The sequence below is a fragment of the Pelodiscus sinensis genome, chromosome 1 (genome assembly GCF_052426305.1).
Source record: "Pelodiscus sinensis isolate ZL-2025 chromosome 1, ASM5242630v1, whole genome shotgun sequence".
Lineage (NCBI taxonomy): Eukaryota > Metazoa > Chordata > Testudines > Trionychidae > Pelodiscus > Pelodiscus sinensis.
The window spans coordinates 167413421-167484551 of NC_143052.1; the positions used below are offsets into that span (position 1 = coordinate 167413421).

General features: G+C 48.3%; 1 protein-coding gene and 1 long non-coding RNA gene across 2 annotated transcripts in view; both read left to right on the forward strand.

The window, feature by feature from the left end:
- The first annotated feature begins 1068 nt into the window (after positions 1 to 1068).
- Positions 1069 to 34500, forward strand: CD101 (CD101 molecule). Its single transcript, XM_025185224.3, has 10 exons — positions 1069 to 2382; positions 4457 to 4834; positions 5981 to 6388; positions 9176 to 9562; positions 11387 to 11761; positions 13631 to 14044; positions 26830 to 27243; positions 27984 to 28376; positions 28763 to 29170; positions 31002 to 34500. Exons 1-10 carry the CDS (start codon positions 2337 to 2339, stop codon positions 31268 to 31270), a joined length of 3492 nt encoding a protein of 1163 aa, XP_025041009.3. The 5' UTR covers positions 1069 to 2336; the 3' UTR covers positions 31271 to 34500.
- A 35705-nt stretch (positions 34501 to 70205) lies between these two features.
- The window catches only part of LOC142826906 (uncharacterized), a 13440-nt gene continuing 12514 nt past the window's right edge, over positions 70206 to 71131 (forward strand). The window contains exons 1-2 of the long non-coding RNA XR_012901163.2: positions 70206 to 70324; positions 70673 to 70869. This is a non-coding gene — a long non-coding RNA (uncharacterized LOC142826906). The remainder of the gene's footprint in view (positions 70325 to 70672; positions 70870 to 71131) is intronic.

Below are 71131 nucleotides of genomic sequence, written 5' to 3' on the forward strand. Positions count from 1 at the left end.
GCACAAGCTGCTGCTTGTCATGATCCTCCACTTTTCTGCGCCCTGCCATTTGTGGGAACAGAGGGCAGAATTAGGTCCTGAATTAGGCTCTGTGAAAACACATGTTGCTTTTATTTGGTTGCACATAGGAAGCAGGCAACTTCCTGGCAGGGAGCTCTATATGATGTGTGTGTGTGTGTGTGTGTGTCGCTAAGGACTGAGTCTGGGCTCTGTAGCTGGTCTGTAATGAAATAATTCAAGTGGGCCAACAAGCAGGCTACGTAGGAGCTAATAAAGAACTATGTCTTGCAGCGAGCCGTCTCTGCCTTTATCTGCCAGACCTGCAGGTGTGTGTCACGAATCAGTTCGTTCAAAGGAGAAAATAGAGATCTTATGTTTGGCTTTGTTCTTTCTATGAACCTTGCTCCCTCTCCCGGTCTGGTGGGACCAAGCCTAACAGCATGTGGTTTACAATCTGCAATCCAGCAGCAGGTCCCTGAGCCAACGTTCGATTTCAGCAATGCTGCGGGGAGCTACACAACTCAGGCCTGACTGTTGTGTGAATGTTCTTTCCGAAAGTCCCTCTAATTCAAACCCTGTTCTGTGGCTTAGCCAGATGTCCAGCGTTCTCCTTGGCTGAGCCGTACGCCCGGCCGTGTTGCTCTCCTGCACTTTCCATGTGCACATAGAGATGGCCTGGAGAGACCGCAAGAAGCCCTTGGCCACTTAAGCTGAAAGCCGGAGAGGTCATGGTGTCCTAGACCATCCTGTTGAAATGCAAGGGAAAGCAGCACGGCCAGGACACAATCTCTGCCTCTCGCACAAAGAAAAAGAAAGAAAGAAGAGCAGCGAACAGTGTTCCCCTCGGTAACTGTAACAGACCTTGTTGCCACAGCAACAAAACTGGGAGTCTCAGTTTCCATTGCTGTCCCCCACCGCCTGTCTCCTAAAATGTCTGTAAGTGCCATAGGTGCTGCTGAGCCTCTTATGCGTGGCTGCCTTTCTACCAGCCTAGCTTGCTCGGGAGCATTTTGTGTGTGTGTGGGGGGGGGGGTGCAAACTGCTGAGGGGGGAGTGTCTCGTTTCACTCGGTGGCTGCCATTTCCCCATTGGCTGCAGAAAGGGCTCCCAGAATCTTTTGAAGCAGGAGACCTGTGCAGGGAATTCCAAAGTCTGGCCATAAAAGTTAATTGAAGCAAACTCCCACTTTTGGCCCTAATGAGGAAATAGGTAATGTGGGGCAGGGGCTCTGCTCTCTGGTTAACCCTCCTCCTGGTATTAAAGCAAGCTGTGGGGGGCAGGTGTTTCCTAGCTGCAGGGCAGACAGTGGACTGGAGACTTTCAAGAAATCCCTCATCAGCGAGGCCCCAGAACCCATGAAATGACATCTGGGTTGAAATCTAACACAGAATGGGAGCTAACAGTGGAGATCAATGCATCAGCCAACCTCCAGCTGTCCTGATAAGGGGACTGAGAATCTGTGAGCACTAACAAGCCGCACAGCTTGGATCTACTCAGCGTGGAAAATGAGGTGTTCAGGAGCGGTGTGGATGAAACAGTCAAATGTGGCCTTCACTGGGCCAGTCTGGTGTCCGTGCCCCACCACTGCAGTGGGGAGTGCCACACTGCCTGTTGTGTACACTGGGATGCCAAGCTCTTGGCCATATGTGATCGTGTGAAGCCCAGCTGATCTACGTCAGGGGTTTGTATTGCTGCTCAGCACCCTCCATACATGAGAGAGTGGCAGTATCCAAATCGGAGGTGTTTTTATGGCATTGCTGGCTCTGCTTCCTCTGTTGTATGGGGAGAAGGTTTGTGTTGGTTGGTTGGCTTGGGGTTTTTTTTAGGTTTTTGCTTTTATTTTACATAAACCCAACAACATCGATGTGAACCCACTGTCCGGCACAGGAGGCAATATAGTGAGCATTTCAATGGCAGCCACAATGACAAAAGGGGGGAGGGGGAGGAGGATCTGACATTTGCTGTATAGTACTCACTGCATGCTGAGTGCTGTACAGACAGTAGAGAAACCACAGTTGCTGCACTGAGAAGCTTATAGTCTAAGCCTGCTACACCCAGCATCAGATGAGAAGTAACCAAAGCAGGATGAGGCAATGGGGATGGCTGTGCACGTAACGCCTTAGTTTTGTGGCAGTGCACCGGGACCCTGCCTTTGCAGCTTTGTAAAAAAAAGTCGCTTTGCTAGCCTCTTTCTGCCCCTCCTTTTGAAAAAGGGAAACCCCAGCGTGAGCCTCCACCTTCCTCCCAGTGTTTCTTCATAGGGCTTGGTGGCTGCAGCTAGCTGAAGAGAACCTCTTGCTACCTGCAGGGGAAGGACCTGTCTGCCCCAGTTTGCAATGGGGTCCAACCAGCGCTTAGCAGCTTCGCTTCTCTTTGTTCTAGGTGAGTGTTGTGGGACTTGTTGGCTTTCCTCTCCAGTTAGCATTTGCAGGAAGGGGGGAGTTGTTGTGGGGGAGAGCTTAGACCTGCAAGCCACCCACTCCTTTTGTTCCTCTCTGGGAGAAGACTTGTGCCCTGTGGGTTCTGGGTGAGTCTTAGGTTTTCTGTCACATTGACTGCTGCAGCTGACATTGAGGGGCACTGGGGCTCAGAGAGAACTGTGGCGGTTTGGCCCATTTTGTATCCCCATTTATTACTGCGTATCACTAGCTTACGCTAGACCAGTGCGCTCTGTAAGCTGTGCACTTGGGATCAATTCAAATGCTGCCCGGATGATGAGCAAGGCACCCAGAGCTGGCAGCATATGTTTCTGTTGGTGGTGCACATCCGCACACATGTCAGTGCACATCACAAAACATATTTTGCACACGGATGGAAAAACTTAGAGGGAACGTTGCAGTGGGCCTGTACTTTGCCCCACGATTTCCATCCCATCTTCATTTGGCCCACAGTCTCCCTGCCACTCGGTACCTGCTATAGTTGGTCTTTTTGCTCATGTTGCTGTTTGTACTTCAGTCAGAAGACTAAACGCTTATCTCCAAAGAAGGCTGTTCCAGTATAGCACCGGGTGTGACTTTAAGGATTGTAGTTCTAATGGGGTAACTCGCCATGTGCACATTGTATTCCAGAATACGAACACCTTTCTCTGGGTTAGCATCATTTCCTGCCGCAGGCCTCTCAGAAGAAGACACTCTTCTTCTGGCTGTGTCCACACAGGGAGCTATTCTAGAATGGCCATTCTGGTCAATGTCCCTGTGTAAACAAGCCCTTTTGGGGAGTCTCAAATAAAATGTAGAGTAAACCAGCATTCCCTGAGAACTCCACTTGTAACAAGGGGAGAAAAACTACAAGCTGTGTAGCTGGCCCTGTGTCTTCCCTTTCCAACTCTGTTCAGGCCAAATATAGGCAAAAGAGGGATGGAGCATACGGCTAAGGGGTGAACCGCTTTTGCAGGCTATTCACCTCTGCTGGGATGTCTTTGCCTACTTGGTCTGATGAGGCCTCCTTTGGCACGGCTCATCACTTGATGTATTCTTACAGCTGTTTGTCTATTGGCAAATCAGCATTGTCTCCCATGGAACTTGCAGCCCATCCATACTTGGTCTGTCCATGCTGACTAGGGAGATCAGTTTTCTTTGTCTCCTCTCTAACATCACTTGTCATAGTGATAAGCGATTCAGAAATCCACTCACCCCAGTTGTGTTATCTACAGGCTAATCATGCCCAGTTTTCTGAGCCTCTTCATAGAACCCTACTGGAATCTGTTATCCTCTTTAGTGCTTTCCTCTGAAATGGCATCACCTTGTCTGGTTAAAACTGTGGTGCATTCATCTGCTGTCCCCTCCAGACAAAGGTCTTAGCATCACCCAGGAGGGCAGAATAATCATTAAAAGGATGCTTGTTCTTGAAATGTGAGGTTCTCAGTTTGAACATGCAGGTTCTACAGCTGTGGGTGCCAAATGGGTATCAGCAAATGAGAGTTGTGCTGAAACCTGATTTGCCCTCACCATTGTGATAAATACACAAGCGAATTAAGGCTGTGACTGCAAGCACCGCATGTCTGCAGCTCAGATTCCATGTATATGTAAATCCCAAATCTCTCTTAGGAGGTGCCTCTAGAAAAGGCATGGGCAATAAGATGGAGGTAGTTCCCCAGAGTGTAGCCCCTGTCACGCTGCTGCCACCATATTTACCTGCATGACCGCAGGAACAGCTGCATGCAGCTCCTGTTGGCCAGATATTGTCATTCCTGGCCAATGGGAGCTGTGGGAAGCACCATGGACCAGGACTCCACTTCCCATTGGCCACAAATGACAATCCATGGGTAATAAGAGCTGCACTTGCCTCTAACTGCAGCCATGCAGGTAAATATAGTGGCGGCGGTCCGACAGGCTAATGCTGGCCAACCGCATCTGGACCATGGGCGGGTTGTTGTCCACCTGTGCTCTTAGAAGGATTTGCATTGCTGTACACAGGAACCACGTAACATTGCTGCTGTTTCGTTATTTATAAGCAGGCCTCTGTGTTGGCCAAAGAGTAGTTCTGGTGCAGAAAGGACGTCTCTATCGGGCTAGAGGTTATCACATCACCATCTGGTGCAATGTCAGTGGCTACCAGGGGCCCTTGCAGCAGGATTTCGAGTGGTCCATTTTCCTGCCTTCAGCCCCAGAGCAAAAAATGCAGATCATCAGCACCAAGGATTCCACCTTCCCTTATGCCGTCTACTCCCAGCCTGTGCAGAATGGGGAAATCTATGTAGAGAGAGTACAAGGGGACTCTGTCCTGCTGCACATCAAGGAGCTCCAGGACCGGGATGCTGGCGAGTATGAGTGCCACACACCCAACACTGATGAGAGGTTCTTTGGGAGCTACAGCGCCAAGACAAACCTTTCAGGTAAGAGCTAGAGAAGGCTGCTTGCCTCCTACTTGCCATTTAGCCACATTCCACCTGTTGCTCTGAAGCATCATATGATGGTTCAGGTTTACTGATGCTCTCCAGTATGGATCCAGGAGGTGTCATGTTGGCAGTGAATCCCTGTATGTCTTTGGTGAAGGGAGAGGCCAGTGACGTGCGGGGTCTAAAAAGCCCAAGGGTGTCAGAGGGCTGTTCCTCCCACTTCCTCAGAGTAGAGACTGAGCCAGCGGGGAAAGGTGGTTGTCCCCTGTCTTGGAGAGACAGGGCAGTATTGGTACAGGGGGTGAATGGGGCCTCTTAGCTAAGCCTTTCCTTCTTCCTGCTCTGGGGCTTTGGTGCTGCTCCTCCCAGTGGTGGGAAGGTCACGGCACCTCTGCAGCACAGAAAAGGGGGAAGCAAATGGAGCTGTCTGTCTGCTCTCAGTTGAGGAAGGGGAGCTGTGCTCTCCACACCCCATTTCTTGAATTCCTAGTTATGATAGCTCCAGCAGATTGCATCAAAATATCTTCATGGGTACAAAGGCCCTCAAAACTGACTCTCAGCATACTTTAGGCCAGGCCTATGGGAGACAGGGGCATGCTGATGCACTTCGGTTGCCATATTTGTTCCAGAAAGGGTAGCCATCCTAAGGGACACCTTTGGGAAGTGGGAGAGATCTAGAAGGGGGAACGCCTGACAGGTTGGGGTGGGGAGGGGGCAAAGGAAAATGCCTTCTTCTGAACTCTCCTATGTAAATGGTGGTGCAGCATTCCCTGAAGAGAGTTGCTCTGTGGTAACTTTGGTGGGGCCTCTGGAGTACTACCCATGTTTTCCCCTTTATCCATGTTGTGTACCAGCCCTTACTTGGCCCTATACCTGAGTTTCTTTGGAGACAGTTAACACTGCCCCAGGTTGACTGAAGAGGGTACAAGACAGCATTGCAGCAAAGGAGACATGCTCTGCCCCACCACGATGCTGAGCTCCTTTATATATAGGCTGCAATCAGCAGTGAAAGCTGTTAATGCCACGGAGCGGAAATCCCTGCACCAGGAAGAGGGCTTGGCTGATAAGCAGAGTGAGTATCTGTGCCTAGGCAGAGACTTGTTCCGCTTGTGACCAACATGGTTGTGTTCTGGTTGTGTTTAGTGATCTCCGACACTCTCTCGGCCGCCATGCCACGCCAGGTCCTCACCCGAGCGGAAGGAGATCTGCTAGAGCTCACCTGTGAGGTGTCAAAATCCACAACTCAGCACACCCACCTTTCTGTTGCCTGGTACCTTCTCCAGGGAGACAGTCAGGCCATGACGATCCTTTCCCTGTCCGAGGATTTCATCTTGACTCCAGGCTCCTCCTACACAGAGAGGTTTTTGTCAGATGTCCGCCTGGACAAGGTGGGGGATACCACATACAAACTGTCTATTGGCAGAGTGAGGCCTTCTGACCAGGGCCAAATATACTGTGAGGCGGTTGAGTGGATTCAGGATCCTGATGGGACTTGGAAAGATATAGCTCGGAAACAAACGGAAAAGACATTGTTGACTGTCAGAAGCCAAGGTAAGATACTCCCAGCCCATCGGTGATGCACTTTGTCCTTATAAAATGACTCAGCTCCCATCTGGGGCTGTGTCCAGACTCAGGGTTTTTTTTCGAAAAAAGTAGCCTTTTTTCGAAAAAACCTCACCTGCGTCTAGACTGCAGCCGCGTTCTTTCGAAATTAAATTGAAAGAACGCGGCTTTTCTTTCGATGGCGGTAAACCTCATTTCACGAGGAAGAACGCCTTCTTTCGAAAGTTCCTCTTTCGAAATAAGGCGTTCTTCAATGTAAATAGGGCTTCTTCGAAAGAGAGCATCCAGACTCACTGGATGCTTTCTTTCGAAAAAGCAAGCCGCTTTTTCGAAAGTTCAACGTGCAGTCTAGACGCTCTCTTTCGAAAGAGCCTCTTTCGAAAGAGGCTTGCAGTCTAGACATAGCCTGAGAGACTTAAGAGGTTCTTAACTCATGAGCTCCCCCTTTCTACAATAGGGCCATTGTGTAAATAACTATCAGTCTTGCTAAATGTCTAACGCCTTTTTTGCCCACCCCATCATTAAGCCACTGCAGAACAAATCAATTTACACAACAGCACTACCACGAATGAGAATCTTGAAGCTCTAGGTCCTGTCACATTTGCCAGGAAACAGAATGGCTCCAAACCTATTGTTTGGTGATCGTACGTTTTTGGGGGAGGGAAGGGATAACTCCGTGTTGCCTACCCCAAGTATTCAAAAATCATGAGTGAATCCCTGACAAATGTTAAGTTCAGTTTAACATTTAATCATAAGATTTTAAAAACAAATGTTAGGTTCTCATTTACCTTTTGGCATCAGAGCCTTTTAGGGTTGACATTTTCAAGCTTTTCTCTGTAAATCACGAGGGTTAGAAACATTTTTAATGGAAAGCTCCGATTCTCATCAAACCATCTGACTCCAGGAGCTGGACCTTTAAGAAAAATAGCATGAAGCTTTTTATACAATTGTGAGATGTGGCCACACCAGCATCTTCCCAGGCACAAGTGAAGGCAACGCTCTCACTGACTGCAGTGGGCACTTCACTGAGGCCTTGATGCTCCAGAAGATTATGGCAAGCACAGAGGTAGCATGGAAGAAGGCGAGAAGAGAACAAAGGCAGAAGGTTAGGCATGGGGTAGGGTGAGAAAGTGAAAGCAGTCAGACAGAAAGAAACTTAATGGAAGCTGCAGGGCCTTGAAGGTGAGAACAAGGAGCTGGAGTTTGGTGGGAACGCTGGGAAGAGGTCTGACTAAGGAAGTGATATGGTGGGAATGGCACACAAGTTTATCACAGAGATCTTTTGGGAAAGGGGGCTGATTTGAGATGCAAAGTGGCCAGAGAAAAGGAGCATGTTGATGGTTGAGGTGAGAAAAGACCATGGCTTGGGTTAAAGTTGGTGGCCTGGCTGAAGAAGAAAGAACAGGTTTTAGAGTGTGTGGTAAAGGAATCTGTTGTGTAATAAAGATACTGATTCAGAACCGGAAACCAAAGAAACAAATAGTTAAATCAATATTTTTCAACCTTTTTTTTTCATTTCCAGACCACTAAAAAGTTCACATGGAAGTGTGCAGACCCATTTATAAGTTTGAGCCACATAGACTGTAGACAACCACAGGTTCACAGATTGCAAAACACTGTTCATTAAGCTGTGGGCAAGATGCGACCGGTCAAATGCTGCAAAAACCTCTTTTCATAAACATTGATTCATAAAAATGTGGAATGGCTGGCTGGTTTGACAAAGTTTGTTCCCCTCATTTACCTCTCATTCATGGGAGAGGTTTTTGAGTGCACCATTTGTGGAGAATAGCTTCAGTTCATATGAATGTTGACATGCAGACTATAATATTTGTTTTCCATTGTTCTTCTATTTTAAATTTCATCATTCATTCAGGAAGCAGAAACAATACCATGATATCAATTACCAATCATATGCTACAATTTATGAATAGGGATTAGTTAACATATAGTGTTTGGAAACTTGTGATAGGCTGAGAATTCTGTTCTATTAGCATGTTACAGGTTTCACCAAAGCATGTGACCACTTGGTACCATTATTTGAACTTGGAGGCTTCTTGATCTCATTGTTCCTATAAACTATTCAGGCAGTATTTGGGAATACCAAGCATATGTACAGCATTCAGGATTTTTCTTCTTTAACTGTTTATGAACCAAACATTTAAAGCCAGGGAACCAACTTATTTGCAATAAATAATTAAAGCAGCTGTAAATTTCAGGAGTGACCATTTTTACGTTTGAAATATAGTATGTCCTTTGGATTGAGACATTGCTTGTGCAGTATTGATCTAAGTAGTCCAGGCAATGGTCATGTGAATATGTGACATGTACAGACAGAGATATGCTCGTGATTTATTTTTGTGTAGAATTCTCATTGAGTTTGAGTTCCATGTATGGGCGTTTGATAGGGGCCATATTCTTTGCTCATTCAGCAGTGTAACTATTAATTGAATGATATTGGATGGGAGTGTGGTCTCAAGTGGAGTTCTGCGTGGATCTGTTGTTCTTTAAACTCTTATTAATGACTTTTTATTAAGCCTTTTGGGGTTTTTTTCAATTCTAGGAATTGCTGAGAGATGCCTCAGGAAAGGTAGCAGTTAGACTGTGTTGGATTAGACCTAAAAATGCTTGGCCCTCTACAAAGGGAGAATCTTTTCCAAAGGAAATGGTCTATAGGACTCATTAGATAGAGGACCCTCCCGAGTCTAATGAAGCTAGGAAGGAAAAATTGAACAGGGCCTCTTAACATGCACTAAACTTGCTTTTGTTTTCCCACAGACAGAGATTTCCAAGCTACTACTGCTGCTGTTGAAAACTCCCTGGCTGAAGGGAAGCCCTTGCGAGTGGATTGCTCTGTGAATGCCCAGAACAGCCAGAACCGATGGTTCCAAGTGGTCTGGCTCTTCAAAGGAGTGGAAGTCGCCAGGATTGACCCACAGGGGGTATGGACCTTGAAGAAGGAGTATGAAGAGAGAGCTGTCTTGGGACAGCTCCAAGTGGCAAAGGAAAGCAATGAGATGTATATCCTCAAAGTATACCAGGTGGGGCTGAAAGACAAAGGCATGTACAACTGTCAGGTTTCTGAGATGGAGAAGGTTTCCACAGGCTTTTCCATCATCCAGACCAAGATGTCATCAGGCATTGACGTCAACGTGAAGCCAATGGGTCAGTAAAACCAAAAGCCTTCTCTTTGAAGTGAAATCTGAGAAAGGTCCCTGGTTTGAGCACTAGCAGTGTCCAGTCCACAGGGAAGTTGCCCCCCACTCCTCAAAAGAGGCAGGTGTGCTTAGGGCTCAGCACACTGACAGAAACCAAAGTATTCAGAGTATGATTTTTGAAGGCCAGGATGGCTAAATGAGCTTTCCTGGAAGCTCCCAAATGACTTCTCCTCCCAGGGCATGCTGTTCAACCAAACACTGCCAAAGTGTCAGGGAGTAGCCGAGTTAGTCTGTAAAGAAAAAACAAATGGTCTGGTAGCACTTTATAGACTAACAAACATGAAGATGATGCAAAAGCAGACAACCATCACTAGGGTGTGCCTGTGAATTAACTATCACTGGGGATTAGAGCATTAAACTGGGGCTCAATTCCTATTCCTCGGTTCCTCATTTGTAAAATGGGGACAATAACACTAAACTCCTCCTACCCTATGCCTGCCTGTTTACACTGTCTGTGTCTGGCATAGGGATGTAAGCAACTAGTTGACTATCCAATAAGCAAAATCTTATCAGATAGTTGACTAGAGGCTTCCCCTCCCTTGCTGCCTCTTTAAGAGGCAGCAAGGGGGAACAGGAGCTGGTGCATAGGGGTGCTGACTTAAAAGCTGGTTCCCCCTAGCACCATCTCTGCAGGGGGCTGGGAAGGCAGTGGAGTAGCGGGGACTAGGCATGAGCCAAGAATCAGCTGATTCCTGGCTCATACACAGTGCCAGATACTGCGTGTCTGATTTTTAAATGTATTAAGAGCCTGCTAGATCTTAATACATTTAAAAGGCAGAGCCACAGCAGGGTTAGCTCCCAGGCCGAGAGCTAATCTCGCTGCAGCTCCCCCACTTATCTACTAATGGAGTAGTCGATGGAAAATCCATCTACTGGTCAATTAGTTGATAAAACTAAATTTAACATCCCTAGTCTGGCACAAGAAAGCCTCTGCCTTGGCTTGGGCTTCTAGTACCACTGAAACACACATAATAATAATCATGAGACAACCATGAGCTTACAGGTCAGGCGTAGATTCTACAAGAATACCCAGGCGGGAAGAGTTCTTACTGTTTCTGTATTACTTGGCCTTGTTCATGCAATGACGCCGAGTGAATTTTGCCGCTATGGTAGGCAAAAACAGGTAAGTCTCTGCAAGTATTGCCTAGTTTTTCCTTAGCATGGCTTTCACCCATCCCATCCTGTCTGTCCCAGTTCACACCTGCTCTTATAAGAGAAGCAATTGCTCTTTCCTCAGAGGGTATAACACTATAACATTAAATGAAAACTGGCGGGTGGAGTAGGTGCTTTACTGCAGGCCTCTTGTAGCCATGACCACTCATAAATTCTATTTAATGCCCTCGGATTCTCAGACACCATGGTGATGGGCACAGTACAAGCACCTGAAGAGAATAATTTGTTTTCTTTAATGTAGTTGTCATAACTCTTCTTATCACTTAAAAAACGCTTTTAAAATGAAAAATAAATGCATTTGGGTTAGCTGTGAAGAGCTGACAAGAACTGTGCCCACACTGGAGCCCAGAATTCATCTGTCTCGATGCAGCAGGCAGAGGTGAAAGTCAGTTTGCCAGTTGAGCGTGTTCACTGAAACATTCCCTAGTGTGAGGGTTCCAAGAATGCCACTGGCAGAAAGAAATATACTTCCGGGGACTGAATAGTTGGCTCAAATTTCTGGACAGAATTGATGTTGAGATTGACCTTGTCACATTGTGTAACACAAGAAAAGTCCTGACCCACTTGGATAGGTAATTACTGCTGTTTTTGATTGCAGAGAGCAAGATGCAAGTATCTGTACTAAGCAGCAAAACACCGATAGTGGAAGGAGACCCCTTGATCCTTCACTGTGAGGTGAGCGGCGCAACAAGCCCGCTCTCTGTGAATTGGTGGCATTTACGGAAGAGCGGAGATCAACCAGAGCACATAATTGGGATGGAACAGGATGGCATGCTGAGGCCTGGCCTCTCCTACCAGGAACGGAGCACTAATAGGGACCTCTGGCTGGAGAAGGTGAACTCCACCATGTTCACTCTGGTGATCTACAACACTTCTGCCACCAGTGATGGAGGGTCGTACAAATGTGAAGTGACAGAGTTGGATAGAAACTGGAAACAGGCAAAAGAAACATCAGTATCTGTTAGCCCTCTCAGTAAGTTGATAGAACCCGTTCCTTGCATTACAGTTAGATCGTATTCCATTATAGGTAGTATGGTCTACTGGTTAAAACATAGGCCTGGGAAGAAAGAGATCTGGGTTCTATTCTAAGCTCTGCCATTGACTTGGTCTTACTTAACACCTATGTGTTAGAGGAATTACTTAACAGCTATGTGCCTCAGTTTCGCCACTTGTTAAATGTTGCAGGGACAATACACCCTGACTGGCAAGAAGGCTGTTTTGAGATATTATCAATGAAAACCAATAAAATGCTCTGAGATTCCTGAATGCCACACACTGTGTAAATACCAGTCACTGCTTAGCAGGAACCCTTTTGGGTCCTCAGCTTCTTGAAACATGGAGTGATTAATCTATTGCCATAATTGTTTATGGAACTAAAACTCAATAAAAGGTCTTGCTGAATTGTACTCTAAGAGCTCTCAATGAGAGATCCTTGAGTTTGGATCACTCTTTGCCCACCAGAGAGTAGCTTGGTTAACTTTTCCAGGCAATCCCCTTTTGTATTTTCTTCTTTTTGGCTGGTGAGGAGGGTGTGGGTTGCAGTGGATATGCATAATCACCATTCTTTCTGTCCATATTGTGACTTTTATGAGGCAAGTGCGCATAGCACTGAATAGGTGAAATAAATATTGGCAGATGAGCAGTGGAGACAGTTGGCTTGGCAAAAGGAAGCACAAGTTATTAATCCGAAACAGACCCTTCTATTACTGCAGCTGTGGTGGAATCTCACACTATACGCTACATGGCAGGACTGAGTTATGCTACTGGCAGAGCTGTATGGGGAACTCAAGGTTATGTTTCCATTACAGAGCCTGTGCTGGTAGAGCCACCTAGTATGCTGGCAGGCTGAAGTTTTTCTGCCGGTGCAGGATCATCATTTCCCTGAATGATGGGAGCTGTGCTGACGGAAGCCTTCCACTATAGCTGTAGTTGTCTCTACGCTGGGGGTTCGTCAGTGTAGCTTTGTTGCAAAGGGGTGTGGTTTTTCGTCTCCTCATCCACATAGCTGTGCAAGTATAAAAGTGGTGGTCAGGCCCAGGTCTGGAATAGAAGGAGATGCTGCTGCTCGTAATGTCAGTACAGTTGCAGAGCTGTGCATGGGCTCAGGAGTGAAATGCATTAGCAGAACTGAGGGGTACAGGAATGGGAGAGCAGGGGATAACTTTAATCAGGATAGCAACCATATTGCCAGTGTTTGTATGATCCCAAATAGCCAGGGGGATGTTCTGATGAGTGGGCCTGCTGACCAGGGAATGGGGGGTGGGGAAAGGGGCCAGCTGCCCCAGGGCCCAGCAATTCAAAGGGCAGTGGCTGGAGCCCTGGGCTCTATAAATTGCTGCCAGAGGACATGCACTCCAGGTATCACTAATGACCAGTTGCCCTCAGGCCCGCCCCTTCTGCCCTCAGCCCCACCCCTTCCAGGAGCATGGAGACAGCGGCCACGCCCCCCACCTCCTACACACACCCCTTGTCCAGGGACTAGCAAAGGCTGTAGACTCTGCTGATGCTGGGGCACACTGACTGAGTGGGGCAGCCAGAAATAGCATTGAGGGGTAAGGAAAGAGCAAGGTGTGTTATCAGAGCTGTGGAATGGCAGAGAAGCTGGGTCAATGCTTCCCTGCTCAATGATGGAGACAGTGCTATTAGTTCTCCAGTATCATGAGTCCAAAGTGTACTTGTAAAATAAACAACTAACCCCCAAATCACCCAATCAATGTGGGAACAGCCCCTGGCAGGGGAGGACAGTGCTGCAAGTGAAGGGATAAAATCAGGGGCAGTGATTGTAGGATCTCTGTTATAACTTTGCAGCCCCAGTACCAATGGTGTGCCTCCTCGTTAACAGATTTGGATTTGAGAGCCACGCTGAAAAGCCGAACGGCAGCTGTCAAATTGACTCAGGATTTTGAACTGTTCTGCCAGGCTTCTGCCGCCTATCGCATCACCCAAGTGCCAGTATCAATAACTTGGCAATTCCAGCACAACTTAGGGGCTAATGGCTATCAACAGCTGGTCAAAATCATGCCCAGTGGCATCGAGTGGGGGGCTGACCTACCTCACTTTCAGAGGAAGACCAGCGTCACAAAAACTACGTCTTCTTCCACGCTCCTAATCCACAGTGCCACAGAGCAGGACGCAGGCAGATACAGCTGTGAGGTGAAGGTCTGGAGGAGCAGCTCCCAGCAAACAGGACACCCAGCCATGGCAGCAGCTGCAACTGTAACGTCGAATGTTGTGGGGATACAGGTCAACCCACCAGGTGAGCTGCCGCACGTGCTTTTCTCAGTAGCAGCTTCTTTGCTGTGTGACTTGCATAAATGATCCAAAAAGAATGTAATTAGCACTTCCTTTGTCCGCAGGGTCTTAAAACTGCTAGACCCCCTCTGGGCTGGACCATGCTCCCAGGCCACAGCAGCCGGTGCTGCTTGGAACAATTCTGCCTCAGCCAGTGTGGCTGTTACACACATTTTTTAAAGTGAACTAAGTGCTGGTGAGGGAAGGCCTCTGTTTATGCATTGAATAAACATCGAATGAGGAACACACACACACACACCCACGCACACCCACACCTCTCTCTCTCTCTCTCCAGAGGGCTTCAACCCTACCATCTGGAGCAAAGGGGAGAGTTCAGTCCATGGCCTAGTGAGTCTTTGGCCACTGCTCAGACTGAAAATGGGGCCAGTGGTGGAGGTTCTGAGACATGGACTCCTCCTTAGTTCACTACATAATACTTAGTGTTGCCTCAGTGCAGGGGACTGAACTAATGCCCTATTGCATGTATCTATCTATACTAGGCCCCTGAATGGCTGCCCTGGACTGGACAGGAACCAGTGACCTGGATGTTAAAAGCTCCATTTCCTACTCTCTTTCAATTGCCTTGATCCTTCCAGTCTTCACTTGTCCAATGTATCCACAAGTTCTACTCTCACCAGTCTACACACACTAGAGGCCAATATAACTTATATGGGAGGTGTCATGGCCTGTGTGAAAAAGCTGCTGAGTGGGTTTGTTTTTGTTTGTTATCCTCTTCACTCTTCTGATGCCAGTGGCGGGGAGGGATCCCCTTCCAGTGTGGTATATCCTGAAAAGAAAGCTGCAGTTTGAGGTAGTGGACTGAACAGCATCTGTATTTCTGATTCTCTGTGAGTATCTAGGATTTTGATAAGGGTCTATACTCAGTGTCCATGTCTCTCGAGAGTCTCACAGCATCTTGTAGGCTGTCAGACTGAAATTCCCCATAGGGGACCATAGAACTGTAGAAACCTTTTCATATTTAGCTAGAAGCCATTCTGTATAACACAAGCCATTTCAGTTTCTTGTGTCTGCAAGTATACTAGAGGGAGTGAACTGGCCTTCACCGAGGTGGGGAGAGGCCAGAAGGATGCGCCGTTGGAATGTGTTAATGAACTATTTTGAGCTGAAGCTTGAACTCCCTAGAAAAAACCCTGTTTCTTTCTTTGCTGATGATAATTCCTCTTTGACGTTCACTTTGATTTCTTGCCCTGACATCAGACTTGTTTGGTTAAGGGTATAAAATATTAGGATAGATTGTATTAGGGAGCCTTACTGGGCCCGGCTCTGCTGGGACCACTTTTGGCTCACTTTGCTTTACTGATCAATACAGCTGTCTGTTTAGCCGCGTAAACTGAGTGAGGCTTTTGCTTCGACAGAACGTTGTTAGTGAATTTAATTCCTCAGCTGGCCTGGTGACTGTCCAGGCCTGATCCACTAGGTAATTGAAGCCCAAATTTACGACAGTGGCACTGTTGCCATGGGGATCTTGTAGTAATAGTTTCTGTTCATGAAAAATTGTAAAGCCTTTTTTTTTCCCACAAAATATTTCCAGTTGTTTGACTTAACTGAAGGCTGTGTCAACAGTTAACTGCTACAGCAGCACAACTTCAACTGTGCAGTTGAGCCACTATAGTGCTTTAGTGCCGGCCCCCACTACTGTGGTGTAGTGTACACTCTCTCCCTGGGAGATAGTAGCCAGGTCAATGGAACACTTCTTTGGTCAACCTAGTCCTGTCTCCGCTGGGGCTTGGGTCAGCTTAACTATGTCTCTCGAGGGTGTGGATTTTAGGGAGAGCAGAACCATGAACTGAAATCTTGAGCTTTTCAGGATCTTAAGTGATAGTCTACAGCAAGCCCATGTCCAATATATTCTTTCCTGTTCAGCCCCACTGCCCTGACTGTCTGTAGGTCAGTGGTTCCCAACCTTTTCCTATTCACTAACTTTTAGCAGACTGGCAGTGTTTTATTTGCATATTTACATATTAATTATGTAAATGAATACGCAAATACAATGATGCCTGTCCACCTAACCCCAATTTAGCTCTTTGTTCCCCAGTGCCCAATATCATTTGACACCCACCCCTGTGCTCTTTGACCCTTTAACCTCTGATCCTTACAGCCCATGCCAACACCCTCTTCCCCTGTGACCCCACTACACCCTCATCCAACACCCCTTTGACCTCATCCCTGCACTCGCCAGAGTGAGGCTGCCCCCTCTAGGGAGTGTGGCCGTTACTGCCATTCAGACAGGGGTGTTTCCTCTCCCCCCAACGCATCCAACCCCCTCTCCAGTCATCAGAAAGATTCCCATGGAATTGGATTCCCTGTCTAGCCATAAACTTCCTGAGTGTCCTTTGGCAAGTCACATAGGGTAACATTTTCACAAGTGACTGAGGTACTTAGGAACCACTGACCTACTGACTCTCAATAACTTACACTCTTCTGTCACCTCCATGCTTGTGACCGTGTGTCCCTGTGCTGTAGAGGGTGTGGGGAGCATGGAGCTCTGCGCAGGCCACCATCTTACCTGGATGGGAGGGGAAAGGAGGCAGCGAGGTGCCTCTTCCTGCCACCACCTCAGCCCCAGTGCTGCTGGTGGGCAAAATCTGCAGCTGCTGCAGCCTGGCAGCCACCAGTTTGTGGACCGGCACTGGTCTGTGGACCAGTGGTTGAGAACCACTGCTGTAAATCCATTGCCCATTGCTGCACCTTTCCCTTCCCCAGGGAGTTGGCCATTTGCATCTGAAATACAGATTTTTCAGTGAGCAAGAGGACCCTGGGAAGCCATAGCATGGAAGGGGGAAAAGGGATGAAAGTGTCCAGCAGGCTTAAATTTGTAAGCTAAAATGGTAGCCAAAAATACCACTGGAAGGCTATTCGATTACTTATGCAGCATATGCACTTGGAAGCAGAGCAAAGAGGTTAGGTTTGCTTGGTATGCCCCTGGGATAGTGTATTAATTCCTGGAAAGATAACTACAGTTGAGCGAAAAGCAACAAAAAAGAACGGGAGGATGGAGGTATTGACTGGAAAGTTACATTTGTATGGTTTTGTTAAGAAAGGATCACAAGCCTATGACTATCTGGTGGAAATAAGTACCAGAGATGGTGAAACAGGGTTGTGGAAGGGTGAGAAACCTTGGGGTGAAATTTAATTTCAGCTGCAATTCAGGAAAATTTGACAATGAAATCTACTAGGCCAAATAATATTGTCAGGTGAGAGATAGGAGCCCCATTGTTTGGGACACTTAGTTTAAACAGAGACTGGGAAACCCCCTGTAAAGGGCTCCGCCCTCCTTGTGAGCACCCCTTGGTGGCTGAAGAGAGTCTTGTAGTCTCTGCCCATCTGTCTGTGGGCGAGGAAGTGTCCGATATGTGGCCTGAGACCAGGCTTCTTCTTACCCCCTGTTGTGGCTGCTGGAGGTTGGGGGAGAGACCCAGGCCCACACACTCTTCTGAGTCCTGGCCCAGGGACCCTGTAAGTAGCAGTTGCCTGCGCAGTCTCAAAGAGGTTGGTTGCTGTCACATTCCCTGGGCTACTTCCCCCGGAAGCTGTTCTGTCCAGCCCTTTCTCTTGGGCCTTATGGTCAAGTCTTCCCTGTCCAGGCTTCTACAAAGTGTTGCCGTTGGCTTGCTGGCTAGTCTTCACCCTCTGGACCTGGTTTCGACCAGGTCTGAAGTCCAGTGCCCACTCGGAGCTGTCCAGAGTGCTGCTGTTATCTCAGTCAGCCCTTAGGTCTGCCTGGGTCAAGCTCCGGCAAGAAACTGGCAGGCGTTGGCCCAGCAGTTTATTTTATATCAGTCTGCAGTGCCCTGATTGGCTGCAGCAGAGGCTGCCGCTCTCTTCTGCTCCTCAGGGCCTAGTCTACCCCATCATAGACCCCTAGAAAATGTAGAGTAAGAAACAATATTTCCTTTGAAGGAGGAGGCTAGATTATTATAACATATTACTCCCATATCCAACGTAGGCCTGACATACCCATTGCTTCAGAGGAAGTTTAAATCTACCTATAATGCACCTTAATGCCATCCTAGAGAGAAGGATAAAGCTCCTTTCTAGCACTTCTTCCAGAACCCAGTGAGATGCGCGTGTGCGTGTGCGTGCGTGCGCACGCGTGCGCCTGTCTGGTGCTGCAGTGTGTGTGTGTGCACGTGTTTGAGAGAGAGAAGGGGACAGAAAGAAGCTGCATAATACTCCAGCTGTTTCCTTAGCCTGTCAGAGCAGAAAACACACTGTCAGCAGGCAGGATTCAAAGTGAGGCTGTCAATGGAAGACTGCTCAGTTAATTAAGTTGAAATTGGTCCTATTTTCGCTTTCATGTCTTTCTATGGAGGGAAGCGGCCTGTCTCCTTTTTATGGTAATTGAACTTTAGCAATGTGGTCATGAAAGACAGAGGCCTTAAAGCAAAAGGGGTGGGCTTTAGCAACCACTCTGCTTCCTCGTGGGGATCATCTTTAGAGGAGTTTCAAGAACCAGGGATCTTCAATGCTAAACCATGAGTTGCTCTAATTTGAGCTGAAGAGCCTGTCTCTAGAGCTGAGAATTGTAATCAGACTGCCTCTTCTGTGGATCAGGCCCAGACGGGGATGCAATGCACTGACCAACAGGATACAAAAGCCACAGCCTTTCAGGAAAAGAAATGAAAACAAATAGTGTAACCCTAGGAAAGTGGAAGTGAAAATGGAGGGAATGAGAATGTGATTGTACAACTAGATGAGGCATCTAGAATTCATAGCCCTATTGTAACAAGGAGGGCCGGTATCTTTGATGTGATAACACAGTCTTTGCCTCTGTCTCCTCTGAGAGAGCACCTCTAGCAGCACATTGCTGCGCCTCTGAGAGTAGGGCGACTAGCTGAGCACTGACTGAAAGAGAACAGCACCTTCTATTAAGCCACCAGACCACTTCCTCTGACAGCCCGGTATTCTCAAGCCATTTGACATCAGCATAATTTTGAAAGTCCTATGGTTTGGGTCCTAGCTACCTCAGGGTGTAATACCTTTCCTCTGTTCTGCAAGACTAGCTGAGATCTGCTGTTGCTCAAGCCAGTTGTATTTAAAAACCTGCCAGCAAGATATTCTCAGTGGATGCCTCTTAACCCTTGAATTTCCTGCCACTTTCAGTCAGACTGGGGCAGAGTCTGTGTGGCCCAGGGCACAGAATAAGACTCCTGGATCTAGGCTGAGGGCAGGTGGCATTTCAATTACATTAAGCAGTTAGTTTCTGGGGTTGAATCCATGATGAATTAGTCTGCATTAGGTTTGTACCAATACCCAGAGCTGGCTCTTTTAGGTGCATTTTAAAGGATGCAAACATAAAGAAATGAAGTAAAATCCAAGTCCTGAGCATGCTCAGCTTTGCTTAGCCCAGGGCCAGTCAGAAGGGTGCATGGAACAGTCAGAGGGGTGCATGGCAGCAGGACAGACTAAAGACGTTAAGTAATGATTCATTTAGTAGTCGAACAGTCAATGGTATTTCCATCGACTACTCGATAGGCACTTCCACATTCCTCCTTTGAAATGTACAAGAGCCCCAACTGGGGCTCTTGTGCATTTCAGAATTGGAACTCTGCGTATAGCCCAGGTCCAGCAGGAAGTCCCGCTCACTCAGGGCTTCTGGGGGCTCTCGCGCATTTCAAAGCGGAAGCACTCTTGCGGAGGCCTGAGTCAGCGGGACTTCCCGCTGGCCCCGGGCTGCACGCGACAGGCCAGCTTTGAAATGTACAAGAGTCCCCAGTGGGGGCTTTTGTGCATTTCAAAGCGGAAGTGCCTATATGGAGCCTGGGGTGTGAGGGGGTCTCTGGAAATGCCACACGGAGCCTGGGGTCAGTTAGGGAGTCCCCAGCTGACCCTGGGCTCCATGTGGTGCTGCCGATTTAAAACACTGCAGCGGCATTTCAAAGGGGCAGTACTGCACAGCTGATCCCAGGCACTGTGCAGTGCTGCCCCTTTGAAACGCTGCTGCAGCATTTCAAAGAGGCAGCACCACATGGAGCCCAGGATACCAGCTCCATGCGGCACTGCCTTTTTGAAGTGCCCTCTCCCCCTCCCTTTGCTGCCTCTATATTATAGAGGCAACAATTGGGGTGGGGGGAGTAGGAATCAACTAGTCCTTAACATCATTAGGACAGACTACTAAACCAGGCCACCCTGGGGACAGGAATGCACTTGCTCCTTTTTGCTGCCTAACTATGCCATGCATTCACACAGGAGCAGCCCTTGCCATTTTGCTGGTCAGAGTGGAAAATATTTTTTGGCAACCTTTATCTTCCCTCCCCTCCTCTCCCCCCAGCCTCCAGCAGCTGAGCCAAAATAGTCTGTTAAAGTGGTTCACCAGTGGGATTTGAGCAAAACTTGGTGGAGTGGGGTTGGGAGATAGAAAGCTCAGTGGTACGGCACCCTCCCCTGGAAATGTGTGTTGATAGCAGCTTCCCCTAGAAAGGTTCACAGGCCAAAGCTGAGATGTCATCTGCTGTGAAATACAGAGCAGCAAAGTACCCCGACATCCCGTTTACAGCATCCCCTTCAATTGCCCCTTCCCGACTCTTGTTGCAGTAAGACCCAAATCCTCGCTGCTGCTCTCGTGCTGACATGGCAGCCCGCAGAAAGCAGGGCTCCAGAACGTGCCGTTTCCATCAGCCTGAAACATTTATGAAGCTGATGCCGGCACTGAGGCAGTCGGAGCGCATTTTCAATTTGAAAGCGACATGTGCTAATGTCTCCCGTGGGATTGGGATGTGTGCGTCAGGGTCGGGAGTGAGAAATGGAGAAAAAGATATAGAGCTGGGGGAAGGGGGAATGCAGAGGCATTGGATAGTGAATGGAAGACGGAGATAAAGGAGACAGAGACTTAGCTAGCAGATCTGAGAGAGGGACAGAGACGCCACACAAGCCCCAAGAGGGTTTAGGGAGGATATCTGAGTCGAGGAGTGGCCATGATGGGCTCTGAAGGGAGGACCTCCTCTTTGGCTGGAGAACTGAGGGGCTATAACCTTTAGGTTTAGAAAAGAGATGTACACAGTGGGGTCAGGGAATAGGAGGCTCCTTGGGGTGCACTGGCAGACCTATAGAGGCACTCCCGCAGGGAAGAGAAGAAAAAACCTGAGGTGCTGGCATACGTGAGGAGACCTCTGGGGACAGGGAATGTACATGAGTTTCTGAGGAGTCCTGAAGGGATCCCCAAAAGCAAGAGGAAATAGGAGGGTGAATGGTATAGGTAAGGGGACCCCGAGACAAGGTTGTGGGGTCTTCAGATGTAGAGAGGGGTATTAGAGGAGATTTCAGAAAGCTGAGGAAGGAAGGGAGAATGTGGGGGACAGGAAGCAGACCTTGAGGCCAAGGGCCTTGTTCCTGAGTAATAGGAAGAGGTGCCAAGCTTCCACATTGCCCAGTAAAATCAGTGGGTGCTGAGGACACTCAATATCTCTCAGGATCAGGGCCATGTTTCTAACCTAGTGAATTAATAGTTCCTTGGCACACCCATTCCTGACTCTCACTGAGGTGTGTGCATGTGTGTATGTAAAATTGTCCTGTTCCCGGGATGGCAGGCTGTTGAATGCTACACACCTCATCTACATCTGCGCAGGCAAAAAGGCTTCTGCCTAACTGAGCTTCCTCTGACCATCATAGAATGGTAGAATACTAGGACTGGAAGAGACCCTGAGAGGTCATCAAGTCCAGTCCCCTGCCCTCACTGCAAGACCAATCACCCAGGTCCACTGATGGGGGAGGAGGGAGTGAGGGAAGGGGACAATTGCCCCAGGGCCCAAAGATTCAAAGGGCGTCAGGGCTCCAACCATTTCTGCTGGTACTATGGGAGTACTGGTGACTGGAGCCCTGAGCCCTTTAAATCACTACAGGAGTGACATGCCACACGCTCCATGAAGCTCTGAGAGCTCAGGAGGAGGCAGCACCACACTCTGGATGGTGCTGAGGGCTAGTTGCCCCCAACCCCACCCTTTCTGCCTGAGGCCTCGCCCCTTCCAGACATGTGGAGCTAGGCCTCCCTCCTGCCTTGCTCAGGGGCCCATGAAGGCTGTTGGCTCTGCTGCAAGCACCATCGATCATCTCTGACCAGTGTCTATCTATCCTGCTCTAAATATCTCCAGTGACAGAGATTCCACAACCTCCTTAGGCAATTTATTCCAGTGTTTGACCACCCTGATACAGTAAACTTCCGATAATTCAGCACCTTGGGGACCCAGGGGGTGCCGGATTATCAGATATGCTGGACTATCAGAAGGGGGGGCTATGAGGGGTCTGGGGTGGGGTGGGGGAGATGCCACCCCAGACCCCTCATAGCCCCCCCTTCCGATAGTCCGGCTCTGCCCCAGGCGTCCCTGATTCAGCCGGTGCTGCTCAGTTTCAGCAGCAGCTGAATCAGGGACGCCTGCGGCAGAGCAGCTGGGGTGCTGCCGGGTTGGTCTGGTAGCGCAGCCCCTCGGCGCTGCGGGACCAACCCGGCAACACTCCAGCTGCTCTGCTCCAGGCATCCCCAAGAGCAGCTGGGGTGCTGCCGGGTTGGTCCCTCAGCCCCAAGGGGCAGCGCTACAGGACCAACCCAGCAGCACCCCAGCTGCTCTGCCCCCGGCTTCCCCGATTCAGCTGCTGGTCAGTTTCAGCAGTGGCTGAATCGGGGAAGCCGGGTGCAGAGCAGCTCCAATTGTCTGGCTGCCCTGAGCACTTCCAGCTTCCTGATGGTGCCGGACCATCAGAAGTGCTGGAGCATTGGATGCCGGACTAATGGAGTTTTACTGTAGTAAGTTTTTCCTAACATGTCCAACCTAAACAGCTCTTGCTGCAATTTAAGCCCATCTTATCCTATCATCAGAGGCCAAGGAGAACAATTTTTCTCCCTTCTCCTTGTAACACCCTTTGTAGGTACCTAAAAGCTACTATCATGGCCCCTCTGTCGTCTTATTTCCAAACTAAACAAACCCAGTTCTTTCAATTTTCCCTTAATAGGCCATGCCTTCTAGATCTTTAACCATTTTTGTTGCTTTTCTCTGGACCATCTCCAATTTCCCCACATCTTTCTTGAAATGTGGTGCCCAGAACTAGACACAATACTCCAGTTGAGGCTTAATCAGCATAGAGTAGAGGGGAAGAGTAACTTCTCGTGTCTTGCTTACAACACTCCTGCAAATACATCCCAGAATGATGCTTGTTTCCCCCCCCCCCCCCCAACAATGTCACACTGTTGACTCATATTTAGCTTGTGGTCCGCTATGACCCCTAGATCCTTTTCTGCAGTACTCCTTCCTAGACAGCCACTTCCCATTGTGTATGTGTGAAAATAATTATTTCTTACTAAGTGGAGTACCTTGCATTTCTCCTTATTAAACTTCATCCTATTTATCTCAGACTATTTCTCCAGTTGAACCAGATAATTTTTAATTATAATCCTATCCTCCAAAGCACTTGTAACCCCTCTCAGCTTGGTATCATCCCCAAATTTTATAAGCATACTCTCTAGTCAATGCCATTATCTAAATTGTTGATGAAAATATTGAACAGGTCCCAATGCTGGTCCCCGTGGAGCCCCACTTGTTATGTCCATCTAGCATGACTGTGAACCATTGATAACGACTCTCTGAGTTAGGTGGGATTAAAGACCCCAGAGCTGATTTCCGTCATCCCTAGACAATGTCATTCAGCCATCTGTGCCTGGAGACCAGCAAAGGGTATATCTGTCCCAATGTATGAGTAATGGGAGGGGGTGTCTAAGTCAGGATGCAGGAACCATCTATATCAGCAGGTTCGCCCTTGCCAGACCGTCACATCTGGGATGAGAGAGTTTCGCTATATCTTAAGCTCCCGTTGTCTAGGGTGGTGAACAGAAGAGGGAAAGAAAAGAAAGGAGAAAAGTCCCAAAAAGACATGATCTCCATGTCTCAAATAAATGGGTTTTTAGAAAGTAGGGTGTGCGGGGAGGGATGCATGGGGGATCGGAGAACTGCATGTTCACTGCTTTTTTTATTGTTTTTCTAGTTGAATTAGCAACAGTTGATACAATCAAAACTAAGCCCCATAAACAGATACTGCATTAGCAGGATGCACCTCCATATCATTCCAATGGGAGAGAGACGCAGAACTGAAGAAGGATTAGGATGTTTCTTTTGTTTGCACTAGTGCCGTTCTGAGCATAATTGAACAATTCCCAGGTATAATGACTAGGACTATTCAGAAACACATTACCAGACTTTCTAGTTATTAACCAAGGCAGACAGATGAGGCAAGAAGTGTTAGTGAAACCCACGCAGGATCTTTCGTTTGTCTGAGAGGAAAGGCCCTCAATGTTCCATTTCCAAAGCTAAGCTTTTGTGCTAATTTAGCTTCACCTCCCCACCCCGTTGCTCTGCCGAAGAGGACAGGCACCAGGGGGATCTGCATTCCCTCTGTGTGTCCCTCCATTGTCAGCTTGTGGCATCAGTCCCATGCCCACACTGCCACTGGGAGGGCCCATCTGCCACTGTGTACAGGGGATAAACATCAAGAATGACGATAAATTGTTTGGGATGGTACACAGGGGTATGGCTAGAAATAATGGGATTGACCGGCTGGGGCAGAGCCGTCCCACCCATAGGTTGGTTTTGGGGCAGCTGTCCTAGCCCCTCTGTTTTGGGGGCGGGAGCCCTGCAGCAGCTGCTTCAACTATCCTATGGAGGGACTGAAGGGATTACCTGGGGGCCTGACATGGGGTGGAAACAGGTGTCACCTCCCCTTCCCTTGCACTTACCACATCAGCAAGAGCCAAAGTGGCCCCACAGCCTGCTCCACCCCATCTGCCCAATTGCCCTCTCCCAGCCTGCTGCACTTGGCTTCTCCATGGCAGCAGGAAGCAGAGCATCCTGGCCCCAAGTAATCCCCTGGCTTGTGCCGTGCAGTGGAAGGGACAAGGGGGCAGAACAGGGGCAGGGAGAGGTGGGGCCTGGAGTAAAGTGGGGGGGGGGAGGTGCAGTGGCTGTGGAGCAGAGAGCACAAGGCCTGCATCAAGGGGCTTGTCCCAGGCCCTGTGCCTGGGAAATGCTCCAAGCCCGGCACGCCCTCAGGGATGGCAGTGAGATAGCAGAACAGTCTGCCAAGGGAAGGACTGGAAGCCCCATCACATGACACAATTTAAAACTAAACGGTATTGGCAATGTCAAAATGTGGGAAATATGCCTGGAAAGGAGCAATCCTGCCTGAGCACAGAGATGGCTGGGTGGCTGTAACAGGGTGACCATCCCCTTAAGGGTAGTAGGGACTGTAGTGGTCGGTCAATACTTCTTCAGTGGTGTGACCCTTAAGTTCTGGGACTTGCCTCCAAGGCAAGGCAGCCTTCCAGGCTGTTGTTTCTTTAAGGCCTAGGACCAGGACCCTTACAGAGTGGGTGAGGCAGGACACTGCTCTTTCCGAGTCACTTGGGACATGGTCTGGGAAGAGGTCTATTTATGTTCAGTTTCTATCCTCAGAGTAGGTGAGAGACGTGGTGTCCCTGCTGCGCTCTCCTAGCTTGAGAGTGAACGGACTGGCTGGGAAAAGGGCCAGCTGGAAGAGAAGATGGGTGGCCTAAATTATAACTCCAACTCCTGTCTTAAAGAGAGAGAGGGTCTGACATACAAGCCATCTCTGGGAGGAGGGCAAGGATCACCTCAGCAGGGAAGAAAACTACCTGCCAGGACTCTTACCTGGGCCCAAAGTTGATGTAAACTTAAGTGCTGAAAGACATTACCCTCTGTAGAATAAGAACATAAGAACGGCCGTACTGGGTCAGACCAAAGGTCCATCTAGCCCAGTATTCTGTCTGCTGACAGTGGCCAGCACCAGGTGTCCCAGAGAGGGTGGACCGAAGACAATGATCAAGCGATTTGTCTCCTGCCATCCCTCTCCAGCCTCTGAGAAACAGAGGCCAGGGACACCATTTCTATCCCCTGGCTAATAGCCTTTTATGGATCTAACCTCCATGAAATTATCTAGCTTCTCTTTAAACTCTATTATAGTCCTAGCCTTCACAGCCTCCTCTGGCAAGGAGTTCCACAGCTTGACTACACGCTGTGTGAAGAAGAACTTTCTTTTATTAGTTTTAAACCTGCTCCCCATTAAATGAGTTCATAAACTAGCCCCCACTAAGATGTTATGTGTTTGAACTTGTGCGGTCTGGGTAACGAACGGATCTGATCTGAAAGAACAGAGGCAGGGTGCTGTGGCGACTCACTTGGCCACTTGCAAGTCAGGCAAGTCCTTAACAGTGGCCCTGGAGCTCTTCTGTCTCTGACTTCTGAGACTCTTCGGTGCGTTCCTTTAGCAATGGTCGGATGGGTAGGTTTGTGCAGATTGGATGGCTGTAGGATTGCTCCTGAGTGCTTAAATGCATGTGCGCAGGTTTGTTTTTGTAGGGTTGAGTGTGAAGACTTGAGTTGGACACACAGCTTTGTTATTGCAGGGTTGCTCAGGGGGGCTTTGAAAAGGAAAAGTATGTTCAAAGGTTGGGGTGTTTTGTTTTTTTTAAACAAAATTACAGGAACATTACAAGGACTCTAAAAGAAAGTAGATGGGAATTTGGGCCTAGTGTCTTTCAGAGTGTGTGATTTCTAACACCTGAACAGAGCCTTTATGTGTAATTTCAGACTTGTTCCCTCTAGTTTCTCCTCTCCTAAGGCCCCAGTGCTGGCTTTGTAAATCATCATTACAGGGAATGTTTCCCCTTCCTGCTGGTGTTCTAGTGCTGGTAGCTACCATAGTAATGTCTTTGTTTTTTACTTGATTTAGAGAGCAAGCTACAAGTACACACAAAAGATAGAACCCTGGAGCTCTCTGGTAGCACAGATACAAAAATCGAATGCCGAGTCACATCACTGACCCAGAGGGATTCTCAGTTAGCTGTTACCTGGTACTTCCTACCGCTTTCTCCAGCTAACGCAGCCCCACTGCAAATCGTGAGGAGCAATTACAGCAACATCCTGGACTATGGGCCAGAGTTCAGCTCTCCTATGCAGAAATCTAAATTCCACAGTGAGAGAGTTTCCAACGACCTCTTCTGGCTGCGTATTCTGTCTGTGAATCACGGTGACCGTGGCAGGTACTACTGCCTGATCGAGGAGTGGCTCTGGTCAGCAGACCATGGCTGGTACAAACTTGGGAAGAAGGAATCGGGAAAGACCAGGCTGGAATTCAAGATTTCAGGTAAAATGCTGGCCCAGAAGGGATCCTTGAAGCATGAGATTGACTTTGCTTTGTCACAGCAGGTGTGTCCATAAGAAGCAAAGGCTGGATCCTCAGCTGCACTGAGCTCATGCTTGACACGGCTGCGGTGGGAGGCCTTCCTTGGTCAATTAAGCAGGCTGGAATGGTCCCATAGGGATTGCTTCTTCCAACCCCCATCATGCCCTCTCCGTGGCCTGCAGGCTGGAACCCTGTGGTACAGGGGTTACCTGCCCAAGAGTGCAGGGGCTATGGAGGCAGAGGCTGGAGCCCTGACTGAGCCCTATGGGAGGAAGTTAGGAGGAGCCCTGAGCACCTCACACAGGAGCGGGTCACAGGATTTCCCACAAACCCTGAAAATAATGTCTCCGGGGTAGCTGTGTGAGTCTGTAACTGTAAAACTAATGAGTACTCCTCTGGCACCATAGAGACTAACAACTATATATATAGGATCATGAGCTTTTGTGGGCACAACCCACTTCAAACTCATCTGAGGAAGTGGGTTGTGCCCACAAAAGCTCATGTATTTTTGTTGGTCTCTAAGGTGCCACAGGAGTACTCATTGTCCTGAAAATAATGTGATTCCGGTTCTTCAACGGGGCCCTTTAACAGGCCATCAACCGTCCCTCCCTAGGTACTGTATAGAGACCAGTCTGGAACATGCCTGTGCGTGTCTCTTTGAGCTCTAATTGAAGGCTTTTTCCGCTTGCCTCCCACACCAGAAAACAAGCTGCATGTTGAAAAAAGAAACCACAGCATCTCCGCCTCTGAGGATGAGGATGTGACCATGAGCTGCCTGCTGCAGGGCCCCTTCCCACCAGCCTCTCTCTTCTCTGCCATCTGGTTCCACGGTCTGGAGCACTCTGGGATGAAAACTTTGCTGAAAGTGCACACCAGGGGCATGGTGGAGCATACTGAGGCAGGGATGGTGGAGAGGCTGTACCTGCGCCGCACATCCCTCGGCGACTTCAGCCTGACGCTGCGGAGCGTGGAGCTGGGTGATGCTGGGGTGTACTACTGCCAGGTGCAGGAGTGGCAGCAGGACGGCAGCGGTGCTTGGGTGCAGCGGACCTCAGAACTGTCGGGGTACACCTATCTCACTGCGCTGCTGCCAGGTAACCCTCTCCCCTCACCCTTCCTGTTCCTTATTCCCCTGTGTATGACCTTCCTCGTCTCCAGCCAATGTCTGCTGCATCTCAGCAACGTTCCTGTGCCGCCAGGGCTGAGGGTGATAAAAGGGGAGCATGACTAGCACAACAGGGACTACTGCAAGCTAGGGCTCCAGTGTACTGTGAGTTGCAGGTCTCGCCTGCCGCAGGGAAAGGGGGCAGAGCTGTATTGGGGATGTAGGGCCAGAGGTGCACAGGGTACGGCTGGGTGGCGTGTTGGGGCCAGACAAGAAGGGAGGAGGGCCTGCACGCAGAATATATACGTCACGTTGCTCTTGTTCCACAGCTGCCCAGTCTCCTGAAGCCTCTCTTCTCTCTCCTTGTGCCGATAGCTATGGACCTGCAGGTGCACATTGCAGCCTCCGCAGCTGTGCTGAAAGAGGACCAGGGGGACCTCCACTTAGACTGCAACCTCACCTTGGGATCACCCGGCAACAGCAGCACAGCCTTCTCTGTCACCTGGTGGAGACTGACTGAGGGAGGCAAGGAAGAGTTATTCAGTGTGAACCACAGCTCTGTGTTTCAGTACGGCCCGGCCACCACCAGCAGCGTCAGGAACCGGCTGCGGTTCGAGAGGCCCGGGGAGTTGCAGTACAGACTGACGCTGCTCAGGCCTGAGGCGTCTGACAGTGGGGACTATCGGTGCCATGGAGAGATGTGGGTGCTCAGCCCCGGGCGCGGCTGGTATGAGAGGAGCAAAAGGGACTCAGGGAAGGTCACTGTGCAGATTCTTCCAGCAGGTAACCAATCTGCAACGAAGTGCTTCCCAAACCTCTCCCTTGCCTCCAGCCCTGCAGGGTAACGAGTGAAGAAGGGGCCCAAAAGATACCCCAGAACTGAATGTTCTGGAATTTACTAGCGGGAATCCAAACTCAGGCCCACCGCTGTCCCTTGGCTCTCTAATAGGCCAAGCCCAGGGCCTGGGTACCTCAAAAATCTGGGTTTGGGCCTGCAAGGTGCAGAGCACTGATTCCAGTCCAGTAAAGCACTTACACACATGCAGAGCTTTAAGCAAGCAAACAGCACCACTGACTTCAAAAGGGCTATTCTTGTGCTTAAGTGCTTTGCTGGATTGGAGCTGAGTGCTCAGTGATTTGCTAGATAAAACCCTCCCCGTTCTGATCTAAATCTTGGAGCTTGACCCTGTGTTCTCATTAGGCTCAGTCTATGGCACAAACTCCAAAAGACCAGAGCATTCATTCAGTTTGGCTAAACTCTTGGATGTTCATCTGAACATGTAGAGATTGCAAAAAATCCAAGAAATCCCCCAGGAACAGGGTTTTGTGGTAATACTTCCAGTCCTGTCTGTTTCTAGTGGAGCCAATTATGAGAACAACCTTCATTGTGGAGGGTGGGGGTGGAGGTGTAAACTGGGATGTGTTTGAGGGTTGGATAAAATTCAGAAATGTGGAGGGAATCTGCAGCAATGAAACTGAATGAACGAAACCAAAGATTTCAGATACATGCAGTATGTTTAGGGAGGTTCTAAGGATTTCAGTAATGCATCCCCTATCTTGCAGCTAGGATCTCAGTCATCATCATAAATAGGTTGTATGGAATGTTTCTAGCCAGTCCTGTGTCAGTATTATTTATTAAGCCTTATTGTTTTTGCTGGGTAAATAGAAATTGCTGAAAACTTCCCATGGAATTTGCATATATATTTCTGCCACATAATTTTGTGTCCTCAAAAATATGATTTTCCAAAAAATTCCAAGAGATGGGATATTTTTCCCAGTGAAGCACATAAACTTGAAAGTACTCCTCATGTGTGTCCTGGTGAGGATGCCATCCCAGGGGGTACATGTAGTCTAGAGGAATCAGTCTGGATATTTTAAATTGTTGTCCTTGTGCTAACACTGCCTGGCCTGAAGAATTCTCACAAAGCATGTTCACTTTTATGTGAGAGGATAAATTCCTCCCATTTTACAGATGGGAGAACTGAGCCTCAAAGTCACAAAGTGACTTTCCCAGTGAAACACAGAAAGTCAGTGTCAGAACCAAGACTAGATATCAGGTGCTTGACTTCTAGGTTCTGCCTAGCCCGCTATATCACATGGGCTTTCAGGCTAGTTATTTCATGACATGTCCTAGATCAAAAAGCCAATCTACACAGGCCAAAACTCAGGGAACAGCCTCTAGTAATTTGTCCAGGTGCTTATAGGATAAAGGGGAAAACAAAAAGAAAGAAAGAAATTTCAATCTACTTAGAATACACCAAAGGGAGATTATGATCATCTGTGATAATGCAGACCACAGGTGAAATTTCTGTGACCTGCATTAAGCAGGACATTGGAAACTGCTGATTTGCTAAAAACTAAAATGTCATTGTGAAGGGCATGGGAGACAGAAACTCACCCTATTGATTGATGTGGGAGGCCTACATTCAAGCCCCTGCTCTGAATAAGGAAAGGCAGGGACATGAATGTTGTTCTCCCATGTCCTGTGCATCCCAGGTGAGTGCCATAACCACTGGGTTATTGGCTGTAATTGCCCATTAGTGCTGTGAATATTGAACAACAGAAGAAGTTAGCAGAATTAGCTACTGTGTTCAATTGTTTTCTGTTTTTGCAGAGTCAACAATTTCTTCCAGGATCTGTTCCTCTCCATCACTGCTCTACTTCATCCTAGTATACCCTCTGATTCTATTCCTTGGCCTGGTCATTGCTCTCTTCTGCTTGTACATCGTTATCAGGCAGACCTCCAAGGACTCTGCCTATCACAGGAAAGGGACGGAGCTGTGGCTGGATTTGAAAGGGCCTCAAGATGGTGATCCCACTGATTCTGACCATAACAATCGGGAGGAAGAAATGCATAATCTGAAGGAGGATAAGATGGACTGATTACTTGAGCAGCATCGGGCGATGGAACTGTGTGCTGCTCTTTACCATCATGTGTTCTGACCCCTTGAAAATGTGTGCTTTCATTCAGTCGCCTTAAGGTGGCAAAGTAAGAAAGTGATAGGAGAAAGATTGGATGGCTAAGATAATACACATTGGAGCTTTCTTGTCTCTCTTATATGGTGCTCCTCCCACAATACTGGTTTCTGAGGCTTTTAATTAATATATACAATTTATACTTGTAAAACCCCTATGAAGAAGGAAAACAGTGTTTCCATTTTACAGATGGAGCTTTGAGGCACTGAGACATCAAGGCAGATTTCAAAAGGCTTTGGACTAGGAATGTTAAATATCGGTTAATTGAATAGTCGATTAACCTCATGAATTCTTATTGGTTAGTCGACTATTCAATAGTTCCTGGGGACAAGGCCGGCAGCCAGTGCACTACATCCCCACTGCCAAGGAGCCCCCAGTCACTCCGCACTGCTGCCCTTCTATCAGAGGCAGCAGCACAGCATGCCAGGTGGGAACTGGTCCATGAGGACCGGCTGCCTCAGCTCCCATAGACCACGTGAGCTGGAACTGAGCCGGGCTCCCTGCCCACCTGACTCCTAATACACTTTAAATGCAGAGCCGCAGCAGGAATAGGTCCTGGATCTGGTGTGAGACAGGATGGAGTTGGGCTGCTGGCCAGCCTGCTAAAAATTTTACTGGCAAAGGCCAGGGGGAAGGAAATGAGTGTAGTCTATAGCATTAACCTATAAGCTTTTGCTTATCGGTTAATCGGTTAATTGACTGCACTTTACATCCCTACTTTGGACATCTAATTCCTGTTATCTTGAATGGAAATCAGGCATCTACGTTCCAGATGTGACTTTGCAAGTCTCAGCCTAAGGGACTTGCCTAAGGCCTCACAACTGGGCTGTCATTGAGCTGTGACCTGAATCTGACTTCTCGCACCCAGTGTCTTAGCCGCCACCACCAGATCAACTTCCCTCTTATGTTGGCTGGCTCTGTTGCAGATAATGACTAAAAATCATTGCTAGCTACTTACTCTTGAATGGTCTGTGAGAGATGAGTAGATTGGTCTTAATCCAGTCCTCAGGGGAAAGGTTCCTTGCCTCAGTAATCACAACTCCAGTTGGCACAAACTGGCCTCCTTGTTGGCAATTGTATCTGAGTGGGCTGTGGAGACTGGCCTCCCTTCCACTTCCAAGAGGGTGATGCCTCCAGGACAGCAGTGAGGCACAGAAGCAAACCAGGCAGGGGAGAAGGAGATTTAGAGTTACTTCTATTGCTGGGCTTCTGCGGTGCATAAGTAGAACGCTCCAACCTTGCCTATCTAGTGCATTAAATGCACCCCAAAAACAAATATTAGAAGTCCCTTTGTTTCCTAGCCTACACCCACCCTCAACCTTGCCAGGACACCTCTGTCCAATGCCCTCTATCACAAGCCGCTCAGTGAAAAACATGACCTGAGAATCCTGCCCCAACTGTTAATTAACCCTGCAGATGTACCAGCTATGGCCTGGAACAGAGCTGATAAGCTCTGTGTTAGGGGCGGGCTGGCTGAGACTGAAAAGAAGTCTATGGGGAAAACACAGAGAAGCTTGTGAAGGTGTCCAAGGAAAGGAGGTTTTATTCTCCCAGCAAGGGAGTTGTACAGAACTGGGGGATCACAGAAGCAAATAGCAGCTGCCAAGTTAGCTCAGTGTCATTCATGTAATCGCTTTGATGTGCTAGTCTTTCTGTTTCCATCCTCTTCCTTGGCTGACTGTGGAGAAAGCTGTATCTAACTCCCCGGGGCTGGCAGGAGGGTTGGGATGATGCAGCACCTTTCAGCAATGACTTTGGCAAAATTAATCTCCAGTTCTTTCAATGCAAGGCACTGCATGTGTCCACACTCGCCTGTAAGCTGCTTAGGGCAGGGGCTGCCTGGGTTTGCAAAGAGCTGGGCACATAACTAATACCTAAGTGGGAAGTCAGGGGATTCTGGCGCTGTGCTGGCAGCATTTCAACTGTGATTTAATCTCTGCTACCCCAGAGCTTCTCCCACCAGGCTATACCGGTCCTTTGGACAGCAGCATTCAGAGCCAGTCAGGCGTGCCTCAGAGCCCTGAAGCACAAGAAAGTAAGATCCCAGTGGTTCTAACCTAAATACAGAGAATCTCTGTCTGCCCTGTACACTGAATGGCCAGACAGACCCCCAGAACCATGAGCCTGGAACACTGCTCTTGTGTACATGATCACTGATTTCTCTAACTTGCAAGATCACCTGTGCCCTGATTCCCTGCAGTTACTGTTAGTTCTCATTAAAACTGAATGAACAGGGGGTTTATTCTATTTGCCTTACAAGGACATTTTTTCAAACCAGACCCTCAAATCAACCTTAAAACCAAATAAGGACAGGCTGGCACAGGGGACTGGTGCTAATGGAACACAGAGCCTTTTTTCCTCTAGGTTGCTGGCTCTAATCCAGATCCAATTGGTCTCGATTGAAACACTTTGCCCTCTGATTTGTGCCGTGAATTGTGTGTGGGGGGTGAGACTAAAGCCCAGTTCTTCAGCGAGTCCACTTCCCAAACCCCTCATCACAATTTGCTGCTGCTAGATGTGCTAATCCCTATAAATAGGCACAGGTCTCCAGTTTCTGAATGGGAGAGATGTGAGGGCGTTAAGGGCCCAGTGACCACCCAGTTAAGTTGCATTCTTACTGGTATTTTAACACTGAGCCTAACATCATGTCCAGAATTCCACATCCTGACCAGGTGGGCTTCTTCGCTGTCATCCCATGTTTGTTTAAAATGTTTTGGAATTTGCTAAAATAAAGGCGATTGCACCTTGTCAATGTTTATTCCAGTGGCAGGAATTATTCTCTTCTTATTGCTGCCCCATCTTTGCCTGACTAGCTCCAGGCTGACCCTGACAGCACTTCCTTCGTACGCAGCTTGGGAGGCTTAATTAAAGCTTTTAAAGTGCTCTGAGAGCCTTGGTCAGATGGGGCTAGGGAAGCACAACATGTTGTTTTGAATTTCCTGGCTTCGCTGAGTCTCAGCTAAACCTTTGACTTTGTTTTCACAAATGTGATTTTTCTTCCATGAGTGAACTGACTTTTATCACTCCTAAAACACTCCAAAACTTTCCTATTTGTAAAGAGACCAGTTCACCCAGCAATGTGAGAGAGGGATAGAGACAGAGGGCTGCCAGAGTCCTGCTTAGCACAGGAATGGAAATGGGGGAAAGGATCCAACTTTATGCCTCCCTCTCCTCTGACCCCTGATGTAACTTAGATTAGTCTCAGGGCTTCTCTAACATGTGCTTAGCTGCACCTGCTCCCCAGGGAACATTGCAGTAACGAAAAATAACCGAAGTGTAATAGTGCTTCAGCCCCTCCATGCTTGTGTCTCCCACCCTGTGCTAGGGATGTCACATGGTGGGCATATCTACTGCCTTTTATGCCATAAAACAGCACAACGGGGGAAGCTGTTGGAGGGCAATGGACAGTGCAGCCAAAAGAAATCAGTCAGATCCCAGGTATGTGGAAGCTGCTGTAGAAATAACATCATCAGAGCAAGAGGACAAGTGTGAGGGTATCGCTAGACTTGCCCTTCAGTACAAAAAGGAATAGATCATGGGAAGGTTTTCTTCAGAGAGTGGTTCTCTGTTTTCCAAGTTCTTTTTCCAGCAAGAGAGTGAGACGTCCGAGAAAGCGAGCTGGAAATGGTGGTGGGAAGGAGAGAGCCAGTTCAGATCAAACAGACGGGCTTGGCCCTTCAGATGACAGCCCTGATGTTAGCTAGCAATTTGCAGGCTGCATTCCATTGCTGCAGACAGTTGCTAGTGGCTTTGGAGAGAAGAAATGCCACCACCGAGATCAGCTTTAATATCAGGTGCCATCCCAGTGAATCTTTAGCAAGGCGCTCTGGGGCACTGCAAAGCTGAGGGCTGTGCTGAGGAGGTAGATGGGTGAGCCATGCATTCACCATGGGCTGCCCTGGGTGCTGCTTGACACTGATGAGTTTTGCGGGCACGTGGTGCATCCTCAAGCTGCTAGTTCTGTATTTGCTGCCCTGCCATACAGTGCCAGCACTAGAAATAAGCAAATTAAACAATTGCTTAGGGCCCTGAGCAGCTCAAGAGCCTCCCTCCCCTCATTTGCTTTTTATTATAAGAACTTCCCTCTTTTAGCATAGGGGGAGGGGTCTGTGGAATTCTGAATGCACTAGCAGTGCTGCCATATGCAGAAAACAGTGGAAACATCACCCGTGTGATTCCATGGTAGTGCCAGATGCTGGCCTTTTGGGAAAGCTGCTGAAATTTCAGGTACTTCTCAGAAACAGAAAGGCCAGGGTTCATCTATTTCTCACCTTGTCGTGTGACCCTCTGGGCCTGTGTCAGCTCCCAGGTCAAGTATGGTCACTTGGTTCCTTCCCATAAGCTTGCAGGGTATTTGGAAAGAGAGGTTGGTTTTCTTCCTGTGATGACATATTTGTAATTGCAGGCCAAGTATCACAAACAAGGTCATGATCTGGGGTTTGTTTTGATCTTTCTCAGACTTCAACTGAGGTTTCCTTAGCCCCTGCTGGTCTGTCATTCAGGGCGTCCTTCAGTGTATTAGACCTCGGCAGACCTAGGCAAGCAGACTCTTTCCTGAGACTCCAACCCCTCACAAGCACTGATCCCTTCCTCCCTGCTGCTGGAGGAGAATTAGAAAGAACCTACGTCACCTTTGTCACTTCCCCCTCCCAAGCTTGCTGACATCTTGTTTTGCCTCCGGGCGGGGCCCCGTTGCACCTGCATTAGCAGAGAGGGGTGACACATGCTCCTGAGTAGGGAGAGGTCATTTCTGGAAACTGGTAACACAGAGCTTTGGTCATGCTTGCAAACCTTTCTCTCTGTGGTGAACAAAAAGCAGGTGTCTGTGGCAAAGAAATCCCAATGGGAGCTGTCAAGTCCTAATCCCCAATCTGGCACAATAAATGCAGAAGTGGGAGCCTGCAAAAGTATCCCAAAACCTTATTTTTCCAGGCTTTGGTATAAAACTTAAAAACCTAGATTTTGGGGATAAAAATCTGCTACCACTACCCAAGTAATGATTAGAAAACCAGGGAAGAGAGCACTTGGGAAATCTCAACCCTAAAGTAACACCAGGACACAAAAATTAACCAATGCCGGGTTAATAAAAAGGAAAGAGAAAGAACTTTTACTATCACCACAATACTCCTGTTATAAGCATAATGACTAGATGGAAAAGTCACCAATTAATATACTCATGGTGGGATCCCCCATGGGCCAAGAGCTTAGTTACAAAGGAGATGGAAACCCATTTTTAAATGCACAGACATTAGATTCCCATTCCCAAACCATACAACAATAAAACCTAATGGATTTATCTAAACTTTACCCTACTTACAGATAGTGAAGAGTCTTTTCTTGGAGCAAGACGTTTTGTCTGTCCCCCTCAGTAGCTGGAGAGAAACTGCCCAGGGACAAAGGAGGGGAAAAAACCAATTCCTTTGTCCCAGTTAGAAATCCCTATCTACGTTTCTATTGGCTGCCTGCTACCTGATTAGGTAAGGGACATAGTTAACCTCTTAGTCCCTAGGCTGCTGGCTAACCCTCATGGTCATGACAGGAGCGTTATGATGCTTCTGCACACATGGGCATCAATTTCCGGAAAACTGAGGGAAAGGGGCATTTTTGTCTCTGGCCCCTCTGATGTTGTTTAAAGCCTTATGAATAGTGACCTACAGGTCTTCATCCTCTCTCCCCACAGCAAGCTCTCCTAGCTTCCCCTCCCAGGCTGCTGGGCTCCCCCTCTTAACAAAAGGCCTAGGCTCTCTTCAGCTGCTAGTTCTCCAGCCCTGTCCTGAAAGTAGTGCTGGTGCAGGCATGCCAGTTTCTACTGGTCCAACAAGAAATGCTGCTGCAGGTCCTAGTCGCCCTTGTGGCTCACTGGTGAAGAATACAGGGTTTGGCAGCACCCAAATGATGGGTGCATTTGGAGCAGCTTCTAGCCTCCTGTGTTCCAATAGATCAGGTAGGGCACGCTGGCAGAGTCAAAGAAGTGATGTTTTTCTGGTATTTCCCATCTAGTCTGAGAATCTGATCTGAGCTTTCATCACCTGCTTGCTTTGTAAGGAGTTGCCCAATTATCTTTGTCCTCCCTTGCACCATCCAGACAAGTGGTAGTGTGCATGGGTTAGCACAGTACTTCTCCAGCTTTGTGATACGAGTCTTCCTAAAGTGTGTCAGGGAGATCTCAGGAATCGGTGCCATGAGAAACTTGTGCAGTGATGTTCTCCTTCCCGTTTGCCTCTCTCCCTGTGGTAACAGGGCACTGCATTAGCTTTTGGCTCTTAGGCCAAATCCTGACCTGATCTCACTGAGCTCAGTAGCAAAACTGTCATTGACCTCAGTGGGAGCAGGACATGGCCTATTGACCAGGCATTGGTTTAATAGCTAGGCAGGCAATTTAACGTTGTCATGAAGAGAGAGCAGATTCTTTAATAAACAAAGTCAGAGGTAGTTGCTGCTGTTTGTGATTGAGAAGACTTACAGCGCTGGGAGAGTGATGGAACTCAAACCAGAAAAGGCTCCCACTGCCCTATGCCATATGGCCCAGCTACTAGAAACAACCCCTCCCTGCCTGTCTAGACTAATGCTTGCTATCTGAATACATTCTAAAATCCCCCACTTTGCAGGTGTCACAAGTAGGCTGGTCTCTCAGAGGTTCTCAGCACGAATCGCAAACAGGAAAGCAACCCTGAGGTACAGACAGCACAAGCTTTTGCAATTCAAACAGGGAACTCGAAACCACAAATGAGAAGTTTGTGGACAAGCGTCTATTTATACGTTGCACAACTTCAGATGGTCACTTTACACCTTGTCATTTGCATTGCTGGGGAGAGGTATGAATGTATAACTGATTGTATGTAGCAGGGAAAGGTCCTATCCAGACAGAACCAGCTCCTTCCCAAGGGAGCCCTGGCATGATGAGCATGCTGGCGAGCAGTACAATTGCCAAACATTCGCCTCCATTTTGCAACCTCACTGAAAACAATGCAAGTGTATTTTCATAACTGGCACTGGGCATGTTCCTACTGTAAAAGCAGGTTTGGGGCTGGAGAGGCTCTGAAAGGAAAAGTATTTTGGGGAGGGGTACCTGGCCCAACAGGCCTTATCATTCTCCTTGCACCCTTGGGGTGCATCTACACTGCGTTATTTTGGGATAACATTGAAACAGTGGGCAGCTTCTTCCGACTTCTCTAATCCTCATGCCACGACGAATAACTCCTCTGAAACCGCTATTTCAAAATAGCTGCAGTGTGGACGCTGCACTGCTGCTATTTCAAAATAGCTCCTTAACTAGCTGTTGTAAATCATTTCTCCCTAGTGCTTCCTGGGGCTCTAAACTGAGAGAGCGCGGCCACGTTAGGGGAGCCTGCCTTGGATTAATTTTGAGGCTTCCCTGCAGTGTGGACGCTCTATTCCAAAATAAGCGCACAGTGTAGACGTATCCTTGGAGACCTCCCCTCACTTGAAGTGAGGTTAGTGCTCTGCCCCTCATCTTTTCATTTGCAAACATCACACAGCTAGCCTGGTATTTTGGTTGGCACAGTTTGGTAGGACTTAGAGAACTCTGTAGGGTTGGGCTGATGTCCATTTGACAAAGCTGGGTGGTGATTATTCTCAGGCCTGGATTGGTGGGAGTTATTGAGAAGCATTGGCACAGCTGAGTGAAGGCTTTGCCCTGGGGTAGCATACAAACAGATGTGCTGGGTCAGCCCAATGTTCCATCTAGCCCAGTATCCTATCTTCCAACTGTGACTAATGCCAGATGCCCCAGAGGGAGTGAACCAAACAGGGAATCCTCAAGTGTTACCCATTCCCAGTTTCTGGCAGCACTTGTGGCAATTCAGAGTTGCAGTGCATTGATGGAGCTGTGTGAGAGGTCCTGGTTTGGCCAGGGTTTTCATAGTCCCTCAATTTCATGAACACCATCTTCAATTCAGAAGTTTGCAAATGAACAAGAGAAATCCCATATCGATTATAAAGGATGAACAGAAAATGCTTCTCAGGTTCTATTTTGCCCCACACAAACATACACAGGCAGGGAAGGCAGACGAGATCACCAAGTATTCAGAGGCAGTTCAGGTTGGTAGTGAGTATTTGTTACCGTCTGATAGCTGTACAGTGACCTGTAAAATGAATTTGGTGGGATTCTGTCCAATTTTTAGGGAACAGGATTTCTTATATGCAAGCACTGTATCTGGAACTAGCCTCCGGCTCTTGTCAGCACTTACCTCACAAGAGATGCCAAGAACCCAAGAGATTGAATTCACACCATCAAGTCCTGTGTGGGAAAGGGGTCGGCACTGACTTTGCTGCACCACTTCTGCAGATCAAGGGGATACTGTCATTTCCAGGACTTCTCAACAGAGCATGAAACCTGACAGGCAGGGGAAAAAAAGTGTTATTATTTCTTAAAAAGCTCACGGGAATGAATCAGTGAATACCAAAAACGGTATGAAAAGATACCGGGGCATCAACTCTTTGTGTCTTCCTTATGTGGTGGTAATACCAACGAGAGGCATGCTATCAAATTTGAAAGGGAAGGGCCATGACCAATCAGCGTGAAACATGGCAAGAATGCCTCATGCCAGGGCCAGAGGATAAAAGGCAGCGACAGGCTAAAGTGTAAGACTTTTCATTTCTCTGGTAATGAGTGAGACACTCTGGGGCAATAAAATTGGAGAGAGAGAGAGAGACTGTGAGATTCTAATTTGTGTTCCCACTTCTGCTGCTTTGATCTGAGGCAAATGCCTATTTTCAATTGCAGATGGATGTAAGCCAGATACCAGCCACTGGTTGATGGACTTAATGGAGTGGGATGTATACGTCAGTCAGATAATGTTAGGAGAGGCAGGAAATGCAGCAATGAATTACTGAAGCTCTAAAATGATAGAAACTGCTGTGTAGCTGTCATTGGCATCAGCATGGGCTGTGTAGCAAGAATCCCCTTTCTCACCATTTTGAAAAATCATTCCTATACACCAAGTCAATCCCATTGTGCCAAAGGGGGATCTCAGAGCTTCCTGTCCTGTTGCCTTAGGTTTGATTATGCAGATACTGGTATGTGCGGCAACATGGAAGCAGAGGGAGGAAATGCATCTTTTCTGGCTCTAAGAGTGAACACTGCATAATACTATTTCAACCTGGCTCCAGTGGGATGGATTAGCTGGTAGGAGCTGGCTAAAGACCGTGATTTCCCCCTTGTTGCTGGCAACAGCCGTGGGACTCAAAGGCAGAGAGGGGATGTCAGTCACTCCATGAACCAGGGCCCTGCCTGCATAGTTCTGGTACTCAGGGCTGCCCTGATGTGGTCCAGATTCTCCCCAAAGACAAGTGCCCTATGTCATTGAGCACTCAACTCTGCCTGTCCTGAAGCTGAGATGCCTGTAGGATGTGCTAGTCCCCCACCAAGAACACTTTCCCCTTCTGTTTCTAACTGGGAACTTGGGACGCAGCATAGGTTTTACATAAACCTTTGAGATGCTTTGCCCAGGATTAGTAGGGACATGCTGTAGAGTCAGCTTCTGCCAATGAATGGCTCATAGATTGTTAAGCTTATTAAGAACGGTGTATTCTAATGCTCCGGTGAAAGTGAGAGTGCATGCATCTGGTGCTGTCTTGTCCTTGCCCTCAACAGTAAAGGGCTCATCAAGTGGCAGTCTTGTGCCTTTTGCTCAGTGTACACTATTTTGATATTTGGGATCTCCTACCCATCGAAGTCTAGGCGGTAGGCTGGCTGGTGCGGTCTTCTTATAATTAGGTCACTTCACTGCAGGCTGAAGGGAGCCTAGAACTCAACTAGCAATGTGAGCAAGGTGAAAACTGCTGTGCTGGGTTTCTGGAAGTCGGTGTGCATTTCTGTGAATTCCCCCACAGTCTTCTGGCAGTACCGTCATGTTTGCTGCCACATCAGACTGGTTTTGTCATGTCTAGCCAGATAACAATCTAGCTGCACGGCTCTGAGGGTATGATAAGCTTCAGCCATGTGTCTGACGGTAGGCTGGTGAACCCTTCTTGAAATTTTTGTTTAGGCAAAGGTCCAATTTATTTGCAGACAAAACAGATGGGTATTCGACAACCTCGCTAGCTATTTGTATCACACTCTACATTGTGAGAGGCTGTGAGCTAGAACTAGGCTACAATTCCTTTTTAGAGTGGCATGCAATGTTGTGCAATGTTCAATGCTGTGAATTGTTGTGTAAGGGGAGGGGGTAGCATTTTACATCTACTTTGCACAGGATTTGTTTGGATAAATAACTGCACAAGGTGTAAGGCAGTGGTGAATCATCTCTCCCTGTCTCCCTTTCTGAAAGGCTTCATCTGAATGTGAACCCTATGTGAGTAAAGTAAGGAATCCTAGTATGGGGGTCACTAGACAAGTTTACGGACTGGGAGAATTATATTTTGCTTTTCTATAGAACCTTCCATTTAAGAGCTGAAGGTGCTTTGCAAACTGATGATTAGTTGCACAATACGCTGATGGGGTAGATTAATATTATCCCCATTTTTCAGATGGGGAAATAAAGACCCCACAACTTTCCAAAAACTCACAAGTCGATGGCAGTTACAAAAAGAACCTAGAAATCCCTCCCCCTCACTACAGAAGACCTTGAAAGAAAGACACAGGAAGAAAAGTTCTGCCATAGGAGGGAGAACCAAATGGAATCTCTCTCTGCTGCATCTAAAATGAATTTAGGAAGAAGTGGTTTATCCTGGTAATTAATTGCTTTAATATAAAATGAGGAGTCTCTAGCCTCCATTTCTGCAAAATACTTAAGCACTTATGTCTACACCTATTCAAGAAAGCACTTAAGCAGGTGACTTCTATATGTGCCAAGTGCTTTGCTCAATAGGGATGGACCTAAGCAAGAGCTTAAATGCTTCACTGAATCAGGGCCTAACATTGTTTGGGACTCCCTATCACTGGCCAGCTTGCTGCCCTGTTTCTTGTGATGTGCTTTGCTGCTAACCGTACAGCCCTGAGTAGTTCAATCAGGGAGCTGAACACAAAGTTCTAATAGACTCTCTGAGTTAATGGGGAGTAGAGTCACTGGAGTGCTCACATCAGAGGGTATTTGATGGTTACATTAATTAACTCTTACTCTATTTACATGCAGATTTAAATATGCATGGGGTGTTTGTTTTGCAAATGTACGCTATGGTGATTATCAGATAATTAACTTGAGAACTGATGGCAGAAGAGGTTGAGATTTTTGTTTCTAATCTATCCTTCGTGCATCTCTATTTATGGACCACCGACTTTTTAAGATGGGATAGGTTCTTAATATCTTGCATGCTAATTGCTTTTATTCTGACTGTGTGCCTATATATAATTGTTTTCTTTAAGCCAGTTGGATCAATTTTCCCCCCTCCGTTGTGTGGCTTATACCCAGCTGAATTAATAAGGCAAATAAGGTCTGACCCACAGTTTTATTTTCATTTGATATACTAAACGTAGAAGAAAGTTACATGTATGCATGATCAAGCTACCCTGAACCCAATGATTTCCTTCCTCTGAGTTCCTTTGTCTCATAGACAATCTTTCTTACATTGCTTTGTGGCTACTTCCAGTATTAAATCTCAGGACAATAAGCAGTGCACTCAAGATATATCATCTTTTAAAACAAGATTGTTATTAAATTGCTGTTGGATTTATAAAAGCAACTTACTCTAATAAATCGACACCTCTGCTCAGCAGCCTTGTAGATGGTCAGTCAACACTTAGCACTTTCCTTCGCCCTCCTCAATTGCTTCTGCAGCTCTCCATTTGTAGCAATCCCATTCCATGCATGTGAACCACAGAGCCATGACTGGTAGCACAGTGTGGGCCTAACTAGGATTTCAGTGTTCTGGGACCCAAGCTTATAAAAGACCCTGCTCTACAGCAGTCCCTAGGTTCCTCCCTTCCAAATACTTCTTCACCATCTCACTTCTGTTCCCTGGAGTCTCAGTTTTAGAATGAACAGATTGCATCCTATCCTGGAAAATGACACCTCGCTCTCACAGGCCTTGGGGACAGGCCAAACCTCGCCTACAGACAATTCCCTAACCTTAAACCAATTCTTTCCAGTAACCGCACAACCATAATCATCCAGGAACCCACCCCTGCAGTCAGCCCTGGTGCCAACTCTGTCCACACATCTACACAAGCGATTTCATCACTGGACCTAATCACATCAGCCACTACATCAGGGGCTCATTTAACTGCACATCCACTAATGTGATCTATGCTAGCAATGCCCCTCGGCCATATATATTGGCCAAACTGGACAGTCACGGGAAAGAATTAATGGACACAAATCAGATATCCAAAAATGCAACACACGGAAACCTGTTGGAGACTTTAACCTGCCCGGACACTCATTAATGGATCTCAAAGTCATTATGTTGTTTCAGGCTGTGACCGTGCCCCCTTCCTCGGTCTGGTCCGGGATACGGTCAACCGTTTTCCAAGTCAGTTGATTTGTCTTTGCACGTCGAGTCCTACTATATCCGCCTCTCCCTCGGGTGGGGGAAGGAAAGGGGGCCCGGGCCCGCCCTCACTCACGGGCCCCAGCCCAGGGCCCTAAGGACGGAGACTGCACTCGAGTCTCTGTCCAGCTGGCGGGGGGGTGCCCCTAAACGCACCAGTCCACGGGCTACTTCACCGCCCTGCCCTGGGCTACTTCCTTCCTCCCACACCCCGTCTTCAGAGTGTCGGTACTCACAACGTCGTGTCCTCCTGGAGAGACTGTCGTGAGTGCGTCTGGGTCTCTTCCCTCATCGGGGGGCCTTCGCGCTCTCCTCGTCCCTCCCTCCCCCTGACCGGTGGCTCTCCAGCTTTTGAAGTTCCCGCCGACCCGGGAGGGATCTACGCGTCCCACCCCCCTGACGTCCGACGCGGCGCGTCATCCTCCCTTCTCTAAACAGCGGGGCTGAGTTTAACTCAGCTGTGCCGCGGCGTCCCTCCAGCTGAGCCGCGGCGCTAATCAGCTGAGTCGCGGCGCCGCTCAGCTGAGCCGTGGCGTGAGAGCAACCGGCACACCACCGGTATATGCTCCGCTGCCCCTCTGCGAGGGCGCAGAGTCCCGGGTGTTGGGTGTGGGGTCTCGGCACCCCGTCACACAGGCCAATTCCATAAGCCAAATACACAGAGAAGGGTTGGAACTTAACTTCATTTACAAGTTTGATTCCTATCATAGAGAGATGAAAAAAGACATTGGCTGGCTAGCACACTACTTCCCACGGCCTAATGACTTAACTAACTAAAGAATGGGCACTTAAAGAAGGTGCACATTGTTCTTATCATCTTCTTGTAACTTGAACACTCGAATGCCCTTTTTTCCCCCTCCCTTCCTTTCCGCCCCCCTTCTCTTATTTATTCTTGGATCTGGAATTTAATGGTCCATTCATCTGAAGAAGTGGGTTGTACCCACAACAGCTCATGATACTATCTGCATGTTTTGTTGGTCTTTAGGGTGCTGCTAGACTATTCATTGTTTTTTAAGTTTTTCCAGTTACAGACTAACTCGGCTACCCCTCTGAAGACTGCAGTAGTGTCAGTTATTGTTGGATATGTTTTAAAACATATCAATCAATAAGTTTCATTGATTCCATATTTAGAGTCCAAAGCCTCATTTACCCTACAAAGTTACGATGACCTAACTTATGCCAGCATACAGCCATTGGCATAGGTAGCATCTTCACTAAGGCTCTGTTGAGCTATATTAGGTCAACTTACAGCCGCTGCATTCGTTACTGCAGTGACCGATGTCCACCTAGCCCTTCTTCTGTCTGGAGTATTCATCCCTCCTTCTGCCGAGGGTGTGCGTCCTCAGCAGGAGCTCTTCAACTGACTGAAGAAGGGCAGTGTAGAGGACAGAGAATCAGGGCTGTCAGCTCCACACAGCCCCCTGCCAGGAACCCAGCTGTCCCCCCAGGGCTGTGCATCTCTGCACTCCCAGCCAGAAATAGGGTTGGTGCAGGAGGGAAGCAACCATTCAGGTCTTTTTAACTTTGACTGAGAGGTCAGTTACCATATTCCTGATGGAAAGTGGGGAGCCAGGACCCTGGGGGTATAAGGGCAGCTGGGTAACACCACAGCTTGAAGCGGCAGCTGAGCAACAACCCAGCTCAGGAGCCTGGAGCTTTGTTGGAACAGTGAAATTGAAAGAATGACAGCCCACAGCCAAGGTAAGGCATGAAGTGTCTCCATAGACCTGGCGTCACCCTAACGATATCAACATAAGGCCAACGCCTCTTGTTGGGGTGGCTTTATTATGTTGGCATAGGAGGGGAGTTACATCAGAGGGAGGAGCATTTCATGGTATGCTCCAGCACTGGTTTGCCCACCAAAGGCCTCCAATACCATCAGATCTGGGTGATGCAATGCCGTCTTAGATCACTGACCTGAGAAGAGTATTCCAATAGGTGGAGCAAGAAATGAGCTGGAAGCAAGTATGCCAGGCACAGGATGCCAAATGATTTGCCCATCCAGGAAGGAAATGAGCTGTGGCGCTATACCTGGAAAAAGCAGCCTGGTTTTAAAAAAATATCCCCAATTCACCCCTGTTTGGTGCGGACCTTAAAATAGGTAAGGAAACAAAAAATGTATCATTGCTGATATAAAACAAGAGCGCCTCCTTCTGTAGGGAATGAGGACTGGCGCACAGACTCACTGGAAGACAAGGAAGGGCAACCCCTGAAAGTGCTCAGCAGCCATTCCAGAGCAATGTAGAAGAGGTTTTGAAGGTACTGCAGCAGAATCCTTCGAAGATCAATTGTGGACAAAGAATTTCTGGGGTGTCTTTGGTACCTCAGCCCTCTACAGCCATCAACAGCAGGTCTGTCCTCAATGCATAAGCCTAACCTGGAGGGCAAGAGCCCTGCACTGGCTGATAATCTAGCTCCACCTATGAGTGACAGTGCCATGAGTGAATATGGGAGTCAATAGATAGACCATGTGTGGAGGGCAGACTACTGCATGCCTAGGACTCAGAGCAATATTAAAGCATTAATTATTGTTTTAAGTTCTTATTTACCTCAAAGGGGAAGTTGTAATGATCCAGGACAGCAGCACCTCCACCAACAGATAGTGTCTACCTTTATTTTAGTAATGTTGCCTTCTATGTTGTATGATCAGAACAGGGTGTTTGTAATAAGTCTGACTCTTACCAGTGTGTGTTGGAGTTGTTACTTGCAGTGTTCCAATGAACCCTGTGAGTTCTATAAATGATTATTATGTATTCAGCACACACAGTTCCTCATCCCCTTACCCATGCTGAGTGGAGTAGCACTCTACAAGTGGATCACCTGACTTCAGGGGGGCTCTTCATGTAGCACTACTCAACATGAAAAAGGTATGACGTCTGGAATTTTCAGTGTGTTCCAACTGGCAGGCCCAGAACAGAAGTGCTCTCTGGGGCTTTCGGGTTGGATCCAAAATGGCAGATGAAGGCTATTTCCAATTCTGTTACTCGGTAGGAATAAGGAGATAAGATTCTGGCCACAAATATCTGGTAGAGATTAATGCTCATTTTTGTAATCTAGATCTACAGCCTTATGTTATATCTGCAAGATACAACCTGTACTCTGAAATTCTGGGGAGCCAGACTGCTTTCGATAAGTAGGCATGATTCAAGAGACTGTGCGTAATATTTTATGTCATCTATACAGATTGTGTGTAAAATTTCATGTAGGCTATTCATTCTCAGATATCATTTATGGTTCCCTAGCCAGGTAGATTTCCATCCTGAATTTACCGAGCCTTTTATTTGCATAAGAAATTTATGTCACCGGAAGGAAAAACTATTTTTAACTCAGTCTGAGCTCTCTTATTTTTAGCCATTTTTCTGTAATTAGTTGTTTCCCACTAATAGTTTGAAATGTGGCATCTATTCCTGCCACACAGTGTCGCTTTGATAATTGGTGTTATGGGGTAAAATTAAAAGTGTTGTTCACACTGGAGTGCATGAGGGAAAATGCTAAGTTGTTTGTGATAAAATGACTTACCGTATGTGGAAGTGGGACAAATTGTCTAGGAATCCCAAATTAAATGGGGTGAAATGCTCATGAGGTAGATAGCACTAGTAAAATCCTATTAAATGAGGAAAACAGAAGCCTGTAACACAGCAAATATGGGATGCTAGGTATTAAATACCTAGTTTCTTTCCAGAATTTGAATTTACTTCTGGGAATGAAGGGTATTCATATTTGTATCCCTATAGGATCTCCGTTGTGCCTTGCTAATAAACTGAAAAGAACTCAGGTCTTTTATTCAGTTACAGACTAACACAGCTACCTCTCTGAAACTTCCAGTCTTTTGTGGTTAGTAATTAAAGATGAATCTCCACCAAAAAACTGATTTTGAAACTCACCCAACTGCTGGGGCAGCTTCCCAGCTCTCCATCATTAGTTATAATTTGATTAGAGCTGTCCATGTAATTTGTCCCTGTAGAAACACTAAGGGGAGATTGGACCCTGGGGGACAAAAATCCTTCAGATGTATGCCTCTTGAATTTTCAGGGAGTTTGGATTGGAGAGTCCTTGAAGTACTCTCTGGTTTGGAGTTGGATCCAAAACAGCAAGTGGAGGGTATTTCCAAATGTTTTAGGACAGCCCTGTCACCAGAAAATGCTGCGCAGCACATTGCTTCCTGGAGAAGCCCCAAGACAGGCCACACAGACATAGGGCCTGTAGATTGGAACAGTTTAGATACGCCCTAATTTGCAGATACTTTTCAGAACGGCTCACAACACTCCTGTTAATACATCCCAGAATGATACTTGCCCTTTTTACCACAGTGTCACACTGTTGACTCATGTTTAGCTTGTGGTCCACTATGACCCCCTAGTTCCCTTGCCCACAATTCTCCTTCCTAGACAGTCATTTCCCATTTTGTATGTGTGCAACTGATTGTTCCTCCCTGAGTACTTTGCATTTGTCCTTTTTGAACTTCATCCTACTTACCTCAGACCATTAATGACAAACGAGGTCTATACTAATATGAACTAGGTACTTTTTAATTTGTGCCAGTAACACCTGTATGGGGCAGTTACAATGAAATACTTTGATGCCCTCTGCAATTAACACCCCTATTGTGCTGAAGAACAATGTAGCCTTAGTCCAGGGGTGGGGAGCCTATGGCCCGAGGGCTGGATCCGGCCCCCAGCTTACCTGGATCTGGCCTCCCAAGCATCACAGAGCTGGTGCTAGCACTCCAGAACTGCGGTCCCTCCCACATTCCTCCCCATGAGGCTGGAGTGCTGGTGCTGGCTCCCCTCTGAGGGGTTGAGGGGCCTGGAGTCAGGCAATTTGGGGCTGGATCTGACTCATGGGCGCTGCTTGGTGGTGGGAAGGAAGCTCCTGCACCTCCCTCTACTCCTGCACCCTACCTCCCACCCACACCCACTCCTGCACCCACTCAGACCATGCACCCGCACTCTGCTCCTGCACCCTAACAACCTCCCAGATGCGCCAACCCCCAACCCACTCCTGCACCCTCCTTCCCACACAGACCCAAAACTCTAAGCCCATTTCCCAGCAGCCTTTCCCCCCCCCCCCACACACACTGAATTCCTCATTTGAGGACCTACTCCAGAGCCTGGGAAGCCCACAGAATCTACTAGCCTGGGCCCCCATAAGCTGTAGTGTGTGAGGGGAATGTGGGGGAGTGTCCTGGTGCTTCTCAGTCAGGGGTCATGTCAGTGAGGTTTTTTTCAGTTTGCTTCTCACTTTTGTGCGGCCACCAACTGATTTTTCTCTGAGTCAGTGGCCCCTGACCCAAAAAAGGTTCCCCACCCCTGCCATTATCTGAGGTTCCCCAGCCCCAGCTGGAAGAATATCGAGTGGGCTGTGTCGAAATGTCTTTCCCTGCATTGTGCTGTGCACGCTAGCATCAGCATCAGAGACGCTCTTGTGTGAAGCTCTTGTGAGAGGGGGAAGGGCCCATACCAAAATGAAATAGCGCTGTTGAGCCAGATGGCCTGAGAGGTCTTTTCCATCTATGAACTGTCCCCCACAGAAGGGATCAGACAGAGTCTCTCTACAGACATGTATCTTGGTGGCCTTTCATGGGAGCAATGAGAGATTTAGATCTGGGGCAGTAGAACAGGGTTTTGGTAGATGATGATAACATGCTGAGGGAGTTTTGCCTGCGTGTGACAAGGATCAGTGTCTCGGAGTGAACTGGGCCTTTGAGATGAGCTCAGGTCCCTGGAGTCTGGTGAAGGCGTGATTGTACAGCAGATCCTGGAGTAAGTGGCCCTGGGAAAAAGGGAATCAAGGTGGCTTAGGTTTGGGCTGGGCAGCTGATTTACTGTTCAGAGTCCCTGGGCCTGTAGCTGAAGGAAGAAATGAGCTTCCCTATAGCATGAAAACCCTTGCAACCAGAGAACTAAGAGGGAAAATGGTCATGCAGCAAGGAACTGTCTGAACCACCCAATGTAAGGAAAAAGGGTCGTGCAGGGGCCTAGACTAGCGGGTTGTAGCCCAAGGGAAAGGTGATGGATTTCTTTGTGAAAAGCCTTTGGATGTCTGTTTGCTGAGCAAAAGGAGTTTCTGGTTTGAATGGAACATTAAATTGGCCATCTTCCCAGCTACTGGGCAGCCTGTGACTGGGGAAGGGAACTGAAGGCACAGCTGGCCGATGAGGTAAGTCACACGGTCAGTCAGGGAAATCTTGACTGACCCAGGTGGTATCAAGATGTGTGAAACTACCTTTACTGGAAAGTTGCTTCAACTTTTAGGGAAGTGTCATAAGCTTGTGGTCAGGACAACAGCCAGCAGCTGGCTCCAGCACTGAGACACTGGCCTTGTTTATTGGATGGAGCCCTGACAACTCACAGGGGCAGGGCCCAACAGTGTTGTGGATTTGCTTCAAGACAGAGTCGATTAGGGATAGATAGTTGCTTTTATTAATCTCACTACGTCACTACTATTACAGGCTTAATACTGCCAGATGGTTACACAGCTACTGCAAAGTAATACAAATCTCACTACAGGCAAAGCAATGCATATACAAGTAACAGGCACTTGGAAATGCTTGCGCCCTTTCAGGTCTGCGGGGAGTCCCGTTCCGGTTACCTCACACCTGGTCACAGTGGACGTGACTCCAGCTAGACTTCCCTTTGAGGTCTAGGTTCCTGTTGAGACTCAATGGGCCCGGGGCTTCCTACACAGTCATGCTACAGTTGTTTACTGGGTGTGCATGTACCTGGCTCAACGCCATTCTTATCACTCTTATGGGCTGAGACTGAGGTCAGACTTGTTTACCACTTAGTACTTTCCCAGCTCAAGGCACGGGTTAGAGCTGATAAAGCCCAGCTATGGTTTGGGCTTGCAGTGTCCCACGCTATGCTAAGCTGCGTACAGCAGGGATGAAAACTTCCATCCCAGGCCTGCTAAGCTGCAGGACCCAGATATGACTTTCATGTGACAAGCCCCAGGCCTCATGCTGCAGGATTGGCCTGTCTGTGGTTACCACTCCTGGAGCTTGTAGTCAGTGCAGGTCTGCTCCCACCCACCTTCAGTTCTGAGGTAACATAACAATCAGTAGAACTTGTGCTGCTTTCACCCCAAAGTAGTTTCTTGTCCACGCTGAGTTATTCTTTCATTGTGGGCTCTCTTCAGTTGTGGGAAATGAGCTTGGGAATCTTAAGTCCAGACCCCCATATATTTAATATTGGCAGAAATACCCCTCGCAGTAAACACTGAGCATGACAAAATGTTGTTTCACTTTTGTGGCACAGAAACAGTGTTGCTACTAGCTGTGGTGTTGAGATGGTACAGACCCTTGCCCACTGTCATATGCACTTTATATTGCACTTTTCAACCTGAAGGTGCTGAAAGCACATTATACTGCATATGGTAGGCCAGATCCTCAGTTTGTGTAAATCACCATAGCTGTGTTGACATCAACAGAACCATGCTCGTAGGCCACAGCTGAGAATCTGACAGACAAGTATAAACAAGAACTGCTTCACCCTTCTGTGAAATGCAACCACCTTTTAGGTGGGAACACAGCAGTTGTTTACTAGAATGCATCAAAGTTATGCATGTTTAGGACTAGGGTGGAAAATAACATTTGCCCAAATGGCAGGGGTTTCTGAGAAGTTTTCCCTAGTGAATGTATGAGAGGTTAACCCATCTTTTTCCTCAAAATCTAAGCCTTCTTTTAATCCAGTGGTCCCCAATGCAGTGACCATTGGCGCCATGGTGCCCGCCGGGGCATTTATGTGCGCTCGCCGAGTGATCAGGGCCGGCCCGGGCGTGCGACGCAAGGGTGGCCCTGCCTCCGGGCGCACGGTGCGTGGGCGGCCCCACCTCCAGGCATGCAGCGCATGCGCGACCCTGCCCCCGGGTGCCTGGCAGCCCCAAAAGGTTGGGAACCAAATCCCCTTATCCTCAGTTCTATATCCCTTACAACTGCAAAGCAAGCCTTACAGTGTCATCTTCTTGAGTCTACTCCAGGGTCTGCCTTCCCAGCTGTTTATTACCTTTCCAAATACTGAATCCTGAAATTAACAAGAGCCTGGGCACTTTCAGTAGCTGCTATCTTAATCAGTGGTTCTCAAAGTGTGGTTTGCACCAGTGGTCCATGACCGTCTTTCAGATGGGTTGTGGTCTCCAGGCTTGGCCTTCCCTCCCCCTGCAGCATGGAGCCTGTGCTGGTGGCCCTATGCCACTCCCCCCAGTAAGGCTGGAGCGCTAGCACCAGCTTCCCACTGCAGCGGGAAGAGGGAGCCAGATCTGGCAGGTGGGGGAGGAAGTGGCTCCGTATGCTCCCCTCCCCCTGGCTGGAGGCAGTGTTTTCTCCAGGAATTGAAATGGGGGGGGGGGGGGTCAGGGCCGATGAGGGGTGAGACAGTGAGGGTGCAGGTGGGTTGCATGGCACCACAGTAAAAACTGAAAAATGTTTCATGACCATTTTAGTAGATGTAACTCATGTTTTAAAATGATAGGGGGGGTCTATAAAATCTTGACTGGTCTGAAGAAAGTGAATAAGGAAATGTTTTTTAATCCTTCACACAACACAAGAACTAGCAGTCACCCAATAAAATTAATAGGCAGCAGGTTTTTAAAAGACAAGAAGAAGTACTTCTTCACACAACATAAAGTCAACCCGTGGAACTCTTTGCCAGGGAATGCTGTGAAGGCCAAACTATAACAGGATTAAAAAAAGAACTAGATAGGTTCCTGGAGAATAGGTTCATCAGTGGCTATTAGCAAGGATGGGGAGGGATGCGATACCATGCTCTGAGTGTCCCTAGCTTGTTGCCAGAAGCAGGGAATGGGCAACAGGGGATGGATCACTTGATTACCTGTTCTGTTCATTGCCTCTGAAGCACCTGGCCTTGACCACTGTCAGAAGACAGGATACCGGGCTATATAGACCACTGGTCTGACCCAGTACCATAGAATACTAGGACTGGAAGGGACCTCGAGAGGTAAAGTCCAGTCCCCTGCCCCCATGGCAGGACCAAATACTGTCTAGACCATCCCTGATAGACATTTATCTAACCTACCCTTAAATATCTCCACAGATGGAGATTTCACAACCTCTCTGGGCAATTTATTCCAGTGTTTAACCACCCTGACAGTTAGGAACTTTTTCCTAATGTCCAACCTAAACCTTCCTTGCTGCAGTTTAAGCCCATCACTTCTTGTTCTATTCTCAAAGGCCAAGATGAACAAGTTTTCTCCCTCCTCCTTATAACACCGTTTTAGATACCTGAAAACGGCTATCATGTCCCCCCCTCAGTCTTCTCTTTTCTAAACTAAACAAACCCAATCCTTTCAGCCTTCCTTCATAGGTCATGTTCTCTAGACCTTTAATCATTCTTGTTGCTTTTCTCTGGACCCTCTCCAGTTTCTCCACATCTTTCTTGAAATGCGGTGCCCAGAACTGGACACAATACTCCAACTGAGGCCTAACCAGCGCAGAGTAGAGCGGAAGAATGACTTATCATGTCTTGCTCACAACAAACCTGTTAATGCATCCCAGAATCATGTTTGCTTTTTTTGCAACAGCATCACACTGCTGACTCATATTCAGCTTGTGGTCCGCTATAACCCCTAGATCCCTTTCTGCCGTACTCCTTCCTAGACAGTCGCTTCCCATTCTGTATGTGTGAAACTGATTGTTCCTTCCTAAGTGGAGCACTTTACATTTGCCTTTATTAAACTTCATCCTGTTTACCTCAGACCATTTCTCCAATTTGTCCAGATCTATTTGAATTATGACCCTATCTTCCAGAGGAGTCGCAACCCCTCCCAGCGTGGTATCATCTGCAAACGTAATAAGCGTACTTTCTATGCCAATATCTAAATCGTTGATGAAGATATTGAAGAGAGCTGGTCCCAAAACAGACCCCTGCGGAACCCCACTTGTTATACCTTTCCGGCAGGATTGTGAACCATTAATAACTACTCTCTGAGTATGGTTATCCAGCCAGTTATGCACCTACCTTATAGTAGCCCCATCTAAGTTGTATTTGCCTAGTTTATTAATAAGAATATCATCCGAGACCGTATCAAATGCCTTACTAAAGTGTAGGTATACCACATCCACCGCTTCTCCCTTATCCACAAGACTCATTATCCTATCGAAGAAAGCTATCAGATTGGTTTGACATGATTTGTTCTTTACAAATCCCTGCTGGCTGTTCCCTATCACCTTGCTACCTTCCAAGTGTTTACACATGAATTCCTTAATTACTTGCTCCATTATCTTCCCTGGCACAGAAGTTAAACTGACTAGTCTGTAGTTTCCAGGGTTGTTCTTATCAACCCTGGAAAGTATAACCATTCTTATGTAAAAATTAATTATAATAATAAAAATGTTTAGTACAGAAACTCCCCAACATTATGACTTCTCAAGATAGCAATGATGTGAGATAACAACTTTGGCAAGTAATGCATTTTTAAAATCTTGGCCTACACATTTATATAAGTTTCCATTCCCAGTCACAAATCTAGCATTCTGGAGCAAAGTCACTAAAATATAGTCCAACAAATAAATGTTTATTTAACGTGCCCCTCATTTTTCCCTCCACCTCACCCCACTCGCCAGTGTTGTCCTTGGTGAGTGGAGATTCAGAGTTCAGAGGTGCTTTCATGTGAGTATGCATCCCAGGTGGGGGGCAGGAAGGCACCTTGCTTGTTCCTCCAGGTCATGGCCAGACGGAGGCATGGGCGAGCCGGGCAGCTGCCCAGGGCACCAACTGATGGGGGGGCGCCTGATGGCAGCTGTAAGGGGCACGCGGCGTCCCTTACACCTACCATCAGGCGCTGCAAGCCCAGCTTCCACAGCGCTGGCCCGCCTGCATCCCCGCAGCGCTGGCCAGCAGCGCTCTTCCCCCCTTGGCCACGGGGCCCTACACGGCCTGGCATGTGTGCCAGCAGTAACAGCTGGGCCAGACTGGGCCACGCTTGCACCCGAAGGCAGGTCTACACACCCCACAGGGGCACCCATGCCCAGGGTGCCAGAATACCTCAGGCCGGCCCTGCTCCAGCTGCTCACTGTTCGCTCTGGCCACTGTTGTTCATTGTGCCACCGTTCATTCCATCACTCTGTTGCCAATGGCCCTGCGCAATCACCTTCTGCTGCCACTTACCACTGTGACCTCTGCAAGTTGGTCTCTTGAGGTTCCACCCAGCTCTCAGTGATTTCAGCTGAGCTCTCAGTGGGGGAACTTGGCTGCTAGTGCAGTCTGGGCTGTCTCTTACACAAAAACACTGTCCTCACAGCAGGACTAAGCACTTAGACCTGATTATCAGTGATTTCAGCTGCTGTGATCACTTAACAAAACAAAAGACTATATATGGAGCCTAATCAGCTCTGTCTTTAAACAGTGGAGAGAGGCAGGTCAAATAGTACTTGTGACTCAGACAGACCATCAAGCAAAACACCTGTCCCCACCCTCTCTCTTGATGCCTTCAATCAGTACAGGTTAAGTACAGTTCTACTGTCCTTTACTCATACAATAAGAACAACAACATTTAATTCCCCCTCCCCCCGCCTCCCCCCACATTCAAGTGATTTGTAACACAACCCCAGCCAAAATCTATCACTTGGACAACACAGCTCTGTTTGCTGGATACCTAGGTAGATTACCTGTGAATGTAAATACAATCTGGTCCTGAAGCCTTCCCCCCTCCCACCCCCGCACCCTCAGCTCATCACTAGCTGTCAAGGAGAGCTCATTTTGACTTTGCTTACAAATCATAATTTGAAATTATTAGGTTGGCTAACATCACCAAAATGAATGCACTGACATTGTTCTAAAAAAACAACAGCTGTATAAGGAAGCTAGTCTATGTTCATACTTTTCAAATCTATTATGCATTTTCAGATACATATATCTTATCATATACTATATATGCTTTTAAAGTGTGTATTAATGTTTCAATTTCAATTCAAATTTCCAAACAATCATTAAATTGGCATGTAACTAGTTCACAAAACTGGGGGGGGGAAGGTGTTGGGGGGGGGGGGGGGGGGGGGGATTTGGGGGGGGGGGGTATACACCCCCATGGGGGAATGTAGGGAAATCCCTGGCTGGGGGAATGGCAGCGTAGGAAACAGTTTGCCTCAAGGCTTTCCCCACTTCTCCCATTGGCTGGAATCATGGCAAAAGGGAACAGCAGCGAGCAGTGCCTGGGACTGGTGGGAGGCACTGAGCCAGGTAAGTGTTCTACATCCCCTTCACGCTCAGACCCAGCACCCCTAGCCCTCCCAAGCACACTCTCCTGCCTGGACCCTCATCTTGATCCTGCACCCTCCCTCCCTTACCCCCCAGCCAGCTCCTGCACCTTCCCTCCCAGACCACCGTGCTCAGGCTGCTCTTGCACCCTCCCTTCCACCCGGACCCCCACCTCAGCCTTCTCCAACACCCTACGTCCCATCTTGTATCAGCCAGCAGGATGTGGAGGGGAGAAAAGAGACTGAAACACTTTTCTCTTTTACAGCAGATGGAGGGGGTGGAGGTTTCAGTGGATCAGACAGCTACTCGTCACTGGAGGGTGATGAAATGGAATCGTCAAGGAAGGCCCGGGAGTCCAATTCCTTCTAGCTGGGGGGTGCAGGGGCTGGGCTTCTAATCATGGTGTTGCCACTGCCTAGACTGTGTAGTGCTCCCCTTTTTTGGGCAGTAGGTATCTGGTTAACTTCAAGTCCTGTTTAAAGTGATCTGAAGATAAATACTGTAGCCAACTGAACTTTAGGGGAAATCTAGGGAAGGAGAATGTACTGATCAGTACTGAGGTTTGGCCTAGGCACCAAAGTCAATGCTCTTCTCCCTGCTAAAAGTGCCAGGAGGTCATTAAGAGGCATAAGACGTCAGGACCTTAGCTGTGTGTCCTTTCGAAAAGGCAGAGCTTTGGCTCACCATCCATTTAGAAGGGAAACCGCTACTTGTTGAGTCACACATATTTCTTGGACTTTCCTAGCCAAGACTTACCCACATCTGAGCTTGCTTTAATACATAAGTTAAGAGCTCAGTATGTCAAGATGGCAATTGCAGGATGTATGGGCTCATAGAGTAGAAAGAAATCTCAGGAGGTCATTGAGTCCAGCCCCTTGCTAAAAGCAGGAACAACCCCAACTAAATCAAGCCAGGACATAAAATCTTCTAGGGATGGAGATTTTACCACACCCATAGTTAACCCTTTCCAGTACTTCACCCCACTCCTGGTGAAATAGTTTTCCCTAATATCCAACCTAGGCCTCCCCCACTGTAACTTGAGACCATTGCTCCTTGTTCTGCCATCTGTCACTGCTGAGAACAGCCTCTCTCCATCCTCTTTGGAACCTCCCTTCAGGTAGTTGAAGGCTGCTATCAAAGCTATGCAGTCTTGTCTCCTTGCTATGGGTGTTGTCACAAAATATGTTGGTTTCTTCATATCACTGAGACCTCCAATCAGCCTCTCTAACCTAGTGACACCTGGTTCCCGGGGGAAAGACCATCTTCCCATGTGATCTTTCGAACAGGCTGACTCTCTCATAAAGCCTGAAGTGTCTCTTTCAAACAGAAAAATCACCACAGCCGCGCATACGTGCATGCAAACATCAGGGCACAAAGTAGCGTGCGGAGCAGGAAACCACTGTATGAGACACCGAATGTCTGCAGTCGCCACAAACTCCGACTCACAGGAGCGCTGGTTTAGACACATTGCTTGCTCAAATCTTCAGCACAGTTTCCCCCTTCTTCCAGCAAAACATGGGCAGTTTGACATGGCTTTGTTAGTCACCTCTTAATCTTTTCCTAGTGGGCAAGTGCCCAGGGTTTCCATGATGTTTTACTGGACACAAAGTTAAGGTCCTCAAGCCCTCTGTTATGCTTCTTAATATCCTAGACACCAAAGACAATGCCCTTGGTGACTTTCTGGCACTTTTAGTGGGGAGAATAGCATTGGGAAACAATTAATGCCCCTTCCGATTCTGCCTTTGGAAGCTGGTGTTAGGTATGGGCATTCCAGTTTGTACTTACTGTGCCTTTTGTGCCTAAGACACACACACCCTCTTTGAAATCTGGCACTAAGGCACTCCAGGGGCTGACTCAGAGGCAAGACTGAAAGAACTATATCATCACTCGTTCTGTTGGTTTGTTCTAATAAGCACAAACACGAGTTGACTATGTAGGTGTACCAATAACTGAGTGAGAAGCAGTGGGAAATTGCCTTGTGCTGTCAGCTGGATATTCAGGGGTCATGATAAGAGAGACACCATGAAGCTTGATTAATTACAAGTTAAGTCATATTGGTTAGGGACATTCTTGCTGTTTCAGTATAGCTAGATGCTATGCAGGGATCATATTTCTACACTAATCCTTAGAATACCAGACAGTGTCTACTTGGATAACACCTCAGAAGCAGCTGTTTGTGAGTATGTGTGTCAGTTGGATCCAGGCTTGGAATTCATGGATTTTAAATCTTAAAGGACCATTAGATAATTTAGTTTGACCTCCCATATATCAGAAGCCAGAGAATTTCACTCAGGTTCCTCTGTTTTCAGCCCAGTAACTTGCCTGATGAAGCATGTCTGCAAGAAAAGCATCCAGCTTTGAGCTAAAAATGCCAATAGCTGGAAACATCTCCCACTTGCCTTGATAGTTTATTCCAATGCTTAACCTCTCAAGCAGTTAAATAAGTGAGCCTTTTTTATAACTTGAAGGTGTCTGGCTTTAACTTCCAGTCACTGATTCTTGTTGTGCCCTTTCCCTCTAGATCAAAGAGCCCTTTAGTAACCCAGTATTTTCTCCTAGTGAAGGTACTTATATACTGAAATAAGTCACCTTTCATCTTTTTGAGAAGCCAAAAACATTAAACTCTTGAAGTCTCTCTGGAAGGCTTTTTTAGCCTGATAATCATGATTCCACAATTGCAGGCAGTACATAGAAGGGAAATCAAAAGGATCAAAATGGGTTTTGAAGCGCAAAAAGCTAAAGGTGTAAAACCAAATTAGATTCTTGAAGTGTGTGTGAAACAGAAAGACTGCAAAAGAATCAGTGGGCCCATTGCATTACTAGCTCTTAAATGGGAGTGATTAAATAATTTCCTAGTGTAGACATGCTCTTAGTGTGGTCCTGGGAATTAATCAGTAACCCTACATCTGTCCCTGTCTGATTTGTAGAAATGATTGAAAATAATAAGCTCAGCACAAATTCTGAAAAGGAAAAATGCATCTCAATAATCTCATAGAATTCTCTGAACATGTCAAAACAGTGGGTAAGGAGAACCAATTGCCATAATTGAGACAGTCAAAAGGTGTTGGGCAAGGTACTGCACAAGAGGCTACCAATAAAGTTAAATGAATTATGGAATGAGAGGCAAAGTATTGTCATGGAACAAAAATTGGCTAAGAGACAGCAGGATTAAGTAGCCTTTTGTCAAGATAAAAACTGACTCACTGTGGGAGCCTTGAGATTTGAGTTGGGGTCTAGGTTACTAAGGCTGATGTTGGTTGTATATGACTGATGAGCATGTGAGGTAGCGAAATTTGTACTCAATTTAGGTTACTTAAATCTAGAAAGTGAGGAACACGCAGACTTAAACAAGCCAGGTGAATGGGGAACATGATGTCAAACGCAGTTTAATGTTGATAAATGCATCTAAGAGGGGGAAAACTGAACTAATATGAACATGCGGCCCAGGGTCTAAATTAACTGAAGTAATGTGAGAAAGGGATCCAGATGTCACTGTGGACAGCTTACCGGAGATCTCTGCTCAGTACTGTGCACAGTGCTGGGCATCCCAGCTCAAAAAACGTTGCAAGAACTAGGAGTTCAGAGGAAAATGACTAAACTGACCAAAAGCCTGGGAAAATGCCACATTTATGGGAATCAAAGTTGGGACAGGCAGTTGGAGCAAAGGACAGGTTGGAAATCTTTTCTGAGTTCCTGTGTCCCCATCTCCATAAAACCTGCATGATGCTTGGACACATCCCTGTTACACACTTCCCTCCTGTCAGATCCCAGTTCAGAAGCAGAGGATGGGGGAAGGGCAGATGCTCAGGAAGAAGGGCAGGAGAGCCGTAGAAGGTCAGAAAGGTGAAAAGGTTCATAAATATGTGGGTGCTGAGGGGAAAAGAAGGGAGGGTCAATAGTCAGAAAGGAATCAAGGCTTTTGCTGGGAGAGAGAAGAAGGAATGAGGATGACACAGGTTCTTGGGGTAAATATTCTGTGGGAAAGTGTAGCTTCTTTTGGTGCTCTAAGACTCAGCCCCCATCCCTCCAGATTTGATGTGAAGGGAACCCACAGGCATGTAAATGGCATGCAGAGAGTTTCTCTACACTACTAGCCCTCAAGCCCTCTAGTTGAGGGAGAAGGGCAGAAAGAGACCTGCAGCATGTAGAAATCTGCAGTGGTCTCGGTAATGATGGAGTGAATAATTCCAAAAGCAGACTGTGGGTTCTCACTGAGCCGTTAAAATGCAGCAGATCAATATCTCAATGTCCCGACTGTCACATTAGTACAGTCAATTATCATCTCTGCTCTCGGCTTCCTTGATTATTTTTTCAGCATGGAGCAGCTGTTTTGCAAGTGTTATGGCTCATCACACACTGAAGGGACGTAGTTAAATGCAGATTATTGACCTGTGAGACTACAAGAACATCCTGCGGACTGTGCCATCGTGATGTCCCCAAAATCCATACCAAGAGCAGTTATTTTTGTGTGTGGAGTTTTCTGTGTCACTGTTGGAGCCTTGAGAAATCCTTTCCATCCCCATTTCTGCATTTAAATTGTTACTCATCTTCTAGCATGGCTGGTTTTATTGGCATTTCATCTTCATGAGACTGAACTGTTTTTTTTCTAGCTTAGCATTTTGTGTGCGTTTGATGCGGGAGTCCTAGGTTCTTCGTTATACTGTACAGGGGCAGATTACACTACATATAAGCTTATTTCAATTTCCATTCCAACTCCAATTTTCCTGTTCCTTGTAAATTTCTCCAATACATGTTCTGGTTTCCATCACTGTGAGTGACCCATCCAAGGGTGTCATTCAGATAATCTTGGGGAGGGCGGTGAACTTAGCTGCTTTATAGTGTATATTAATAAGATGGGTAATTCTAGTTACAGAATGTTTGGTTCAAGAGATATCAAACCAAACAGCACCAGACCAAGAAAGCTAGATGCTCCATAAGCCTAACCAATAACCCAATTATGAGCAACAGCTGTAGAGCTTTTTGCACTGAGTGTTGGTTTCTTGAGGACTGAGAGGATTGCTTTCAGGAAGGCTAGCAGGTTTTCTTTCCAGATGATTTTTGTTACTAGTAGCCATAGTTGTTCTTCACTCGTTTTCAGCAGCCAGCAGGGAGACAGCCCTTCTGAGTAGATAGTAAATAAGAACATAAGAACGGCCGTACTGGGTCAGACCAAAGGTCCATCTAGCCCAGTAGCCTGTCTGCCGACAGTGGCCAGCACCAGGTGCCCCAGAGAGGGTGGACCGAAGACAATGATCAAGCGATTTGTCTCCTGCCATCCCTCTCCAGCCTCTGACAAACAGAGACCAAGGACACCATTTTATCCCCTGGCTAATAGCCTTTTATGGTCCTAACCTCCATGAAATTATCTAGCTTCTCTTTAAAGAACCCAAGTGTGACTCTGTCTCCCTCTACTGATGGCTGAGCCCTAGATAGTGTCCAATGAGGTTGCAGTAGGAGTGAGTCTTTTACCTCTAGTGTCCCTTCAAGCAGCCACCTCAGTTTCAATCCCTGCTGCTGATTCCCCTGCTGGGTGAGCAGAGTGTCTCACCAGAAGAAGTTGGTTCAATGAAAGATACTTCACTCCCCTCAAGTCTCTAAGTCTTGAGCATTCAATGTATCTGAAGCAGAGTCATTCTGAGATGGTGGCTTCAGACCCTGGTTGAAAACCACTATGAAAAAAACCAACCCAAGCCAGCCCCAAACAGTCAACATCAGAGGATTTCTGTGAGGGAGTGCTTCTATGCAGAGCCACTAGACCAGCCTCAGAGAGTCCATGTCACTGCAGCAATTCTGTAGTTCACACAAGTAAAAGACCTCATGCAGGGGAGGGAGGGAGGCAGGGCTACCTCATTTTGCACTAATGTTGAGGCAGTTTTTAGAGCATTCCCCTCTTGTGAAGAATTCTATTGTGTGTGTGTCATCCAACGCTAAAAGTTGTGCCCCCCTCCTGTGCGTTGAGGCCACTCTGTGGTTCTGCTGTGGGTTTTTGTAGGGGGACTGGGAGCATGATCATGGAGAGGAATGAAGTTGACACAGGCATTGATGGAGTGTGGGACTTCTGGAGGAGATATGTGCTGCTGTGCTGCCACCTAGCGTCCATGTTCCATAAGACGCACCTTGAGAAAAGGGCAGGCTGTGGGGTACAGTGGTTTGGCCAGGCAACTGGGAGTAGAGAACAGCGGTTAGGGGGTCTGGTCCGGGCTCTGCTACTAGTTCAGTGTGACCTTGGGCAAGTCATTTCAGATAACACTTCCAAAGACCCCTAAGTCCAGATTTGGCCCATGAACCTTTCTGCTTCAACTGACATTGCTGCAAAATTGACCTAAAATACTTAGCTGCCTCCCAAAGGAGCTGAGTCTAAACTGTGTCAGAGTGCGTGGAGGTCCTTCAGGAAAGATGGCGCAGCAATGTGAAGTGCTGTGATTGAGATGACAGACCTATCCCAAGGTACTTCCACTGCTCATGTCATAAGTGGCTTCTTGCCGGCTTCCCCTGCTTATTGCAGGGGAGCCAGGAGCACAGTGGTATCAGATGCCAATGGGGCTATATGGTGTAGCCCACCTGGCAAAGTCAGAATCGATAACCTCTCCATTTTCACTGAACTAGAAAGACAGGTAAGTGGCCCTTGTGCCTGCAAAGGAAACTCTCCAGATGTGACCAAGTATAAATCGATACGGTGTTCTGGTCTGCAGGCTGCAGAAGTTTCCATTACTTCTCTAGGGGGCGGAAGAAAGGACGGATGAAGGCGGAACAATGCCAGGATGAAGCTAAAATCTGAGGTCATAATGCTACATCTACTCTGAATTCTTTCTTGGGACACCCCTTGGTGGTAGTGGGAGTGCAGCTGTCCCACTGCATCTAGCCTGTGGTGGCTGGCAGTGTCTTCTAGCCCAGCTCTCACCTGGGCACTACCAAAATGGGGAGTTTTAGGGGAGTGCTTGTTACAGACACAACCTTAAAGGATCCAACCACAGCACAAGATCCTTAGCACAGTGTGTGATAAGGATGTTAAATTTCGATTAATTGACTAATCGAATACTCGCCAGGCTCCATACGGCATTTTAAAGCAGCAGTGCCTCACAGCGCCCGAGGTCAGTGGGGAAGTCCCCAGCTGATCCTGGGCTCCACGCAGCACTTCTGCTCTGAAACACGGCATGCAGCCTGGGGAGACCCCATCTGGCCCCAGGCTCCGCACGGCGCTGCCACTTTGAAACACCCTCTCTTCTTTCCCTCCCCTTGCTGCCTGTTTCTGATAGAGACAGCAAGGGGGGGAAACAACTAGTTGACTACTGCGTTGACTATCCGATAAGCATTTGCTAATCTGATAGTTGACTACTTGATTAGTTGTTCACAACCCTAGTGTGTGATGCAGAAGTGCTGGTACACTCTGTGCTGGGTGATGGTTTCTCACCTTAAATGCCCCACACCTGAGGAAACCCACAGAAAAACGAATGCATCTGTTCTGTTTTGTCCATGACCCGTCTCTCTCCTTCTACTGTCAGTCCCCCCATCCTCTGCCCTCCTGAGTTGTACTCCACTGTCTGAGAGTCCTGGCAGGCAAGACAATTACAAGCCTTCAATGCCTGGGTTGGTTACAATCACAGTACTCTCAGTCTCCGCTTGTATGTCCGTTCCTTAGAGCCCTGATTTTTGTTTGTTTTGCTCAAGGCTGTTTTCTTTATGTTTTTTTTTTTTTTTTCCTTTTGCTCATTCTACAAAAATGAAACATAACTACAGGGATCCTGTTCACAGCATGAAGTAGCCAGCATCAGGCCCTGTGTGAAACTCCCAAACACGCTGAAACACCTTTGGTTCAATGTCAGCCTGGTGACAAGGGTTGGCTGGTGATTCTAGTGACCTCTGTAACTAGGCCATTATTATGGAATGACTGAGTAAAAAGAAGTGATTCTGGGAAGGAACATATCGAAGGGGGCCTGTATCCCAAGAATGGGGGCCAGGAACATGGAAAGAACAATTAATTATTGAAAATACTACTTGTAACTAGGAGAGATACTTGCCAACACTGAGTACCAGCCTTATAAATCTGGACTGCAGATACTGTATATACCGACTGTAATTTTTGTGTCGATCTTGATCGGGGTGGGCAAAAGGGCCTTGGTGGGCTGTATCTGACCCACGAAGGCCCTACTGCTCCACCACCCCCAGGCCAATTAGGACCTGGGGGCAAGGGAGCGCTGGAAACCTTCTCCAGGTTGCCCCCGCCCTGTGAGCAGTGCGTGGCACTTGAAAATGCTATGTGCTCCTGGCAGGGTGGGAGGAAGCTTTACGTGCTGTCCCACCTGCCAACCTTAATTGGCCTGGAGGTGGGGGAGCTCACAAAGTCTCCTCTCGCCCTTCCAGGAGCACACATTGTTATGAAGCACCACGCGTAGCTCGCAGGGTGGGGACAGAGCGGAGAAGGCTTTGGGTGCTCTCCCGCTCCTCAGGCTCTGGGCACCTTGGAGGAACTTGGGGTGGGGGCAGGGCTGGCCGGAGGCATGGGTGATCTGGGCAGCTGACCAGGGTGCCAACTGATGGGGGGGCGCCTGACGGCAGCTGTAAGGGGCGCACAGCTGCGCACCTGGCTCGCACAGCGCCAGCCCTCCTGCATCTCTGTGGCGCCAGCCAGCAACGCCCTTCCCCCCACGGCCACGGCACCCTACATGGCCTGGTACGTGCACCAGCAGCAACGGCTGGGCTGGACTGGGCCGTGCTAGAGCCGTGCGCTCCGGGGGCGGGCCCCGGCCTGTGTTCCAGCAGCCGTAGCCGGGCCGTGCATGCGCCATGAACCCCAAGGGCGGGCCTGCGCACCATAGGGGGGCGGGCCCACTCCCCACAGGTGGGCCCGTGCATGTGCCGTGCGCCCGGGGGCGGTGCCGCATGCCCGTGCCCGGGGTGCCAGAATGCCTCGGGCTGGCCCTGGGTGGGGGCAAAGGCACTCCCTCACCCCAAGACCAATCGTTGTCTGGGGGTGGGGAAACATCTTGTGCCCCCCCCTTCTGCTTGATGCCCCACCCCTTCCTGTGCGGCCCAGGGCCACTTAAAAAATGTTAGAAGTGGTCCCTGGCAAAAAATTATTGCCCACCCCTGATCTTGATGCTGGGTGCTCTTTCTGCTCAGTTTATAATGTCAAACTATCCCCAGACACCCACTTGGCATGGGCTACGAAGACTTCACTGGCATCAGTGTGGGGTGGGTGCAGTACTCAAGAGTTAGGCAGCTCTTCCCAAATGTGTATCACTAAATGATGTGCCCCAGACTACCACTGTCCTGTCCACGGCATGTGTAGTACAGGGAAACTATTTCAGGGCTGTCTGGTGGTAAAGTCAGGCACCTCCATTACTTTGGGCCAGACACTCTGATGTAGCTCAGTGGAAGTTAATGGCCCCTCACCAGGGAGGAGCTCCTGAGCTGCCCCAGCCACCATGGCTGCCACCGCTGCCATCCCAGGAGCCATGCCTGCTGCCGCAGCAGCCCAGGAGCGCACCCATAGCCCTAAACGCCCCACGAGTAGCCCCCGCCGCAGCCTCAGCGACACCACAAGGCGTGGAGAGCGCTGGACTGGGTCAGAGCTGGTAAGCAGCCCACAGAGGACCCTGTACAGTGGGGGAAGAGGTAGGAAGGAGCCCAGGGCGGACCTCTGGGAGGTCGCGTGTTCCAGCAGGCCTCCCCGCTGCCCAGGCAGTGAACACTTTCACCACCATCAGGGCCCTGGGTTGGGACCCGGTGGAGTGGGAGGACCTGGGTCCCCCTACCTCCCCACCCAACCACAATTCAGCCTCCAAGACTTGGAGAGAGGCTTACCTAGGAACCAGGCCTGAAAGCTGCCTATGCCCTTGGAAAGGGCTGGAAACTTTGGGACTAGGCCAAGGGGCCGTATTTGTCCCTAAGCCAGGGCGAGTCCGCGCTAGAACCGGGGCTCACCCCTCGACAGTGTGACTTAATTTGGGTTTGTTTCATGTTAATAAATGTCCTAAAGCATGGGGGGTTGCTGAATGTAAGCCTGGGTGGCTTATTTCTGTTGAGGGCAAAGGTGCAGGGCACCTTGGCCAGCAGAGGACAGAACAGAAAATGCCGATTTGTAGGCTCCCCGGTGCCACTGCAATACCATCGCTAAATGACAATAGCACAGAGGGATGTTGTGCGACTTTATTAGCTAATGTTTAAGTGCTTTGAGATCGGAGACTGGAAGGTGCTAGGAGAATGTGGAGCCAGGTAACAATGTTCATGAATTCCCCAAGGGGCCGGGGAGAGGGAGGGGAGAGGAGGAGGGCTGAGCAAAGCCTGCTAGACGCAGGAAGAGCTGTCTGCTAGCTGTCCCCATGCTGCAGGAGCCTGCTGTGTCGAGAGCTCCCATGTGCTGAGCTACGAGCATGCCAGGATGTCGGCAGAGGCTTAGCCCTGTGCCCTCAGCTCTCCTCTGAGAGCAGCATATGGCTCAGGTCGGCTCTGTGAAGGCTTGTGGGGGTGACTGTTAACATCTCATGAGCACTGCTGGGGTGTTCCCCTTGCCACGCCAGACAGTGCTGTCTGATTGCTGCCAGATTCATGCTGGGGAGCCGACTGAGCGTGCTAAGATGCACACACAGTCTGTGCAGCGCACCACGGAGAGGCTGCTTCAGCAGCTGAGTACTTGATGAGATGTGTCAGCCGAGAGAGGGTCCGGGGGAACAAGACACCCCCCTGGGGCAGGAGACAAGCGACACCAAGCAGCCCTCGGCCCGTCAGCAGCAGGGAGATGCAGACTTTTACAAAGTCAGGCCCATGGCCCAGACATACCAAACCAACAAAAGCATTCTGGGCGTGCTAGCGCCGCTGTGATGCCAGGGACTGGTGCCTTCCTGGCATGTGCTGGCGGGGATGGGGGGGGAGCTGATATGTGGAGAGACAAGGTGAATGATGCCTGGATCAAAGCTCAGAAGGAGAGGGGGTGTGCTGGTCAGAGAAGGATGGGCCCTGGGGACTCTCCTGGGAAGCTCAAAACTCAGAGCTAGACTGAGAGCAGAGCATGGAGTCAGAAATCTAGGGGAGCTCCTCAGTGCACAGAGCCACCTGGAGCCCCCACAGGACTGGCAGGGGTAAGTGCTGAGCACTGGCTAGCTGTGAAATCCTAAGACACTCTGAATACAGCACTTTCCAGGGGCACCAGCTGTTGCTTTAACATTTTGTATTTAGTGGGCCCAGGACCGTAGGATGCATCTTTCCTTGTCCCCTAACCCAGATCTACATAGCAGCTTACCTGCTGCTGACAACTAAACTGAGCACTGTAAGGAGGGTCTGGCTGGCTCCTATAGTGATAGAAATGTAGCCGTGTTAGTCTGGGGTAGCTGAAGCAAAATGCAGGACAATGTAGCACTTTAAAGACTAACAAGATGGTTTATTAGATGATGAGCTTTCGTGGGCCAGACCCACTTCCTCAGATCAAATAATGGAAGAAAATAGTCACAACCATATATACCAAAGGATACAATTTAAAAAAATGAACACATATGAAAAGGACAAATCACATTTCAGAACAGGAGGGGGATGCGGGGGGGGGGGGGGGAGGGGGGGAACTATCTTACCCATTACCAAGATAGCTTCCCCAATTATCACCTCTAATACCATTAACTCACAAACATCCCACTCTCCCCACCTCTAATATCATCAATTCACAAACACTTACCTTCCTTCCTCCCCCTCCCCCCCCGCATCCCCCTCCTGTTCTGCAATGTGATTTGTCCTTTTCATATGTGTTCATTTTTTTTTAATTGTATCCTTTGGTATATATGGTTGTGACTATTTTCTTCCACTATTTGATCTGAGGAAGTGGGTCTGGCCCACGAAAGCTCATCACCTAATAAACCATCTTGTTAGTCTTTAAAGTGCTACATAGTCCTGCATTTTGCTTTGGCTGGCTCCTGTGAGTGTTTCTCTTACCAGCCTCTGCCTCTCTGTAAGCTGCCTTGATCTGAACAACCTTGCTGTGGCTGGAAGTAGTCTTGCCAGACTTTCCCAAGCCTATGCCAGCCATACTCCCTCTTCTCCTGGGCTATGTCTACACTGGCGGCTTCTTGCGCAAGAACTCTTGCGCAAGAAAACGTCCACACTGCCATGTGCGAGCTGTGCTTTTGCGCAAGAGCTCCCATGGCCGTGTGGACGCTTTCTTGCACAAGAAAGCTCCAGTGGCCATTTTAGCCGTAGGGCTTTCTTGCACAAGAAATCCCTGCTGAGCGTCCACACTGCCCTCTTGTGCAAAAGCTCCTGCACTAGAGGGCTTATACCTGTTAAAAAAGAGCATAGCTCTTGCACAAGAAGCCCTCTCTTACCTCGCCGTACTGTACATTTCCTTGCGCAAGAGCGGGCGGGCAGTGTAGATGCTCTGCAGATTCTTGTGCAAGAACGGCCGTACTTGCGCAATAAGCTGCCAGTGTAGACATAGCCCTGCACTTTGTGTGCACCCCTTCTTTGCCAGCCTCTCCCAAGCCCTTAGCAAAAGCAGGCTTTGTCTCTTGCTTGCCCAGTGTGAGGGGGTGGCTGCCCGCACTGGTCTAGCAAGGGTTAAACCCAACCCTGAGAGAGGGCTGAGATTGTGGAGCCCACACCTGTGGCAGGTAGCAGCCAATTTAGGCTCAGCTGGGGCTGTATATATAAGAGCTTCTGGTGTGGCAGAGAGGATATTCTTGGTCTAGCTGTGGAGCAGGAAGAGCCTGGCTGCAGGTAGGCTAGTGAGGGCACCTGTGGCAGAGCAGTTCTGGGGAAGGGCAGGCAGGGAGTCTGGACAGGCAAACTCCCAGGATGGAAGGCCTGAGGGTACTAGGGCTACAGGGAGGTAGCCAGGGCAGCAGAAGGCAGCAGCTCCACCCCCCTTGCCAATGATGAGTGGCCATTTCAGACTGTAGTTTGTCCCTGAGGTTAGAGCCTAGATGGAGACTGGCAGTGGGTCACTGGGACGGCTGGGGTTCCCTGGGAGGGGAGGACCAGAGTTGAGGCGCACTGCTGCAGGGTAGTACTGGGAGGAAAGGGCACGGTGGGCAGGAAGGGATATGAGGCCTGAACCATTCAGAGGACAGGTAACTGACAGAGAGACACCAGCCAGAAGAAGGCGCTCTGAGGCTTAAGAGCTGATTCCCAAGGAGACCTGCAGGAGGCGCTGTAGCGGTGGGTCCCAATGCCTTACAGCCACACTCAGTTGTTCGAAGTAGTGAAGGGAATCCTAGTCTGCCTGGAGCTTGTTTTGAAGGAGCACCACCACTGAGGGGCTGCTGCTTGAAATTCCTCTGCCTAATCAGAGACAGGAGGCAAGGGCTAAGTTCGGAGCACCTGGCCAGAAAAGTCATTCTGCAGTGTGATGGCTTTTGAAAATGTTAATGGCATACTCCCCCCAAAAGCCATGCCTTGGCCCCACCCCCATGTGACACTGGCCCACGCCCATCTTTCACATCCCTGTACAAACCCAGCTCTGGTTTCTGCCTATAAACAGGCACTCAATAGCTACTTGAGCATCAACAAGCTCCTGACACTTTGGGCTTTGACCGCTCTAACAAAGTGTCGTTAGCAGGGTTCATTCGTATTTGTAAAGTGCTTTTGTAACCCACTCACTAGTGTGGTTCACTGACCAATGCAGTGGCTCTTAGACCACTTACAGCAACAGATAAGAACAAGAGACCTCTGCAGCCTGGGCTGAGAGCTAGCTGCTTTTTAGTTCAAATGGTAGAGGCTCCTACACTGAAATCCAGAGGTCCCAGGTTCAAATTCACCCAGTGGTGGTTACACTTTCAGATCAATAGATGAGCGATGTATACTTTTTATAATGGGATTGCTCCCACTCTAACTGTGCAGAAGATTTTTCATACCAACCTTGTTTTTTACTTGCTGCCAGTGTTGAAAATTTCACCCTTTTGATGCTCTGCAGCTGATGTTTGGGGGGAAACAGTCCTGATCATGCTGCATAATGGGATAAAATGGTTCAAAGGAATCTTACTCTGAAAACTGGGACCAGTTACCCGGGGGTGCAGTCTGGCAAGAGAAATGGCAGAAACTCCATTGTCTGGCACACCCAGTCCTACATGGGCAAACACATTGTTGGAAACAGTCTGCTATTAGCAGAGGGGAATCTGCTAGATTTGACCTAGTTTTGTTGTGTGGTTGTTTTTTTTTTCTTTCTCATCTCTGATTCTACTGTTTAATACTCTGCTATTAGGTTCAGTAATTCAAGGGGTTTAAACATAAAAGGATAAGTCATAAAAGAAAACACGTCCTTTCCATGCATCCCCAACAGGAAGAGAAAAGACAAACTCGCATGACAGAAGCGCTCAAGGTATTTTAGATGTGCTGAAATGGTGTTTAAAGAGGCTGCTGGAAACAGCAGGGTTTCTAGATGACAGTGCAGTGCCATCTGCTGGGTAACTTATGGTAAAAGTAAAAAAATGTTGTCAGATAGGGGGACCCTGAAACAGCAGTGTAAGGACTGGGGACACCTTGCTACCTCTTGACAATGACGAATGGTTCTGTCGCACAAGGCTCCTAGCTCAAGCCATATCACTTATTTGTGTGAGTGGCCACTTACTTTGATCTCACCAAACACACATCACAGCATGATTTCCCTGCCTCTCACTGGGAGCATCTTCTCTTCTTTATTTTCATCTTGATTATTTTCTCTTTTCAGGTCAGTTTATTCCCAGTGAAAGGCTGACAGCCCTGGAGATTGACAGCATCTGTTTACAGAGAGCAGGTGCAGCGTGCCCGCGCCATCGGTGTAAACTTCCCAAGGCAACCACACCAATGTACCTCAACCTGACTCCCAGGGCCAGAGAAGAGTTTGGTCTTCATGGTGCATTTGACCCCCCTGAGTCTGTCAATAAGGTGAGGTGTCTGATTAGTATCAGTTAGGGTTGGTGGTTCATGTGCCGTGGAAACCTTGTACTTTGGACCGAGCCCCAAAATGCATTTCTACTAGCCCACTTCATGGTGGCAACTTAAGCGCTCTACCTGGCTGAACTGCATGTTACCTGGTTATCTAGAGCCAGCGAGTGCCAGATCTTATTCCCAGTCCCCTGAGCCATCCAGCTCTAGAAGTGGAAGTAGGTCTGAAGTAAAATCTTGAAAGTGACTGTGTCTGAACATA

What these genes read in the sequence shown, in the direction of transcription:
- CD101 (XM_025185224.3), top strand. Translation starts at nt 2,337, where the DNA reads ATGGGGTCCAACCAGCGCTTAGCAGCTTCGCTTCTCTTTGTTCTAG. An exon ending in CGCCAAGACAAACCTTTCAG is followed by an intron (nt 4,835 to 5,980) that starts GTAAGAGCTAGA and finishes GGTTGTGTTTAG; the next exon opens with TGATCTCCGACACTCTCTCG. An exon ending in AGTATCTGTTAGCCCTCTCA is followed by an intron (nt 11,762 to 13,630) that starts GTAAGTTGATAG and finishes CCTCGTTAACAG; the next exon opens with ATTTGGATTTGAGAGCCACG.